At 39.7% G+C, this 60948-nt stretch overlaps 3 protein-coding genes across 3 annotated transcripts; all 3 read left to right on the plus strand.

Moving 5' to 3' along the window:
* Positions 1-19163: 19163 nt before the first annotated feature.
* Positions 19164-20002, plus strand: LOC131249885 (pectinesterase inhibitor 11-like). Its single transcript, XM_058250629.1, has one exon. It carries the CDS (start codon positions 19242-19244, stop codon positions 19893-19895), a length of 654 nt encoding a protein of 217 aa, XP_058106612.1. The 5' UTR covers positions 19164-19241; the 3' UTR covers positions 19896-20002.
* Positions 20003-40749: 20747 nt separating this feature from the next.
* On the plus strand, positions 40750-41764 carry LOC131249886 (uncharacterized). The gene is made up of 4 exons (XM_058250630.1): positions 40750-40952; positions 41035-41127; positions 41210-41317; positions 41404-41764. The coding sequence occupies exons 1-4, from the start codon at positions 40806-40808 to the stop codon at positions 41578-41580; spliced, it is 525 nt and encodes a 174-aa protein (XP_058106613.1). The 5' UTR covers positions 40750-40805; the 3' UTR covers positions 41581-41764.
* An 11196-nt stretch (positions 41765-52960) lies between these two features.
* Positions 52961-53736, plus strand: LOC131248351 (21 kDa protein-like). The gene has a single exon (XM_058248609.1). The coding sequence runs from the start codon at positions 53027-53029 to the stop codon at positions 53672-53674; it is 648 nt and encodes a 215-aa protein (XP_058104592.1). The 5' UTR covers positions 52961-53026; the 3' UTR covers positions 53675-53736.
* The last annotated feature ends 7212 nt before the right edge of the window (positions 53737-60948 follow it).

Genomic DNA, 60948 nt, shown 5'->3' on the forward strand with positions numbered 1-60948 from the left:
GGTTTTCTTAACCGAGTCGGACTCGGTTTGGGTTAGGCCAGCAGTGCAACGGATCAGATCGAGTCAGAGGACCTGGACTGGGTCCGGATCAGATCGAGTTCAAGTCAAGCATTGAAAATTTCGGACTAAGTCGAATTGGGCCCAATCCGGTTTGACTCGACTCGATGCCCACCTCTATCCAAAACTCAAGTTGGCTATACTAAGAAATAGTGGGAATTAGGCACCTATTGTTGAAAACTTCTTAAAGCCATAAACGACTTTGAACAATCTGATATTTGTGTTTTCCCTTCATCCATGTCTATGTTACCTTATGAAGAGGTTAGATGACAAATAAACCTCACATTGGACCCTAGGAAGGTTTTAATGGTAGTAATTGAATTCCCTTTTCCATGGTGTGGTCCACTTGAGCTTTGGTTGTGTCTCATTTTTCAGGCTCATATTCTAGAATAATCTGAAAAAGTTAATGGATGGTGTGGATCTAACACATAAATCATGGTGGGTTCAAAAAAGTTCTACACACACAAAAGTTGGATTGCCAGTTAGGATAATTTAGGGAGAGAATTTCTTTGACAACGTGCGCATAGCTTTTTTCGTGTGCGCATTCCGTATTTCCCATTTAAGCTAGCCTTTTCTTGCCAAAAATTTCTAAAAACAATAATGGAGCACTTTTAAAAGTTTGCATTGACAAACGTTACTTAACGTGAACATTGCAATTCATGAATGCCTGCTTGTGCACTGAATGTTGGAATCGGCTTGCATCATTTTCTTCTTTGAATTGAATGTCGCTATTTTCTAATTCAACTCTCTTATATGTCCAATGTTCAGTTCTCAATGAGCACGTATCATTCATCGCTTATGTCAGAGCTTTTAAAGTTGTTTTCTTCTTCTTCTTCTCCGTGACAGTAGAAAATATTTAAAACTTTTTATTGAAGTGGTTAACAGCAGTTGTTAATTATGTTGATTTTGATTTTGGTCATATATGTTAGCGTGTGGCTCACTCGAATAAAATAGTTGGATTAGGCAGAGCAGAGCTTTACACGAGTTGAACCGAGTCGATATTGGCACAGCTTGACTCGGCTCGGCCACTAGCTGACCCAATTTGAACTCGGCTCATCTCGGTCCTCAAGCCTAAAGGGCCAGCTCGGATAGGTTTGGTTAGCAGCTCGGGCCAGCTCAAGCCGAGTTCAAGCCTGTGTGGGATTTTGTCAAACACATGAAGTGCACATTCAATTTCTCATAGTATGCAAAACAACAGCAACGATTTACAGGTATTTCATCAAATGGTCAGTATGCAACATCAAAATCAAGATACAAGGGTAGTTTTATCATGTAATGTTTTTATTTTTTATTTTTTTATTTATAAAGTGATTTGTTTCATATCCATACCTTCCTCACCACCAGTCGATCCCGCTGAGAATGTATGCACCTGAAACAACACTTCGTTGAGTCATTTCATCAAACACTTGGAAAGCAACATCAATATCAAAATAACCGAGTTATCGAATTGGTTCGATCCAAGTTCAATTCGAGTTGAGGTTTGATCCGAGTCGATTCGAGCTCAGGCAAGTTCGAACTCGGCTTGAAATTTTTTCGAGCTTTAAAAATTAGCTCGACTTGGGTTGAACTCAATTTCGAACTGAGTCAAATTGAGCTTTTTCGAGTCGAGCAAGTTAACCAAGCTTACTCGGTTCGTGTACAACTCTGGGATTAGGACTAGATTTGTGAAAATAGACTCGATTATTCAACTGCCAATTACACGAAATCAAGTGAATTGCAGAGGGTTCATCATTTTGATTAATTAATTTTTGTCTTTGGAAAAAGAGCTTTCAATTAAGCACGTAATAGCTTACACTATTAAATGATAAAGTAATATAATTAGAAAAAATAAAACTAGACCAAAGTTGATTAATTTAATAGATGAGTTCTACTTATATGGCTAGAAAAGTAAATGATAAAGAAAAAAGAAAAAGAAAAGGAAACTAATGATAATATGTTCATAGCGAGATTGTTGTTGAGAATGAGTTGTTCATGGCAAGAAGGTTGTCATATATGAAAGTTGGATTGCATACTCAACTGGCTTCATGACTAACCTGTTGTTGAGAGTAACAATTCGTTCATCAATTTGAGCTTTGTGATACGAAACAATTGCGGTCTACGAGAAGGTAGTGGACTTTTGTTCATCAATGGGTGGCTCTATGTTGAGATAGTCGTTGTGGCAATTTTTTTCTTTGCCATGTAGGAACAAATTCTGCGCTTAGATGGCAGATGGAAAGTAGATCTTTGATAGTCTCTTGTCATACAATTGAGCTTTATAGTGAGACGGTCATTGGAAAATGATAGTCCATTCATTACCCCGTACAACTAAGCTTCATGGTGAATCAGTTATTTGGAAAACGATCAACCATTTGTCACTCACTTACGCACTTCATAATGGAATAGTCAGTATGCTGACAATTTGTTCTTTGCTTCGAGTCCTCACTCCATGCTTGGATCCTAATTGCATAAGCAAGGCTTTCATGGAATGACCACCTATTTGTCGCTTGACTAGGTTCCGTGGCAAGACTTCTATAATTAAATGACGACCAGTTCGAAACTTGGTTGAATTTTGTAACAAGATAGTCGAGAAGAATCCTTAGACACGAGGCAAAATGGCCCAGCTGGCCATCTGTTCGAGACTTAGAGATCTTCTTAAGCCTGACGACATTGTCACGGACATAGGGCACATAACTATCTTATTCTAATCTATTCAATCTGAGCTAGTTTTGCAGCGTTGCGCTACCTTGATAGTGGATGAGTTAGATGAAATAATAATAATAATAATAATAATTGTTAGCGCACTTATTTATACATCTATTTGTCAATCACATGGGTCCGTGTGTCAGTGAGTCGATTGAGCCCTTGGAAATTAAAGACCAAAGACACATGAAGACATGAAGTATTAACGAGTGAAGAGCATATAAATTGTGAGGTGCCTTGGTGACCCTAACTTTAGATCCAAAATAACCTAACCTTTAGATGGTCGATTCCAAATAGTTAAATCTTTATTTGATCATCTCTTAGCTTGAAGAGCTTCATTTGAACATGATTAGATAGGCTATAGAGATCTTGAGCTAATGTAAACCAAACTTCCCCACAATAGACTCATAAGTGCTGTCAATCGACAACTTGATCAATCGATGGTCTTGATCGATCAATCGGTGGATGTGGTTGATCGATTGATGAGAGTTAGAAATGTCCAACAAGCAAATCATCTTTTTTATAACTTCTCGATCATATTGATAGATCCTCGATCGGTCTCGATCGAATCATTGTTCGATCAACAAACCCTGCTCGATTAATCGAAGACAACCAAAGTTATCTAGCAAGCTTTTTTTTTAAAAAATGTTGGAATTGGTCAATCAATCGAATGTGTTATTTTCTGCTCGTTTTATGGCAGTTGGAACTTGAATCTTATATAAAGAGCATTTGATATTTGGGCTTAGAGATAGAGTTTTGGTAATTTAGAGCTTAAGGGATACCCAACTCATATCCCTCATTCTAGATTTCAAACCAATGAGAATCATGACATCCTTCTTGTAAATAACCACTCTAATGAGCATTCCGAGCTTGATTATAAAGGTATTCATATTTTCTCCATTGTTTAAGAAATTAAATCCAAACTTATAGACAAATCATTGTTTAAATCCTTTAGAATACTCATCCAGGTAAATTTCTTATTGAAAAATAACTATCCCTTTAGTTGTAAGAGATTCTATCTTCCTCCCATCACTTTGGTTACCTCATTGGAGCATTGTATGTAAGGCGCTTGTTTGTGAAGCTGAACCAGTGACATTGACGGATGTGGGAGCAATTGTGAAACTAATTGAAATATGTGAGAGTACCAATCAAGCATCTCAAGTAAGATGTTATAACGGTACTCAATCCGACAAGTAAGGTTGTCATTTGTCAGAGTTTATCACTACTCTTATTTCCTTACGTAGGATTGAGTGTAGATTTTGTGACCCAAACTCAAATATGTTTTTGTGTAGGGCCTAGGCTATTTGTATATAACTAAATTCATTGGACATAGGTGCATACATGTTAGTCTCCATGAGAGCCTTAGCGGGAGTGTACGTAGGGCCTTTGATTAGGACCACATTCACCGGATATGGATGTATACATGTTAATTTCTAAGGGAGCCTCCAGCGGGAGTGTACGTATGACATTGGATTAGGATCACTAGTGGTGGTTGGTTAGCTGATAAAAAATCAGGTAAAGTCTCTTGCCGGAGCCACTGACACAAGTGTAAATGTGTTTCTCTAAAATAAAAGTATACGTTTGTTAAGTCCTTGTGTAGGCCTCTGGCGGGAGTGTATGCTTATAAAAGTTAGAGGTGAACTTGGTTTAAAACATTCGATAGTGAAATACTGGTACATTCGAGGAGAGTGTGTTCGTTGAGAGTAGAGTAGGAAAACTGAACAAGTATATATGCTTATATTTGTAATTATCATTTGAGCACAATTCTATTCATGTTTATATGTTTGATTAATTAAATTATATGAATGCTTGAATTGGATTGTATGCCAAACACTTAACTTGTAAGCACACACAAGCTTACTATCTTATTTTATAGATTAGTTACTTATTGTTGCATTATTTGTAGTTTATGTGATTGTACCCACTTGGCTTCGAAGCATAAGTGTTAATTACTTTATTTATTTGAATTTGTAAATCTTTTAATTAGGCAAGAATTTTAATTGATCCTATACACCCCTTATGGGACTTAGTCGTAATTCTAAGCTCCGCGAAGTTTCCACAAGCGCTATAGTAGATAATCCATATAATTTCAATAACAACAACAATAACAACAACAATAATAATAATGTCTTCATGGCAGATGATGGATAGACAACGTTGTACTAAAAAGAGTAGTGTTGTGTTGTATTGGACATGCATAGGTTCTGAGCTCTTCATTCTTTACTGTATTTATATGTGTAAGATGATTTGGTAGATACACGTATTGAGATAGGCCTCCGAGATCTTTTATTAATTGATTGATCAATTAGTTGACCTGACCGATTACACTTCTAGCTCAAGACAAGTTCTTGAGATCTTTTTCCATTTGGCCAATCTTCTCATAAGTGTAGCTGATTGTATTTCTATTTTCGATTGATATTTCCATGATCTTCGCATAATTAGTTTGCTTCTAGATGTGCGTGACCAGTCATGTTGCACCATGTGTCTCTATTAATTATCGCCTTAGGTAATCGTATGTACTAGAGCTCTTCCCATATGTCTTCACATATGTATAGCCACTTAATTTTTACCATATATCATGAAAAACATCATAATCATCGAAAACAATGGGCATAACTTTTGTCTAGGTTATTACTGAGTGTACAATTTCTCTCATATTGTCTTTTTTGCTTGGGTCCTTACTCTTACTCCGGTGGTAGACTCTTAGGAGTTTCAACACCTGGTTGAGGGTTCGAGTACTCATAGGTGGTGAAATCCCACCATGGCGTGAGTGTGTGGTGGTGTGTGCATGTGTGTGTGTCTATATATATATATATATATATATATATTCAACCCTTAACATAGCTAATTGGCATAAATAAGTTATGAAAATACCCCGTTTTTCCTCATTAACTCAAAGGCAAAATCAAAATGACCAAAACACTCCTATTTTTCACTTATATTATTACTCCACATGCTCTGTATTCTCACCTTGGGATGCCTGAACTCATTTTCGCAACCTTCACACCTTAAAGCCAATTAAGCTAAATTGGAAGTTTAACATATTTGCCCCTAATGTGCAAAACGGTCATTTTATAACTTAATAAAACAATTTATCTAGTGTAAGAGCATCCATTAGTGATCATGGTGGGCTGTGGGGGCAATTAAAATGACAAATTGCCCCGTCGTTAAATAAATTATGGATTGCAAAGACTCAATCTTCTAATTCCCACCACTATTTGCCAGTATAGTCTGATAACTTTCAGGGTAGTTGAGTCATGTTTCCCAATACTAAATTCCAAGTGCAAAGTCAAGGACGAGTGGCTTCCTTTTCAAAAGAAATATAAAAAACCATAAGGGAATTCCATCAATTGCCTATATATATTAAAAAACCAATAACATAACATTAACGGTTTAAAAAAATGGCCTAAAAAAACTTGTGTTGGATGTGGTGCATCTGCTGAACAATCTAGATGACAGACATGAAATGTGAGCCCCAGTTCTTGATTCACCTCTTTTTAAAGGTAACAATAACCAAGTTTTATTTATATAATTTCTCTTCTCAAAATGCACCTCTTGGATATTTCAATTCCTCTTTGAACTATTAGGTAAAATTTGAATTCATGAGCAACTTTTCGTAAAAATCCCATGTCATGGAGAGGCCAGTTGGATTTTCGGAAAGTATGAGAAAGGAAAATAGTGTTTCTTGGAAAACTTTATTTTCACGAAACATGTGTAAAGAAATGTTTTTTATTATTTTTTTTTAAATTTCATCTATAATCAATTATTTTTTAAAACTTTAGGATGTATTTTCATATTTGTTATTTGGTATAATCAAGATTTTCTTAAGAAGAAATTCCTAGTAGTTGCCCATACCTGCCAAATTAGCACCGTCACACGTGGAATATGTAACATGTGTGGGGTGTTTGAATTGTGGCAAACATGGCATAAGTGAGTTGTTTGAAGTTATGTGATGGTACATGTGGCAAATTGGCACAATTTGACACATGGGAACTTGAAGCTATATGGCACCACGCATGCATGGCATATGTGGCATGTGTGAAGCAATTAAAGATGAATGATAGCACATGTGGCACATGTGAGATGCTTGCACCTATAAGACAAAAAAGTAGATGGATGATGCTAGATATGGCAAAATTAGCACATGTGGAATGCTTCGCATGTGTGGGACTTAAACGAAGATGGATCATGATGATACATGTAGGGCTCTTTGCACATGTGCAACAGTTTGCATACCTGGAGAGCGAGCAGATATAGATGATGGCACATGTGGGGCTTAAGAGAAGAAGGGAAGTTCCAGTGCTGGAAATCTAGGTGGGGCCTACCATGATGTTTTTGAGAAATCTATTCCGGTCATACGTATTGTGAGCTCATTTTAGAAGTTGAAACCAAAAGTGAGTAGATCCAAAGACTCAAGTGTGCTGCACTAAAGGATAAAGGTGGGTAGGGAAATTCCTGCCGTTGAAACCTCCCTGGGGTTGACAGTGATGTTTACATGCCATCCATACAGTTAATAACGTCATTCCAACTGGGATGAACCAAAAAAAACAACTATTATACTGATTCAAAACTTATGTGGCCCCACAAATATTTCAACTGTGGACACTCAATCCTCACGTTTTTTGCCCAATTTAGTCTGATCTGGCTCATTTTTGTCTCCTTTTTCTAAAATAAGCTCAAAAAAATGGATGGATGGAGTGGTTATCTCACAAACATCATGGTGGTCCCCCCCTAAGTTTCCAGCGCAGGAACTTACATTGAAAGGCTTTCGCAGGAAATCCGCGTCCTTGGAAACGAGGATTTCCACAAAGAAAGCTACACAAACATTGAAAATTAAGTTTGATCCGCCCTAAATAAATGATATTTGTTTTATTTTATTTACTTATTTTAAAATAATGATCCAAACATGTCCTTCGTTGTTACTGTAGAGTAGATGGTGAGGCGCCGGAAAAGGATAAGTCTAACAAGACCGGTAACGGCCACATCCCCTTTCAGATAACACTACAAATACTCAAGCTCTTTAGGCCCACCATATTCTATTTGTAAAATCTACTCTCTTCATTATGTGATGCTTATTTGAACCATGCAAAAAAGATAATAGCCTTGTAAAATGCATTAATGGCTCACATGAGTGGTAACATCTTAAAACACTCTACTATCTGAGATCATACGTGTGACCCGCCTATGTTTGATCAGGATAATTCTTGTATCTTTTTTTCAGGTGATTAACATGTTTGAGGAAAGATAAACACTGTGATGGCTTCACACACAAACTTGTGGTTGGCAACAACCTCATCCATAGCTCAAATGGTAGGCTGAGTGAAAGATACCTCGTTTCAACACTGAGGTCTTGGCATCGATCCCTAGTGGGGGTGGCTAACAGTGAAGTCTGAACTGGCAGTGTTGTGTACTAACAAGCTAATGAAACAAACCAAAAAAAAAAAAAAAAAAAAACTTGTGGTTGTCATACCATCCTCATTGTTTTGGCCATGTGGTCCACCTGATTTATTCATCTGGTTGAGTTATGTTTACAGGGCGCCTACAATCAAGAATGGACCAGGACACAAGTTGATTTTATATTCTTATGGGGTGTTTTCATAGGAACTTCTTGGAAGCTAAGTGGGGCCGACCATGATGGTTGTGAGAAATTTATCCAATTCATCCATTTTGCTGGATCATGTTAGAAGGCCAAAAAGTGAGGCAAATATAAAAATCAAGTGAGCCTCGTGATGGGAAGCAATGAGGATTGAACGTTTGCCATTGACATATATATTCACTGGGCCATAAAAGTTGTGGATCATGCTGAAATTTTTGTAGTTTCAGTTCATCCTAGTAAGAATGACGTTATAAACAAGATAGATGGCATATAAACATCATGGTGGAACAAGAGAGGTTTCAATGATAGGCATTTCCCTACTCACTTTTTTGTGTTGTGTAGCACAATTGCGTTTTCAATATGCTTCATTTTTGGGCCAATGTCTTAACATGATCTGACAAAATGGATGGACTGAATGAATTTTTCAGAAACATATTGGTAGGCCCACCTAGCTTCTTATAGTAGGAAGTTTCAGGACAGGCTGCTGTAGGCAATCTAACAGTCTGCATCTTTCCATGATTGTGCAAAACAGGTGTTAGATAGGATTACTGTCCTGTTTTAGAATGATGGGTGCGGATGGAGTGCTACCCCACCACGGCCTACCTAGAGACTCATGTCAGGGGCTCTATGGGGCTCATTGTGATCTATATATTCTATCCACCCTATCTATCTAGATCATTTTAGGGCATGAGCATAAAAAGGAAACATCAAAGACTCAGGTGGACAACACCACATAGAAGCAGTGGGGATTGAACTCTTATATGTTGAAAACTTCCTGGAGCCCACCAATGTTAATTTGTCATCTAACTTGTTTATAATGTCACATTAGACTTGCATGAAGGGAAAACACAAATATAGGCTTGATCCAAACAGAAACTTCTTTCGACTCCTAAGAAGTTTTCAGTAGGCTTTAACTCCTCACCGCTTCATGTTGTGTGGTCCACTTGAGACTTATATTCACTTCTTTTTTGAGTTCATGCCCTAAAAGTTAGGTTGAAAATATAAATCACAATGAGCCAGGTAGAGCCCTTGACATGACCGTCCGTCTCTAGTTAGGTGGGAGTAGTACCTAATTCGTGCCCCACAAAGTCCCCTCTTAAAATGAGGGCACCATTTAACAGCCACTACCTAGCGGCGTATGTGGTACTAGGATTTCTTGTGAAAGCTTGGGTCCTCTTAAAATGAGGGAACCATTTCACAGCTACTACCCAGCGGATTAGGTGGGACTATGGATTTCTTGTGAAAGCCTTCTGCATAACGTTCTTGTGATAAGATGCTAGGCAGGGCCCACCATGATGTTTCTACCCTGGTCATCCATTTTTTCATATCATTTTAGGATGTGAGACCAAAAATCAAGTGGATCCAAAATTCAAGTGTGCCGCTTGAGAGGAAACAATGGGGATTCATAAGCCATTGTTTAAACATGCATATTAGGCTAAGTTTTTTGTGTTTTCACTTCATCCTAGTAGGAATGACTTTATAAACAGTTTGGATAGCATACAAACATAAAGGTAGAGCCCTAAAAGCTTTCAACGGCATGCAACTCGTTATATATAAACGCAAAAAAAAAGGCAGATTCAAATCTTACAGTAAATTAATGGTGAATGAACACCGATAGTTGAAAACTTCCTGTTGGAAAAATATGTTGGAAATACCGAAAATAAAAATAAAATAAAGTTAATTATTTTTGTTTCACCAGGCTGAATCACGTAGAGTTTACGCTATTTAGATTTTCTGGCAGACTTAAACAATGGACGTGTTTGCAATATATTCAATATTCTATGATGGATTGGAGATGTTTTCTTCGGGAGGATCTGATGGATGATGAGAGATCTGTTGGAGTTGATTGATATTTGGATCGGAATGCTCTAGTTTATATAGGCACCAGAGAGTAGACCATTGCTAGGTATCCATCAATGGTTGAGAACGTTTGAAAAATGTTTCTGACCGTTGATCATTAATTTGAGCTATTTCTAGTCGTCAGATCGAAAGATTTGACCGTTGTTGGTCGTTAGATCGAAGTGCAAAGTACGCCAACTTACGAGCCACTACAACCACATTGCCAAGCCCGCGCCCACGCCTATGACCGAGTGAGTGCTTGCATAGTACTGGAATACGCAATTCGAGTGCCTCAATCTCTAAAACTCTAAGTAAGAATACTACACACACCTCCACATATAAACCATAAGTTTTCTCTTCTCACTTCTGATATGGGATAAAAGCACATACAACACCTTTCATTTGAAATTTTTCAAAAAGCGTTTTGACGGAAAAATGAAAATTCCAAAAATTTTAAATATAATTTATTAAAAAAAAAAAAACCAACTTTCAACACTTCCAAGTTGATTGTAATGTTTATTTGCCATCCAACCTCTTAGTTAGGTCTTACAGACACCGAGAAAGAAATATTAGCTATTCTAAAACTTGTAACCCTTGGAAGTTTTTAATGGCCAGCTATCACTTACCACTGTTTTCTATGGTGCGGCCCACCTGAGATTTGGATTTGCCTCATTTTGGGTTCATGCCCAGCAAAATGGATGGATGGCATGGATAAAACACAAACATCGGCCATGGAACACTGACTAGCGGTGATGTATGAAGTCATAGAGTTAGTATGCCAATCTGTGTCCTACTTATACATGCAGGGCACTTCTCAGCAATGATGGGGACATCACGCGCACATGCACACCCTTGCTGCCCTCCCTACACACATACGCAAGGAAAAAGAGGGCCCCACCATCGATCTGAATTGATGACGACGTCCAAGGATAGTCTCCTAGCTAGAAGACGAAGTTTTGGTTTGTTGGAGTGGACTGTAGTCAAGTAAAGTCCATCATGGGATCTCATGATTGTGACCCAGTAGTTTGATTAATCTCATATTTTAGGTTTTGCTTATTAATGTTATTTAGAGTATTACGGAGATTTATATTTCTTTAATTAACTTTTTTTTTTTTACTTCATTGCCAAGTAATATAGGTTGCACACATGGCGCAAGTTTTGGGGTATACGGCTTTCTTATAAATAGGCCCCTTGTAGGTTTTTTTTTTTTTTTTTGTCATTGAAGTTTAATAAAAATTCTACGTTTTTCTACTCCTCTGAGTTCTTGAGTTATGAAAATCCAATTGGGTGCGAAGCCCTCCTTTCATCAAAGAGCTAATTACCGTGGTGTGAAGCCACATCGATATCTATTTGTCTCCATCCTCTACCATCTCTATTTCTTATCTCCCATCACTATCCACGCTTCAAATATGTTTTTTATTGCAATAGTTTTCCTCTTTACAGTAGAATTTCAGATTCTAGCCTTGCAGGAGGGCTGAAATTTCAGCGGAGCACCACGTATAGACTGCGCATCTGATCGACATGAAATTTGGGAGTTTTGAAGCCCTCCTCTGGCCAACCAAAGCCAAGGAGGCTCTTTCTGCGTTCGGTGCCCCCTCGCACGTGCGGGCAGACCTCTGTACACGTGCAACAGGCTTGCCTAGCTGTCCGCGCGGGGATTATATTCAAGTTTGGATTTCTGCCTATTTTACTCCTATCATATATATATTCTCCCTAACCCTAACCGTATATTGCATTACTTTCAATTTATTTGCCAATTTTCTTACTCTGGGGTTCTTTGAATTGGAATTGGTGAATCCCTTATATTAGGGACTGATTGCTGTGCATGTGTGGATGATTGTTACTTCCCATTGAGTATCGTTTGGTTCATAATTTTATAGATCTAGCCTTAGTCTGTATAGGCTCGGACCCGCACAGATTTATCTTGCTTGAATGTTTAAACTTTTATGTGGGATGTGAAATTTTATGTGATTGTTTCTAAATTAGTATAATCTAAAGCCTGAGATCTTGCATATCATATTTAATTTTCATGTCCTGTATCAAGCAATGGATGGCATGCATGCAAATGATCCGGACCATTCATTAGGTAGCATACATTAGAAACATGCCCTACACTAATAAAATGCATTAGCCCATTGATTAAATAAGCTTGAGAAAAATAGGCTTTTGAAAGGGGAAAAAAATTGAATGGTCTGGATTCAACTTGTGGCTCACTTGACACGTGCACTTCCATTCTAGTCTATATATATGGCAGGTACTACCTAACCAGGGATCCTTGCTCTTGCTCGATCGGGTGGTAGACTCTTGGGAGTTTCAACACCCGGTCAAGGGTTCAAGTGTCCATAGGTGGTGAAAGCCCACTACGGCGTGAGTGTGTGTGTGCGTGTGTAAAAAAAGAAAGAAAAAAGAAGGTACCACCTAACGAATGGTCCAAATTAATCTTTCTGTGCCATCCATTGGTACTTTGAATAAAAGGCCCAGCATGTTTTTTAAAAAAATTATTTATTTATTTATTTTTTTACACACACACACACACCCCACACACACACGCTCACACACACACACACCCCACACACGCACGCCGTGGGATTTCACCACTGGTGGGTACTCGAACCCTTGACCCGGTGGTGAAACTCCTGGGAGTCTACTACCCGGGTAAGAGCAAGGACCCAAGGCCCAGCTTGTTAGATGTGATGCCGCTCTCGCATTCTATCAAAGCCGTTGTCCATTCTCTCCGTGTACAGCTGCCTCAGTTAAAAGCAGAACAGGCAGGTTTTTCGCATGCGTACGTCCTTAGAGCGGGGCGGGGCCACATCACGTGAACTTGAAAGCTAATGGCAGTGATTTTACATCGTTTCCTTAAATCTGTCCTGACTGAGATTTGGATGGATCTGAATTTTGGATTTAAAGTAAACATGAATGTGTATAACTGATGTGTGGACTGGATGTCACACACATTACATGTGTGGACGCCGCATAGCTCAGGTATGGTAGCGGCTAGGTATTACCAGCGTGGAACACGATTTTGGTCCAACATCGACATTCGTTATTAGGACCGATTAAACATTCAAGCTCTAAGTAACTCATTTTATTGTATGTATAAAATTTAAATCAAGATCTCTTATTTACAACGAACAGAGAATTTTTGTTTGTTGCAGTATGATTGTGACATATCATCAAATATGACATTTAATGCAACAGTGCTAACATTGACGTTTCAATAAGGATGTACGAAAAACATGAATTTTTTATTTGTTATATATGAAAACATGATTTTACTTTATTTTATTTTATTTTTTTATTTTATTTATTTATTATTATTTTTTTGTGGTGAGCAGAGGATTTGGATTTATAAAATTCACTCGGCCACCGGGTGAGAACATCATGTTCCCAGTACCTATAAAATATCAGCCTGATAAAAAAACCTCAGTTGGACAATGTGAATGAAAATACTACAAAATTACTCCTAATACCTTTTACTTTTAGTGCATGTGGCCCACTTAAGTTTTGGATAAGGATGGTATTTTTTAACGTGATGGGGTCGATCACCGTTTTTTTCAAAGATAACTACTCCAAATCCATGGAGCTTTTTTGAACTCCTCCCATTGACTTCTCAAGTCCACAAGTAAAGAATAAGAAAAAATATAAGTGAATTCTAAAAATTTCGAAAAATTGATTGATCATCAAAATAAATAACTTTACCACCTTTTAAATAGGGATACTAAACCTTGGATGAAGTTTTGGAATTAAACCACCGCTAAAACTCCTAGAAATCAGGACTTACTATAAATAGTAAAGTTACTATTTATAGACGGTCATAATTTTCACTAGACCTCATGTTTTTTGGCAAAAATAGTGTGCCCTATTTGGCTCAACCATGCTACTCTCTTAATTATTCTAAGCACCTTTTATGTTAGATGTAACTTCCAAAGCTCAACATACGAAGAGTTACAACCAAATTAAAACTTACTAAAAATAGTAAAAATGAAAATAAAATGGAAATTCGACCATCGAACTGATGGAATCTCACAAATTCAGCATGGGCAACCCGCTATAGAAGATTGGTTGGCTAAAGTAGCGGCAAAATCATATATGGTATGTCTCATAACTCATTTATACTTTTTTGCCTTTTTTTTTTACACATGCACACACTCATGCCACACGCACACACACGCATGCCGTGGGATTTCACCACTGGGGGTACTCGAACCCTTGACCCAGTGTTGAAACTCTGAGGAGTCTACCACTCGGTAAGAGCAAGGACCCTCTACGTCATTATACTTGACTGACAAATAATCGTGTGAAAGATCTACACTATGGTGGGCCCAAATTCAAGCCCTATGGTTGGCATCCCATACCTACCTGTCCAGCTGAGCAGTGGTTTTTGGTCCCAAGGCAGCCTGACCTTACTCAAGACAGTGCAGCCCTTACCATGGGGCCCACCTTGATGCATGTATTCTATATCCACCCCGTCTACCCGTTTTATTATATCAGTTTAGAGCATGATTCAAAAACTTAACTAAATATCCAAATGTCGGTTGGACCATATCATGTGAAACAGTGGCGATTGACTACTAAACACTTATTACTGTGGGCCACAAAAGTTTTGGATCGATTTGATATTTATTTTCTTCACTTTGTACAGGTTTGTCTGACCTTATCAACAAGTTGCATGGCAAATAAGAACCCTCTAGAACACCTGTAATGCGTAAAACACTGAAGCTGATCGTGGCCATCATGTTGTGTACGTGAAAAATCCAGTCCGTCCATCAGGTGCGCGCCTATGTGCTAGACTATAGTTAAAAATCAGCTAGATCCACAACTTCTGAGCACAGGGAACAATGGGATGGGAAATATTCATATATGTGGGGCCCAATAGTGTGTATCTTTCATCAAAATCATTCATCAGGTGCAACTCACCGAGGGATACAAAAATCGGTCTGATACACAACTCAGGCAGTTCACAACACGTGAAGTTAAAAGGTTTTAGGCGTAGTTTTACTTTGTTTCCATTGTTATGGCCCATCTAAGTCTGTTATCGGTCTGATCTTTACAATATGTCCGTTGGACGTGAGGGTTATCACATGATGGACGGAGTGGATTTTACATGTAGAGGATGGTGGGCTCTAAAGAGCTTGGGTGGGTGATGTAGACGATTCGTGTGTGGGTACTTGGTAATGTCGGACGCGGATTAGGTGGTGTTGCCCACACCAATCCGGTGTGGTGATGTGTTGGGCGCTGTGGGACCCACTGTGATGTATCTATTTTATATCCATGCCGTCCATCCGTTTTACTAGCTGATTTTAGTACATGAACCAAAAAAATCAAACGGATCTAAAGCTTAAATGGACCGCACAATAGGATACAGTGGGGATAATGACATCCACCATCGAAACCTTCCAAGGTCCATCGTAATGTTTATTTGCCATTCATCCTGCTGATAAGGTCACAAATAAAAATACCTGGATGAAGCGAAAACAAAAATATAATCTTGATTCAAAACTTTTGTGGCTCTAGGAAGTTTTTAATGGTGAGCTTCATATCACCACCATTTCCTGTAGTAGTGCGGTCCAGTTGAGCTTTGGATCTGCTTATTTTTGCATTTGTGAACTAATATGAGGACAAAACGGATGGACGGCGTGGATATAAAACACATCCATCAAGGTGGCCCTGCAGTGCCCAACACATCACCACACCACCCAACACCACATTATCCCGAGTCCGGTCATTATATAGGAGATTTTTTTTTTTGTTAGCTTGTTAGTACATCCACTGTCAGATCACACTTCACTGTTAGCCAGCTGGAATCGATGCCAAGAACTCATTATCATATGACATGTGAGACCAGACACGTTTCGGATAATCCACCGTTGTGTCTGAATCGTGGTCCAATTTCTAGGTGAACCGTCCCAATTCACGTCTCCGCACGGCTCTAGCTTTTTTGTTTCGTACCGTGGATTTGGACGGTTCGAGAGACTTTCAAATTCATTGTTACGTTTGGCATCATAAAGTAAAAAGTAAATGGTGGGTTTCAGCCTTTCAGCGTTTCAAATCCCCTCGCAAAGAGGGTTGAGAATACGGAGAGAAAACTTGGATTACATTTACCGTGGTAAATATACGTAGATAGGGCCACAGGGGAGTGGTTGTCTCGAAAATCAATCCAGGAAAAAGCCTTAGTAGTAATGAATTTAATTTTTGGGCCCACTATGATGTATGTGGATTATCCACACCGTCCATCCATTTTAATAGCACATTTTAGGGAATGAGCCTAAAAATGGGGCAGTTTCAAAGATCGAGTGGACCACACCTCAGGAAAAAGTGGTCCTGAAAGATGTCAACTATGGAAAACTTTTTTGTATGGTGTGGTCCACTTGAACTTTTGATCTGTCTCATTTTGTAGATTCTGTCCTAAAATGAGCTGGCCAAAGGGATGGGCGGTGTGGATAATACACATACATCATGGAAGGCCCCATAATTTCAGTGTTATTCTCGTGAGGTGACTGAGTGCTGCACTCAGGGGGCGTCGATGTCACCTTTATGAAATGCAGACGGAAATACAAAGTTAAAAAATTATTAACTATTTACTTTGAATTCAAAGTCTAATTAGAAAACCAAACAACCCCAAAATCTTTTCAAGAGTTGTATGTGTAACGTGTGTCTCACTAGACTATTAATTATTGGGCACATTACTCACTAATGGTATCACAAAACAATCATATTATCAATTGCATATAATTGCTTTAATACGGTAATCTATGCTGTCCAAACATTATCATGTAAATCAATAGTAAAAAATCATTGGCTAGTCACTTGGATGTAATCTTGTGCTTGTGGCCCATAAGGGACTAGGAATTTCATCATTTTTAGAAAAAGTATATAATTTAACTAGCTTAATACAATCATTGTGTCCAACATACATACCTATATTGTATACTGACAGCTAGGTTATTATACACCCAGGTCCATAGCTCAAGTGGGAGACCGGGTGAAAGATACCTTGTTTCAACACCTGAGGTCTAGGTATCAATTGGGGGTGGATACCAGTGAAGTGTGAACTGACAGTGGGTGTACTAACAAGCTGACATATGTATACTGACAGCATATGTAAAAGTTAATTTAATAATTAAATTTAAACTCCTATAAATATATTATGCATATCTAAATTCCATCATAGTACCAACACAATGGAGGATTTCAAATCCCAGCATTCCTAATCTAGAGGTTCGAAATCCACCCAGCCTCGAAGATGGATTCCATAGTGACCCCTCTAGTACTTAGATCACTGTACCAGTCTGTGTTGTGAGTCTCATCATGATGTATTTGTTTTATCCATCCTGTTCATTCATCTTTCTAACTACATAAGCCCAAAAATTAGGCAAATCCACATCTCATGTCATAGGGAGACCACACCATGGAAAACAGTGGTGAATGAACACCCACCATTAAAAACTTCATAGCTAGGGCCCATCGTAATTTTTATTTGCCATCCAAACTGTTGGAAATATTAGCTGAAAGGAAAATCAAGGTTGATCGAAAACTTTTGTGACCCCGAGAAGATTTTAATGGTGGGTGTTCAATCACCATGGTTTCTTGTGCCGTGGTCCACCTATGATTTGGATCTACCTCATTTTTGGGCTCATGATATAAATTTTTTTTGGAAAAATGGATGGATAGTAAGGATAAAACACACATGATTTTGGGGCCCACAGGGCCATCCAAAATGGAGACCTCGGTATTGGAGGGCTCACCACCAAATCCGAGTCCCATGTTGAGTGTTCAGACATGATTCTATCATTATCATCACAATTATGGAAGTGGATTGGCAGGTTTACCCACACCAGTTGTATTATAAGACGAGCTTCGATGCACCTCCAAGCTCTGAGTTGTACAAATGGTTCAAAGGAGATTAAATTTACATGGCTTCAGGATGATGTATTTATCATATCTACAATGTCCATCCATCTGATGAGATCATTTTAGATCTTGATTCTAAAAATAGTAATTTCCAAGGCTCAAGTAAACCACACCACAAAAAGCAATAGAACAATAATTCTCACTGTTAAAGAAAAAATTGTACAGCCCACTATATTGTTTACTTTCCATAATTGTAATGCCCACGGCGTCGTTTACTTTCCATCTAATCTATTCATAAGGTCTCACCAACCTCGGACCTTTTTCAAGAGAAAAAACAAATATCATATTATTCCAAAATTTTTGTAACCCATAGGAGTTTCAAAATCCTCGGCTACCTTTTACAGTGTGGTCCATTTGATTTTTAGATCTTATCTTGGTTCAAAATCCTTCATAAGTGGATGGCTGGTTTGGCGTGTGATAATACTCACGGAACTTTGGCGTCAACACACCAGCCAATCCGCTTCCCACAATTATGAAGCTTGGTAGCCCCACACGCACACACACGCCCGCAGGCCCACGGGGTCAACGTGCATCCCAGTTTAGCTCGTTTGGTAAAAAACCCGAGCGTTTAAATATAGACTAGGCCTCATATGTACGGAAACAACCGATGGCCTAAAGTTCACACGTGCGCACATGGGCGTCTAATCTTTGCACATGGGCGTCTAATTTGAATCGTCCATATGTGATGCGGAATGCTCGGCCGCACACTAGTTTGCATGGAACTTGTGTGAACTTTCTTTTGAGGCCCATCATGTATGATGTGGCTCCAAATTTGGAACGGTACATGTGAAGCAGCACCTCATGAAACACCCCCAGGCAAGATGAAAACAGTTTCCTCCATTGATTTGCATTTCTCTTTGCTATTGCCCATCAGAATTTTAGATAAGGGTGAAAGTTTTTCCCATGGAGTTTCACGGGATTCCACAACACATGGACCGTTCGGATTAAACTCTCATGACACGTGTGCAAAGGTGCGCACGTGCATAGGTGCGCAGGTGAGCATGACACACATGTGCAAGTGTTGTAATCATGGAAATCATGGTAGCAAAATACACAGCCATTATTCCTATAAAAGGATGTGCCTGCACTCCCCATGGTTCAAAACCATTAGTACCCATTTCGTGTTATTCTTGTTGTTGTAAGAGATTCAATAGAGATGGAAGGTTGCCGCAGCAGCAGCTCATCTGCTTCATATACTCTTATTGCAGCTATGCTATCGTTACTCGTCTTCACCGTCGATGTGAAATCAAGCTCGGCCCAACAAATCATTGTTGGACAAACCAACGCCGAGTTCATCAACTCAGATGGAGAAACCAACATCGATTTCATCATCTCAAGTTGCAACGTAACAAGGTATCCCCGTCTCTGCATCGACTCTCTATCCATCCACGCAGACACCATCCAAAAAAGCCCACGACGATTGGTTTATGCCGCCTTGTCTGTGAGCCTAGCTAGCGCCCAATCGACTATTCCCATGATGCACCAGTTTTTGAATTCGACAGAGCAGGCTGCCGTGAGGGACTGCATCGAGACCATCGGCGATTCAATCGATATGCTGAAGAAGTCGATAGAGGAGATAAGCTACCTTAATGAACCCGATTTCGAATTCCACAAGGAGAACATCCAAACGTGGGTGAGTGCTGCAATGACAAATGGGGACACATGCTTAGACGGCTTCACGGACATAAGTGTCATGGATGGGGATGTGAAGAGTGCAATCACAAGCCTTGTTGAGAATTTGAATAAGCTAACAAGCAATGCTTTGGCTCTGATCAACAAACTTACTCCCACTCAATCCACTTCTCGTTAATTCTCTTCTAGTTTCTATATTATTATTATGATATTATCTTGTTATGGTTGTTATCTCCATGCCTGATGGCTTTAATGATTATAAATAAAGATGAAGTTGTTTGCTAACCTTGTTGGATCTTAAACGTTCATCCTGCTGGTCCCACCATAGGTTTATTACTTTTCATCATTGTCTGCAGTTTAGCCCACGTTACGATTAGATAGGCCTGATTTCTGGGGTCCCATAACCACGGAGGAACCAGTTCATGCATGCATACAATATGGTGGGTCAACACAAGCTGTTGAATAACTTTCTTAAGCCAATGAATAACTTTTAAGGCTTGTTTGGGAGATTGGAAAGTACTTAGATGGTAAAAAATTTTCAATTACTTACCAAAGGCCCTGGTTGAGAGTTGGCTTTCTCTTGATTTTTTTTTATCCTTTCTAAATGCTTGCTTAGAAGAACTTTCAAAGAAAATATCATACTTCTCAAGCTCTCGAACGTTGGGGTTGTGCCCTAAAAAATTAATGCTATTGGACTTCTATTAATGACACGATTTGGTTTTTTTTTTTTTTTTTTTGAGTTAATTTTTATGGAACATGATTACGTGGGTTTAAAAGGTATAACTTCTAGTGCTCTTAGACACTCGAGATTGGACACATTGGCTTGAAAGTCAAGAGAAAGTTGTGTTCATGGATTGCGTTGGCTTGGCCTTGACTGTCATGTAGGTTCCTAAGCATGCTTGTCCTATGATTGGACGATTATCTCTTGTTATGTAAGGAGGTTGGCTTGAGGTCAAGATGGATGGTCTCTGTCCATCCAGGCATACTTGGTGTCAGTTTATCTTCTTCCCTATCCCACATGAATGTATGAGCATGTCATGGATGATTTTTAGAATAGAGCATTTGGTCACTTGCAAGTATTAAGGCTAGACCCATCACATCTAGACTTGAACAGGGTTGTAGTTGCTAAGGATGGATGAAGAAACTTTAATCGGTCATGCTTTAGTTCTCCTTATGGGGTTACTACATTGCCATTGAAAGTGGATGTAGCTATGTCTTCATTAGGGTCCCGGAAGTATGCATGACGCATGTTCCAACATAAGATCTACTTTGTCTACTTAAGACATGAATAGGCAGTTGATCTTAAGGTTTGGACCATCCATCAAATTTATAAAAGGTCAGCCTACATCTCCAAAGTTTTTAACAGTAATTTTTTAATCACTAATTTGTATTTTTTGTAAACCGAGAGGAGCTGAAAGCTTTTGTGTATATGAGACAACCCAAAAGGTTGAATATATAGAGATTACAGTATCTATACAAGGAAAGAAATAAAATTAGAATCATCTACGTATGGAAAACCAACTATATAAGGTATGCTAAATATACAAGGTATATTTCAGTCTGTCTAACATCCCCCCTCAAACTAATGCGGGTCATCGACAAGTAATAGTTTGCCAACGAGAAATGAGTGACGTGCAGAAGTTAAGGACTTGGTGAAAATGTCTGCAATCTGATCATGGGATGCAACATGTGGTAGAGAAATGAGCCCAGACTGAAATTTCTCACGAATAAAGTGACAGTCCACTTCAATATGTTTCGTTCGTTCATGAAAAACTGGGTTAGAGGCAATCTGAATGGCATTGAGATTATCAACATGGAGTGGAGTAGGATTCTGCACAGGAATGCTCAACTCGGAAAGAAGTCCACGTAATCAAACAAGCTCACTACACGCAGTAGACATCGCTCGATGCTCGACTTCTGTGCTTAATTTGGAAACAGTGGCCTGCTTCTTACACTTCCAAGAGATGAGAGAAGTGCCGAGAAAAACACAGTAGCCAGTGGTAGATCTTCGTGTGAGAGCGCAACCAGCTCAATCAGCATCCGAATAAGCACGAAGGTCCAGAGTCGCCGTAGAGGAGAAGAACAGTGATCGATCTAGAGCTCCATGTAGGTACCGTATGATGCGTAACACCGCAGTCATATGAAGAGTCCGAGGAGCAGATACAAACTGATTGACGACTTGGACAGCATATGCAATATCAGGGCGAGTCATAGTTAAGTAAACCAGACTCCCAACCAAACAACGGTATAAGTCGGGCTGTGCAAGTATATCACCATCGTCGCGGCTATAATGAATGTTAAGTTCTAAGGGAGTCTGAACTGTTTTCTGATCTGTTAATGATGCCAAAGCGAGAAGATCCTTAGCATATTTACGTTGGCTGACCAGGATCCCACGTTTAGAACGTGAAATTTCAAACCCAAGAAAGTATGTGAGATGGCCAAGGTCTTTCATCTTGAAGGAGGATTGCAGAACTTCCTTTAAAGCCGAGATGCCAGCAGTATCGCCACCAGTCAGTAGGAGGTCGTCAACATAGACCAGAACAATGACAATTCCGTGAGCAGTGATGCGCAAAAATAAGGATGAGTCATGACCACTTTGAGTAAAGTCAGCACCCGTAACAATATCGTGAAAGCGTTGGAACCATGCCCAAGGTGCCTGTTTGAGGCCGTACAGGGCTTTCTTTAGGCGACATACCTTATTGTCAGGGATTAAGGAGCCAGAAGGCGGTTTCAAATACACGGTTTCTAGAAGATCTCTATGAAGAAAGGCATTTTTCACATCCATCTGAGCGAGTGGCCATGAGCGAACAGAAGATATAGCCAGAAGGGTACGAACAGTTTTCATCTTGGCCACGGGAGCGAAAGTCTCATCATAATCAATTCTGTATTCCTGTTTGTATCCCTAAGCGACAAGTTGAGCCTTGTATCGATCCAATAGTCCATCAGACTTGAGCTTGATAGAATAAATTCATTTGCTACTAATTAGCTGTTGGTCAGCGGGTCGAGTGACAATGTCATACGTATGATTACCATTCAATGCCACAAGTTCTTCTGTCATAGCCTTCTTCCAACAATCATGAGTGGCAGCCTGAGAGTACGAAGTAGGAATATAAACTATATCCAGAGTAGCATTCATGGCAGACATAGAGCATATCAACCGATCAGGCGCTCGATGTTTACGAGCGGAACGTCGGATTGAGGTAAGTTCGGGATCAACAACGGGTACAGTAGGTTCGGGTTGAATAATAGTTGGTGGATCTGTACGTGGTCGACGTGAGTAAACCTGCAACGGACGAGGGAGAGTACTTGAGGCAAACGGAATTTCTGGAAATGTAGTTAGACCAGGAGAGTTTGGAGTGTGCAGAGGAGGAAGAGATGAATGAAAAGCAATGTGCTCAAGAAAAATAACATGTCGTGAAACCCAAACACGACGAGAAACCGGATCATAACATCGAAAACCCTTGTGAGTTTTCCCAAATCCCAAGTACATACATTTGACTGATTTTAGAGATAGTTTGTTACGTTCACATGAAGCCAAGTGAACATAACAGATACAACCAAAAACACGAAATGTGGAATATGCAGGAGGTAAGCCAGTGAGAACAGAGTAAGGAGATTTACTGTTCAGAACTTTGGTTGACATCCGGTTAATCAAGTAGACGGAATGTAACATTGCTTCAGCCTAGAAAGAACGAGGAATACTCATAGCTGTCATCAGGGTGTTGGCAGTTTCAACAATATGACGATTTTTTCTTTCAGCCACCCCGTTCTGTTGTGGAGTATCAGAATAGGTGGTTTGATGAATAATTCTATACCCTTGAAGAAATGTACGAAAATCAGTTGAGAGATATTCCCCCCCCCCCGAGTCAGAGCGGAGAGTTTGAACTGAAATTCGAAATTGAGTCTCCACCATAGAGTGAAATAACTTAAATTTTTTAAAAACCTGTGACTTCGATTGCAGAAAGTAAATCCAAGTGTAACGTGTGAAATCATCAATGAATATAACATAGTATCGTAACCCAGAGATAGACATAATTGGTGAAGGACTCCAGACATTCATATGCACAAGTTCAAACATAGAAGATGATTTTGTAGTACTTAGGAAAAATGGAACACACTTACTTTTTGAAAGACAACAGGAAGAACAAGAATAATCTAAATCATTTTTATTAAGAGAAATATTCCCTAACATGCCAGACGAAATTAACTGAAGTAACCGATCGGAATGTGGATGACCCAGGCGAAAGTGCCATAGTTTCCACAATTTATTTGCTGAAGAAATATCTGATGAAGAAGGAGAAAAGAAATAACGAGCCGGAGTGACAGATGGATCAAAATCCATCACGTACAGACGACCATGCCGCCTACCCCTCCCAAGTACCTTCCCCGTCGCCAGATCCTGCACAAAACAACAGTTGGGAAAAAATATGACTAAGCAGTTATTTGATGTGAGTTGACCAACTGAAATTAAATTGGAAGAGAGGTTAGGGACGTGAAACACATCACGAAGGGTGAACTGGCGATGAGCAGAAGGAGAGAAAGTCAATGATCCAACAGACTGAATAGGTAGTCTAGTGCCATCTGCAGTAGAAATAGCCTGATTGCCGGTGTAGGGACGAATGTCACGAAGATGGGATACAGCACCAGTCATATGATTGGAAGCACCCGAATCGAAGAACCATGTAGAAGATGGGGATATACCTGACATACCGGCCGCAGAAAGGGCCTGAATGATTTGCTGGAGCATCGCAGGAGTCAACGGAGATGAAAGACCTTCAGCAGAAATAGTAGATGTAGAATCAGTAACAGTCAGCTCGGAAGAAATAGTGGCAGCAGTAGCAGAAAGAGCACGACCATGGCCACGACCACGACCACCACGTCCACGGACGGAAGAAGATGCATATACATGTGTACGACAGTCTTGAATACCATGACCAGTTCGTCGACAATAAGCGCACCATTCTTTGCATTGAGCGACAACATGACCCACCTTGTTGCAGCCGCGACAGGTTAAAGGAGAGGAGCCACGTGTTGGTGTAGTGGTGGACACAGCAAGCACCATATCAGATGATCTTGGAGTTGAGGAAGGAAGTGATAGAACTTTCAGTCATTGTTCCTCAGCCAATAGATCATTAATAACCGAATTCAATGAAGGAGTAGGGCTACGGTTCAAGAGAGCAGCTCGACAATGCTCGAATTTCGGACGCAGTTTCATAAGAAATTGGCGAACTAGCGCACTCTCGCGCATAGTTTGGAAAATCCTAAAGTCATTAGGAAATATTGAATCCATCAAGGCCATCTCAGTCCAAATTGTGACAATTTTAGAATAAAATGATTGAATACTGTCGTCCCCCTGAGTAAGATTAACGAGATCCTGTTCCAGACGATATGACCGGGCCGCATTACTTTGTTGATAAATTGTCCGAAGATGGTCCCACATTGCCTTAGCCGTGCGATGAGGTGTGAGGCCAACAGCAATGGATCGATCGACCGAATCGAGAATCCAGGTAATAATCCGTCTGTTGTTCATTTCCCAATCAGCCAATTTATCGGCATCCGTGGAAGTGGGAATAGTAACAGATCCATCAATTAGTCCCCACAAACCACGACCCTTTAGGAAGTTCTGAAAATGGATGGCCCATAGTGAATAGTTGGTACCATCAAAACTACACCTTGGGGCCTCTGTACGTGATGAGTTTTTGTCCATTGATCGAAATTAATATAAAGCACGCAAAGAGTTGCAGCAGAAGAATGTTTTAGGTGTATCGTACAGCAGGAGATATCCAATGGGTAGCAGTATCTGGATCTTGGTGGAATAGGAACAGCAACAGGTAGCAGTATCTGGATGGCAATAGCAACAACAATAGGACCTCTGGATCTTGGTGGAATAGGATCTTGGCGGAATAGAAACAGCAACAGCAATAGGACCTCTGGATGGCAATAGCAACAACAATAGGACCTCTGGATCTTGGTGGAATAGGATCTTGGCGGAATAGAAACAGCAACAGCAATAGGACCTCTGGATGGCAACGGGTAGCAGTATCTGGATCTGGAAAATGTAGATCTGGCGACGCAGCAGCAACAGCAAAAGATCTGGATGGGAGCAACAGTAACAGATTGTCAATAGATCTGGATGGGAGCAACAGATCTGGATGAGGTTCCTGGAACTCGAAGAGAACGAGTGACCGGGCGACGCTGGACGAGCAGAGGGGTGACGCTGGACGAGCAGAGGTGGTCGGACGGGTGGTCGGACGGGCAGGGGGTGGTCGGATCTTCAACAGGGGACGGTCGGACACGCAGGGGTGGTCGGATCTTCAACAGGGGACGGTCGGACGACGCAGGGGTGGTCGGATCTTTACCAGAGGGCGGTCGGACGACGCAAAGGTGGTCGAATCTTCAACAGGGGACGCGAGACGAGCAGCAGATGGCACTGGACGAGCAGAGGGATGATTGGACGTAGCAGGGGTGGCCGGATCTGACAGGTGGTGCCGGATTTGGATCAGTGAGGCTCTGATACCATGTAAACCAAGAGGAGCTGAAAACTTTTGTGTATATGAGACAACCCAAAAGGTTGAATATATAGAGATTACAGTATCTATACAAGGAAAGAAATAAAATCAGAATCACCTACCTATGGAAAACTAACTATATAAGGTATGCTAAATATACAAGGTATATTTCAGTCTGTCTAACATTTTTAACCATTGATTTGTTTTAATCATGTCTAACACCGGGTCCTTACTCTTATCCCAATGGTAGACTCACAAGAGTTTCAACACCAAGTCAAGGGTTCGTGTACTTATAGGTGGTGAAATCCCACTATGGCATGTGTGTGTGAAAAAAACCATTTACACATCCACATGGACAACCCAAGATTCTGATAGAAGCTTTCACATAGAAGCTTTCACCTTTATTTATTTATTGAGGATAGATCCGGGAAAAATCTACTATGGTAGATCAACAACAACATATATATACTCAATAAATCTATTTTAAGTATAATTAGAACAAATCAGCACTTGAAAGTATAATTGATCCAAAACTTTTGTGGCCCTTTAATAGCCAATCACCACTGTTTCTTATGGTGCGGTCCACCTGTGAATTAGATCCGCTTTGTTTTAGGGCTCATGCACTAAAATGATTTAGCAAAACGAATGAACAACATGTATATAAAATAAATACATCAAGATGGGCTCCACAGTAAGGGCCGCACCTAATCCGCTCCCCTACATCTAGGGGGCCTCATTCGTGGATTTCGTCCGTTTCAAAAAAAAAAAAAAAAAAAAAAACCTCCACGCAATCATGGCCATCAGTTTTTTTGAACTTTTTCACAGTGATCGTCCACCATTAACATTCTTTTTTGCCCTCTCTGATTGTATGCTTGGATCATCCAACTCATATGGTTATATATGAAACATTTGCCGACCAAATGGCCCGCTAGATGGGACTGTTGCAATTTACATCTTTATGCCACAGGTGGGTGATGGGTCTCCCGTACCTTAGGTTTGTGACTCGAGTTTTTAGGTCCTTATGATTCATTAATCTAGGCCGTTGATCTAATGGACCACACCGTTTATTTTCCACGCTAGTAGAAAATTTCAGATTAGAAAATTTTATCCCAGAACATAACATATACTGTAACTAGTGGTACCCACGGTCGATGCCTGTGAGATGAAGAAGCATTGATTATCCGGTGAACGATTTGCACGCACGTGCATACACAAACAATGAGTGGATTGATCTTGTTTCTATGCCAAAAAAGAGGCCAATCCAAATTTGCGTTTCTTTTCTTAACCGTCTATTTGAAGGCCACGAAGAAAAGGTTCCTGAAGAATGATCCGTCAATGTTGGGGCCCATCTGACCAATATGATCCGTCAATGATGAAGCCCATCTCACTAATGGGACTCAGGATTGCTTTCCCTGCAAGGGGCCTGGTCCACTTGTTTCGGATCCCAACACAGATTCAGACCGGTAATATTGATCTGAGTGGGCGTGGATATCGGACCTTGATTGAAAGCAGAGGCCAGATTCAAGCGTAAGAAAAGGCCCGGTTGCAATGTTGATGAACATACTAGAATTGGAATCAAAGACTCGGTTTTTAAATGGGATGGCTTGGGCCTGACTTTTACGATCAATTACTAAGATGAGGACCTGACACATGATTCATATACATGAGTGACTCATAATAATAATAATATCTTATTATTATTATTATTATTATTATTATTATTATGTGTAGGCCCAGCCCATCTTACAGAGGCCTGGACTAATGACAATACAGCCTGAAATATCACACACCCTTTCCTCCCACACTTCACCTTGGTGTATTTAGTGAGTTCCAAGCCATGAATTGTGAGGGCTCAACTGTCCAGGCTCTGGAGTCCGAAAATAAGGTTAGTCCACCCATTGTGTTGCCATGTGTTTGCAAAAGAAACTGACCACATAGTTTGCAGTAATATGTATGTGTAGCACACCATATGGTGGATGTTTGGCTCAAATTCAGTCATTCGTATGATGTATATGTGGCGGTCATGCCAAAGCCAAATGCGGCTCAAATCAAACCGCATGCCAATAACTTCCAGCACCGAATGGACCAAGTTCTTTATAGACTTAGCGTCTATCCAACTGGTTACAAAAGGTGATTTGTAAAGGGAAGGGTTTATTTTTCTAACGAGTTTTTTTTATTTATTTATTATTATTATTATTATTATTTTGTCTTTATAGTGAAAGGACTTTCAATTATGTGAGCCAACTAGACAGTAGATCTGCTGACTTACTACCTAAAGTTGATAATATGCACTTTAGTTTGCATTCAAACATGGTTTGAACTTTCATCGCTGGCCATTAGTCTAGCAATGGGTTTATGAAGTTCAATGTCGATTCATGATGACATGAACGGTCGGATGACTTGATATATATATGAATAAATATTATACTAAACAGTTAGATTTAAGTTAGAATAAATGTGAATATTCGAGTAAGCTAGATTTGTATTTATAACAGATTAGGTCTTCATGATAACACCCGAGTACTGAAAAGTACGGGGTTATAGTATCACCCTTCAGAGATTTTTGAAACAAGCATATGAGAGCTTTGTCATTCCCTGCCACGGTGTTAAGCTCCCTGCGGAAAGCTTTGAGATGAGCCATCGGGTAGATGTTGTCATTGTATCTTTCGAATTTTAACACATAAAAGTTATGGGGTACTTACGCATCTGTAAAGGGACATAAATTCCTAAATTTTGTGGAGGGAAGATCTACACCCTATTGTTTTTTAAGTTGGTATTGCATGGCTTGGAGTTGCTCTCGCAACTCAATCATTTCTGTTCATCTCGTTTGAAGGACCGACGTCCTCTGCTACAAGGTTTACTCCACTTATTCAGCATAATGATTGATGTCCTTGACCCTATAGCTCTTGTGAGGACGATCATATTGAAATGTGAATGGTCACCTCATTGGAGCAATGCATGTAACGTGTTTGTTCTTGGAGTTGAACCAACGACATTGACAAATGTGAGAGCTATTGAGAAGTTGATTGAAGCATGTGAGAGGATCGATAAACATCTTAAGAAAGACGCTACAACGGGGCTCAATTCGGTAAGTAAGGTTGTCATTTGTTAGAGTCCATCACCACTCTTTCCTTGTGAATGATTGAGTATAGAGTTTGTGACCCAAACACAAATAGATTCGTGTGTAGGACATAGGTTCTTTTGTAGGGCCAAATTCTATAAGACCCTATATTTTTAGTACTCAGGTGTTACCATTTAAATCATATATCTAGGGCCTCCGACCTTTATCTTTGTATCGAAACAAATCTAAACCACCTGAACTAGATTAGTAAGTTGGGGGCATCTTGAAATGATCCAAATAGTCTATTTAGTGGGCCATTAGACCTTAAAACTTCTTAAAGTTAGAACCAAATCATTACATCCACCATCCATCAATCCATAATGTCTGGTAAGCCAAAATCCCCATTAGAACACATTAGATTGTCCACTCAGTTCAAGTTACTGTCAGTTTTGATGTGATCGGTCCTCGAGACCTTAGATCATCAGTAAATCTTTCTATAAAAGGATCCGACCGTCCGATTTTCAAGTGTCATCAGAAAGTATCAGTTAGGCGTATAAAACAAACTTTAGGACCCACTTGAACGTTAGATCCACCTCATCTTTGGTAGTATGGCCCAACAATCCTAGTCAAGAAAAATAGATGGAGTGGATTTCACCATACATCTCAAGTGGACCCATGAAAGTGTTGCATGTGTTGGACCCTTACATGCACCGCGGTGTACAGGACTGCCAAACAGGGTCAATAGGTGCTGACCCAATAAAGACAAAAAAGGGGGATTTTATCTCCTTTCCCGCCGCAGACCCGATTCAAACGGACCGCTTTTGTTGCGACGATCCATGACCCACCACTTTGGATCATGTAGATGATCTGAACCATCCATCTAATGCAACATCTGATTCCTACCAAACCCCAACCTTGTCACTCGATTTCCACGCATGTGCATACACACACACACACACGGGCACAAGTAGAGTTGTGTGCAAGTGTCATTCCAGAAATGGAAACTTTGTTTCCTTGCTGACAATTCAGGAGCGCTATTCTCTTGCCTTCGAGACCATTGGATGCAAAGCATCTCAACCCTTCATAGGTTTAGGGTTTTCTAACAAAAGAAGCGCAGCTTGGAGCACTTTCTATTAAATACGGTTACCCTATAAAGGATCTCAGCCACTCGTTTGCCTCTGGAAACTGTGTGAGGCATCCTAGTGGTTGATGCTAGGGCAACCAACAAGGCCATCTCATGCCGATTTGAATTCTCGCAAAAAACTTGTGATTGCGTGAGTAATAACCGCAGCCAAAAATCTCGAAACCCACCGAGTTTTGGATAAATCTCTCCATTTGGTGGGTCCTAGAAGATTCAGAGGATCAATCCAACCCATTCATAACCCTTGGATCGAAGGATCAACCATCAAGTGGATAGTTGCCATGATCAACCTCACCGTCTTCTCCACCGACTGTAAAAACCCATCATGGGGCAATGAGCCTCATTTTATGATCTGATGCAGTCATCTAGTGGACCAGTGACTTAGAAATCAATCACGTATGGCTAATCAGAGCCATGCAACCTCTTTTAATCTAAACAATCAGATTGCCACCGTAATGCATTTAGACTCAAAATCGACTCGGTTAACTAATCTAGTGATTAGTTAGCATTCGAAACATCTAGAACGATATTAGTAGGGCCTATTAAAGGTTGCTTTTTGGGGAAACATTTTCCCAAAAAGGAAAGCGAGAAAAGGAGAGAGGAGAGAGATTATGCTGCTTCGACTACTGCATCGAGTTGAGTTGACTCGGTGTGAGTCACTGCAAGTTCAGCCTAAGTCTAGAGCTCCATCTAGTCCCCTTAACAGAGGAGAAAGAAGGATAAGAGGAGAATTATAAAGAAAGAAGAAAAAAAGAAGAGGAGAGCCAGCGGAAGATGCCGAGTTGCTGGTATGGGTGACTCGCTATCGAGTCACTATTCCAGCTGGGTCGACTCACTCTATCGACTCGCTGTATCTCTGACACCTGTCGGGTTTGTTAAGTTGAATAAAGAAGAAGAAGAAAGGCAAAGGAAGAAATGAGAAGCAGAAAGGAGAAGATCAGAGAGAGAGAGAGAGAGAGAGAGAGAGAGAGAGAGAGAGAGAGAGAGAGAGCACATTGGTGCCGCACTAGTTAGGACAACTCGGTCTGAGTTTGGGTTGAGTCTAGACCTATTCAGGTTGAGAAAAGTAGTAGAAAGGGAGAAGAAGAAGAAGAGGAAAGAGAGAGCTATAGGGAGGGAGTTGACGAGTTTGCCAATCTGCATTGTCCTTTGATGCACCAAGTTGAGTTCTAGTTGTGAGTTCAGTGACTCTGAGTCATTTGAGCTGCCATCTCTTAAGTCTAGGGCCTAAATTCATGTTATTGGGTAGATCTTCCATGGAAAGAAGAAGAGAATCAATTGGGTGTGCTGCTACCGAGTTAGCGGGTGGGTCACATTTCCGATCGCAGCTGAGTTGTGACTCGAGTTGACTCTGCAATGGCCGAATCTATCCTATGATGAGTTCTTCTGTCTAGCAGATCGAAGCCGGTTGTGTTTAACATTTGGAAAATATGATTTTCCACTCGCAGTTTGAGCCAGGTTGGATGTCGTCAGTTCGCAATCGAGTTGTCGAGTCGAGTTGACTCAGTTGATAGATTTACTCTCTTTTGATTCACATTTGGGCTGGATTACACCTTCTAAACCACGTGTAAGCAAAATTCCCAATCCAAGCTTTTTTACATCTTGACAGTTTTATTCATCTTCGTTCATTCCCCTTATTGATTGCTTAATATGGTTTATTGCTTTTATTGATTTTGATTCCTTATAAATGATTGATAGTTAGATTTAAATTCAAATATTTGAACGTGCGATGAAATTTAAATACCTCTATTCTGATTTAAAATGAACACTTTAGATATACAAGTGTTATCATATTATACGTAGTCTAATTTGTCAAATACAATTAATTGATGGAATATTTGGAGGTCATCGAACTGGTGGTCACTTTGTCTACTAGATTAAATGGAGCATTTGATGTGGATTTACCATCTCATGGATTATTTGGGCTTATGTGACTTTTAGAGAATAATTCATTCTTATCGCATCAGCGAATGGAATATTTGGCTCTTGCGGCTTTAATGGAATAATAGCCATATATAGCTTTGATGGACTATTTATGTATAACCTTACGATGGTATATTCCACTTGTTGAACTATGATTGGTCACTAGTTCAAGAGATCACTTTTAAAACATCATATTTATTAGATTCCCCTGAGTTGAAAATGGTGATATGGGATATTATGCTGAGTCATTGGCCTATGCTGGGTGACGAACCCTTATAGTGGCCTTTAAATTTTCATAAATTGATTGGTTGCAATTGGAATAATAATGACTGAGCTAATCATACATTTTATGGCATGTGGACTATACCGATTGGTTGATATAAGACGCGGGGTTTTTCTTGGGTCACTATGGACCGTACCGTAGAGTACTTTACTAAGTGATCCTAAATTATCATCGCGTGCATTCAACTACCATGGGTTGTCCTTTTCACATGGACTTTTTCGGGTGTCTAGTTTCCCCTTGGATGTATCATAAAATACTCTCCCATGAAGCTAGGTCACCTTGGGTGTCCTCGTTGCATGGTCATTTATGAGCATGTACATGCATTCATGCATTTAAATAAAAGTACCTTTGTAAAAATTATTTAATGTATGCGTATCTGATAAACTGTCTTATTATTATCATGGTCATTGTAAAATATGAATTATATACTATTCTTGATAACCATGCTTAACTATCATAATTAGAGGTGGGCATTGAGCCGAGTCGAGTCGAGGTGGGCCAAGCTCGGCTTGGCTTGTCCATGGTGTATTCAAGTTCGAGCTCGAGCTTGAGCTTAGCCTCGAGCTCAACATTGGAGCTTGGCTTGTTTGCCAAAGCTGTCGAGCCGAGTTCGAGTCGAGTCAGTGGTTCGAGTCGAGTCGAGCTCAAGCTTGTTCAAGTTGTAAAGGGTTTATGGGTAATCACTAATCAGATATGGGAACTGTTTGGATGCCTGCAATTTCTTGTAAAGACTTTGATGGGGATTTTCTCCTCATTGCTGGGTTCGATGAAATCGAACCAGTTTTGATATCATCGATAATTGCTGGATTTTTCACCGTTGGTCGCTGGACAGTTTTTTAGTCCTCTTGATATCATCGATGGACTTTAGATGATATCGAGGCTGTCATCGAGAGTGGCTCGATGACATCGATAATTGTTGAAATTTTCACCCTTGGTCACTAGACAGTTTTTGGTCCTGTTTCCATATCATCGAAGGACCATCGATGATGTCGAAGTTTGTCATCGAAAGACCGTCGATATCATCGAAGAGTTTCGCAGATGCGATTGCGGAAACACAAATTTTACGGATTTTATTTTCTGTTTTGATTCTACCTCTTTTTATTCTTATATAAAGGGGTGTATGCGGGATTATGGTATAATTTCAGGGTATTTTAAGGTTTCCTAAAGGTTTTCTAAGAGGGCTTAGGGCTATCAAAGGTGTGAGAGAGTGAGAAAGAGAGAGAGGAAGCTTGTGGAAAGGAGGCTATCCTCGTAGAGGTGATCTACCATATCTCAGCGCTTCCACGTCCTCGTAATCAGTGAGATCTCTTCATCTTCTTTGTTTCTCTTATTGTTTATCCACTCCTACGTGAGGGAGGAAGGTTTAATCCAAGTGGTGTGTACTTGTAATCGGTTGCAACATTTTGCTTTATAGTGGATTGTTGATTTGGACGAGGTCCCGTGGTTTCTACCTCTTTGAGGGTTTTCCATGAAAAAATTCCTGGTATGAAATAGTTTATGTTTTGATTTAGTTCATTGCATTATTATTCCATAATTCTAGTTTGTTTCGAGAGGCTAGATCCTAAGGTTTTGTGCAAGGCCCCCAACAGACTTTACATCCTGTAAAGTCATTGCAGGTTTTAGCTATAATTTAAAACCTAGCAAAATGACATGTTTTTAGATTACAGGTGATAGCCTGATGGGTTTACAGGTCATAGCTAAAAAAATTCAAATCTCTCCACAACAGGAGTATTGTAGGAGTCTTCTCCATCATCTCCCTCCCCCAAACAACTTATGCATGTTTGGGTTTCAGTGGGATTGTTGTTACAGATGTTAGAGATTGATTTTACAGAAGATGGGCTTTGTGAGAAGAAGAAAGAAAGAATGAGGGGTTGAATCTACAGGGTTAGTAGTGATTTAGTGGAGTTTTCTTCTGCAGGGGATGAGATGAAACAACAGAAGAGTAATTTCTTAAATAAAGGCATGGATGTGGAGACAGGTAAGTGCTAACCGAGATTGGGCGCGCGGCCATGTGGTCTTCTTCGCTCGGCGAGATCGAGCGGCTGGCAGCATGCACCGGTGGTGGTCGTTCGGTGGGTTTTTGCTGGTCGGGTGTGCGGCGGGTAGAGAAAGAGAAGAAAGGAAAAGGGCTAGGGTTGGGTGGGGTTTTGACTTATATATATATATATTATAATATATTTAATATATATATATATATATAATATTTAATAAATTATAAAATTAATATGCTTATTAAATAAGCCTAGTCGAGCTTGAGTTCAAGTCAAGTCAAGTCAAGTTGAAATGCCACCTGGTCGAACTTGGCTCGAACTCAACACGAGCTACAAAAAAAATAGCTTGACTTGGCCCGAGTCGGGCATTCAAGCCGAGTCAATCCGAGCTGACTCAAGCCGAGTTGAGCAAGTTGGTCGAGCTAGCTCGACTCGTGAACAGCCCTAATCGTAATGTCTTGATAAATCTTGGGGGTTATACATCACTAAGATAGCCATTCACACTATCAAACCATATTTAGTGTGCAAGAGACATAGATGAAGCGCATGTTGGTATTCATGTGGAGTATGATAAGTTAAATGACTTTGCGACTCTAAATTGTAGATTTTATTTATGCTGAATTTGTATTTTTATGTAATTGTAAAGACTCGGGACATTGGTTTGTATAAGTTTTCCGGTAGCCACTCAAATATTTTGTTATGTGTATTGGGACTTTCCTCTTATACTTGATTTGTTTCTATTTCACTAGATTGTCACAATGATAAAGAAAAAGAAAAAAAATGTATGTGAAATTTGAGCTATCTTTAAAGGTTAATACTCGGGTTTTTGAAAAACGAGCAGTGTACTTGGGTTTCGAGAACTGGGGTGTTATAAATTCACTGGACACGGTTCGTACGCATGTTAGTCTCCATGGGAGCCTCCAATGAGAGTGTATGTAGGTCCTTGGATTAGGACCACATTCACCGAACATGGGTGTGTACATGTTAGTCTCCAAGGGAGCCTCGACGAGAGTGTACATAGGGCCTTGGATTAGAATTGCTAGTGGTTGTTAGTTGACCAATAAAAACTTGGTTAAAGTCCCTTTCGGGAGCCACCAACACGGGTGGAAACGTATTCCTCTAATATAGGAGTGTACGTGCATTAAGTCCTTGTGTAGACCTCTAACGAGAGTGTATACTTATAAAAGTTAGAGATGAACTCGATTTAAAACCTCCGATAGTGACAAACCGGTATACTCGATGAGAGTATGTCCGCCGAGAATGGAGTAAAGAAACCGAACAACTACATATTCTTGTGTTTGTGATTGTCATTTGACCATAATTATATTTGTGCTTAGCAGCTTATACGTTTAATTAGTTAAATTTATGAATTCTTGGATTAGATTATATGATAAACACTTAACTTACAAGCACACATAAGCTCATTATTTCACTTTATAGATTAGTTGCTTATCGTTACATCATTTGCAGTACATATGATTGGACTCATTTGGCTTGGAACTCTAAGTGTTAATTACCTTACTGATTTAAATTTGTAAATCCTTTAATTAGGTAATAATTTTTAAGTGGTATTATTCACTTTTCTTTAGGGCTTATCCATAATTCTAAGCTCCACAAAGCTTCCGCATGAGTCACGGTAGACAATGCACATAATTTTAACAACAATAATAATAACGTGTTCATAGCGGATGAAGGATAGACAATGTTGTGCTGAAAAGAGTAGTGTTGTGTTGTATTGAAGTGACTTAGGTTTCGAGCTCTTCATTCCTTACTGTATTTATATGTGTAAGGTGGTTTGCTAGATACACATATTAAGATAGGCATCTGAGATCTTTTCTTAAATGATTGACTAATAAGCAGACCTGACCGATTATACTTCTAACTTAAGACAAGTTCATAAGATCTTTTTGCAATTGGTCAATCTTGTTATAAGTGCAAATGATTATATTTCTATTTTCGATTGATGTTTCCATGATCTTCACATAATCAATTTGCTTCAAGATGCGCGCGACCAATTTTGTTGCACCATGTGTCTCTATTGATAATCACCTTAGCTAATTGTAATGTACTAGAGCTCTTCGCTTATGGCTTCACATATGGATAGCTATTTGATTTTTGCCATATGTTGTGAGAAGCATCATTATTAGTTAAAATAGTGGGCGTGACTTCTTTTTTAAGCTATTACAGAGCATATGGCCTCTCTCATATTGTCACGCGGCATGCAACCGCGCGCTTTTACTTTAGCGTGATAACAAATGTTTCATGGCGACAACTTTCCTTGTACTTCGCAATCTCTTCCTTCCGATCGCATTGACTATGAGGATCTCATCTTGATCTTCTATACAATGGTGCTGCTGCATATCAGCTTACTAGCCGTATGATGTGGTGTGATTAGATCGGGTGTAAACAAATCACATAACATTGCTATTTCCCTTCTTGCGAGCTGTGTTACTCTCATTATAAATATTTTTCTTATGTTTTTTTAAAACCCTTAACATAGCTAATTGACATAAATAAGTCATGAAAATACCATATTCTTCCTCATTAACTCAAATGTAAAATCAAAATGACTAAAACAATCTTAATTTTCGCGTATATTATTACTCCACATGCTCTGTATTCTTATCTTGGGATGCCTGAACTCATTTTCGCAAACTTCACACCTTAAAGCCAATTAAGCTAAATTGAGATTTTGACATATTTGCCCATAATGCTTAGGGGTGTACATCGAGCCTAACTAAGTCGAGCTGGCCTCAGCTTGAACTCGGCTCGGCTCACTCCTCGAGCTTGACTGGCCAACTCGGCTCAGTTCGATCAGCAGCTTGGGCCAATTCGAGCTGAGTTCGAGCCAAGATCGAGCCAAGTTTGCCATTGCAGCATTTTCACAAACACCTGGACTACACTTTCAAAATCTCACTGTATTTGAGACAACGACAATGGTTTTATAGGTATTTTATCAAACACCTTCTAAGCAACTTAAAAATCAAGAAAAAAAGGGTGTTGGTTTCATATACATACCTTCCTTGCCACTAACCACACTTCTTTGATTCATTTCATCAATCACTTGGTGAGCAACATCAATATCAAAGTAACCGAGTCACCGAATTGGTTCGATCCGAGTTCAATTTGACCTAGGTTTGATCCGAGTTGAGTCGAGCTAGGGCCAGCTCGAACTCATTTTTGAGCTCAAAATCAGCTCGACTCAGCTCAAAATCAGCTTCTAACCGAGTCGAATCGAGCTTTTTTGAGTCGAGTCGTGCGAGCTAACCAAGCTAGCTCAATTCGTGTACACCTCTACAAATGCTCATCCTGGATCCTGGTGTGATATGCGCAAAACAGTCATTTTATAACTTAATAAAACAACTTATCTAGCGCAAGAGCAACCATCAGTAATCATGTTGGGCTGTGGGAGAAATTAAAATGACAAATTTGCCCCGTTGTTATATAATTATGGATTGCAAAGACTCCTCAAGCTTCCAATTCCTACCACTATTTGCTAGTATTAGTCTAATAACTTTCAGGGTAGTTGAGTCATGTTTCCTAATACTAAATTCCAAGTGCAAAGTCCAGGACGAGTGGCTTCCGTTTTAAAAGAAATATAAAAACCCATAAGGTAATTCCATCTATTACCTTCAGAAAAAAGAAAAAAAAAAAGAAGAAAAAAGCAAAAAAAAACCAATAACATAACATTAAAAAATGGCCTAAAAGCTTATGTTGGATGTGGTGCATTTGCTGAACGAGCTGGATGACAAACATGAAATGTGGGCCCCAGTTCCTGATGCACCACTTTTTAAAGATAACAATAATCAAGGGCACTTACATAATTTCTCCTCTCAAAATACACCTTTCCAGTGTTTCAATTCCTCTTGGAACTATTAGGTAAAATTTGAATTCATGAGAAACTTTGCCATAAAAATTCCATGTCTTGGAAAGGCCTATTTAGATCCTCTAAAAGCATGGAAGAGGAAAATAGTATTTTTTGGAAAACTTTATTTTCATGAAATATGTGAAAAGAAATGTTATTTTTCTTCTTTGATCTATAACCAGATTTCTCAAAAAATTTAGGATGTATTGTCATTTTTGTTGTTTGGCATAATCAAAATTTTCTTTAAAAAAAATTCTCAGTACTTCCACGATACCTGCCAAATTAGCATTGTGGCACAGGTGGAAGATGTGACATGTGTGGGGTGCTTTTTATTTTTTTTTGTTAGCTTGTTAGTACACCCTACCGTTAGTTCACACTTCACCGTTAGCCACTCCCACTAGGGACAAATACCAAGACCTCAGTGTTGAACGAGGTATTTTTCACTCAGTCTACCACTTAAGCTATGGATCAGGGTATACATGTGTGGGGTGCTTGAATTGTGGCAAACATGGCATGTGTGAGTTGCTTGAATTTATGCGATGGTACATGTGCCAAAAGAGACAAATTGACACAATTTGACACGTGGGACCTCGAAGCTATATGACACCACTCACAACACATGTAGCACATATGGAGCAACCAAAGATAAATGATAGCACATGTGGCGCGTGTGAGATGCTTTGCACATATGAGATATTGGAGATGAATGATGGTACATATGGCAAATTAGCATATATTGGATACTTTGCATGTGTGGGACACAAAACAAGTTGGATGGTGAGACACGTGGGACTCTCTGCACATGTGCAACGGTTTGCATATATGGGGAGAGAGCGAATATGGATGATGACACATGTGGGATGCTTCCCACATGTGGGGCGTAAGAAAAGATGGATGGTGGTAGATTTGCCACATGGCTTGAAGATGGATGGCGGCGCATGTATGGTTTGATCAACAAAATTTGGAAACGGGGATTTCCACATATTTCCACAGAGAAGGCTACGCAAACATTGAAAATTAAGTTGGTTCCACCCTAATTAAAATGATATTTGTTTTTTCTTTTCTTTTCTTTTTCATGAATCCAAACATGTCTTTTGTCGTTACCGTGGATGATGAAGCGGAAAAGGATAGGTCCAACAAGCCCGGTAACGTCCACATCCCCTTTCATGAATGCACTAAAAATAATCAAGCTCTTTGGGGTCCACTATATTATATTTGTAAAATCTACTCTCTTCATTATGTGATGCTTATTTGAACCATTCAAAAAACATAATAGTTGTAAAATACATTTATGGCTCACATGAATGGTAACATAGTAAAATTCTCTCCTATCTAAGATATATAATATGGTGTGACCCACCTATGTTTGATCAGGATCTTCTCTTCAGGTGATTAATATGTTTGAGGAAAGATAAACCCTCTGGTGGCCCCACACACAAACTTGTGGTTGGCATACCATCCTTATTGTTTCGGGCCATGTGGTCCACTTGAGTTATTGATATGGTTGAGTTATGTTTATATGGCACCTAAAATCAAGGATGGACCAGGACAGAAGTCGATTTTAGATTATTATTGGGTGTTTTCGCAGGAACTTCTTGGAAGCTAAGTGGGCCTCACCATGATAGTTTTGAGAAATTTACCCCCCATCCATTCATTTTGCTAGACAAATAATAAAATCAAGTGAGCCTCATGATGGGAAACAATGAGGATTGACTGTTCACCCCTTGACACATTCAAGGGGCTACAAAAGTTTTGGATCATGCTAAAATTTTTGTGTTTTCAGTTCATCCCAGTAAGAATGACATTATAAACAAGATGGATGGCATATAAACATCATGGTAGAACTAGGGAGGTTTCAATGGCGGACATTTCCTTACACACTCTCGTGTTGTGTAGCATACTTGTGTTTTCAATTCGCTTCGCTTTTGGGCCCATGTCATAACATGATCGGGCAAAATGGATGGACTTGATGATTTTTTCAAAAATATCATGTTAGGCCCCACCTAGCTTTTTTATGGTAGGAAGTTTCACAAATTGCTGTCACAGGCAATCTGCCAGTCCACGCCTTTCCATTACTGTGTAAAACAGGTGTTAGAGAGGATTCTTGTCCACTGCTGTAGATGGGGTGGGGTACAGCTCATCCGTCAGCGTCTTCAGGTAAATTTTAGTTTTTTAAAATTTATTTGATAAAAGTTCATTTTACGGTTAAGTTATTTTCTTAATAAGTCTATTGCCTTAATCTATTATTTACGAAACTGCAGGATAAATTTGACTTGGATTTGAGTGTTCCGCACATTTCCTATGCTATCGACGACATGATCAAGGAGCGGTTCAAGGAGTACCGCTCCGTGTTACACAAGCGGTGCATGAGCCACGAGGAGGCCCCACTGTCTGCACCGCCGCACGTGACCGATGACGACTGGCGGATACTCTGCGATAGATTTTCGTCTAATTCTTTTCAGGTAATATTTACATATTTACGATATCTTAATGTAACAATTAAATTCGCGATTAATAACAATGAATTATAAATAATGTGTTCAGAAGAGGAGCAAAATAAATTCTGACAACAGGGAAAAGTTAGAAGTGAACCACGTAGCTGGTTCAAAGTCATTTGCAGAATTTCATCACAACATGGTAAGAAATTACTGGTAATTATTAAGTTGATATATTCTTTCCATACATTTATATTAACTCTATTGTCTTTTCGATTGCGCAGCGAGATTCCGTCACTGGCCAGAAGCTCGGACCGGTAGACCTCTATAGAGGGACTCATTGTCGACAGGCGATGAGATCTTGGGTACATCCTAGAGCCGACGAGATTTGGGTAAAAATCCTTACATTGTAAAATTTAATTGCATTAAATTATAATAATGTCATTTTTTAGAGAAAATTCATATGTTTTCATTACAGGCGGCGATGGACACCTTACGCAATCAGCCCACTCCCGATGGTACTCAGCGGAGTGAGCCAGAGATCCTGAGTGAGGTGCTTGGCACCCGTTCTGGATATGTGCGTGGGCTTGGCCATGGTGCCAAGCTCATGGCACCCGCTAGAGCTGCCTCCACCCGATCCATCGTCGTTGGCTAGAGTGCCACCCGCCGAGCTGATATCGCAGAGAAATAGGTTCAGCAGCTACGGGTCGTCGTCCATGATATCAGAGAGCAGCTGGAGAAGAAGAGTGAGCAGCTGGAGAGGCAGATGAAGGAGCATGAGAGGAGGATGGAGGATCTGACTAGGTAAAGGGAGGAGCAGGAGAAGAGGATGGAGGATCTGACGAGGCAGAGGGAGGAGCAGGAGAGGAGGAGGATGGAGTAGCAGGCGAGGGAGAGAGAGGAGTAGGAGAGGAGGATGACGAGCATGAGCGACGGATGACAGAGATGTTTCAGGCTCTTGCTGCACGCTTACCTACTGATACTCCACCACCTCCGCCTTCATCTTTGTGATTTTTTGTATTCTATTTATGATGTTAAACTTATATGTATTTATGTGTGAATGAATGTCATGTTGATGGATTTAGTTTATATTTGGATGGATTTACGTACTTTAGGTTTAAATGGATGTGAATGTGAATATGATGAAATATTTATATAATAGGTGTATATCAGGAATATTGTAACAGTGAATACTAGGAATTTTTTGGTCGGAGGATGGAAAAAAAAAAATAAGGCACTTTTACCTACGAAAATTTTCGTAGGTAAAAGTATGATGTAGGTTTTTTAGCAAAAGTTCAGTAAATATTTTTAGCTACGAAACTATTCGTAGGTAAAAGTTGTGAAAATATTTTTGCCTACCTACCAAAATATTTGTAGGTAAAAGTTTCGTAAAAGCTTTTTGCAACGAAAAGACTTGTAGGAAAAGTTCTGTAGGTAAAAGTTTCGTAAAAGCTTTTTGCAACGAAAAGACTCGTAGGAAAAGTTCTGTAAATATTTTTGCCTACAAAAATATTGATAGGCAAAAGTTTTGTAAATATGTTTAGCTACAAAATTATTCGTAGGTAAAACTTTTGAAACAATTTTTACCTACGAAATAATTTGTAGGTAAAAGTTTTGTAAATTTTATTACCTGCTAAAAATATTCGTAGGTAAAAGTTTTGTAAATCTTTTAGCTATGAAATTAATTGTAGGTAAATGCTTTGTAAATCCTTTTAGCTACGAAAATAATCGTAGGGAAAACGATTTGTTAGTATTTTTGCCTGCGAAAAAAAAAACGTTGGTAAAAGCTTTTACCTATGAAATTAAATCGGCAGCAAAAGTCTTAGCTTTGCCAACGAAATTTTTTACCGTGGGTAAAAGTCTTCTCCCTCGGTGTTTTAGCAACAAACTTACCGACGAAAATTTTCGTCGGCAAAAGTGTCTTTTCTTGTACTACTACCTACAGACGCGTGGTCATGTAAGGGACTTTGTGAGGCCAATTGTGATTTATATATTTTATCCATGCTATTTATCTAGTTTGGCAGATCATTTTAGGGCATGTGCCCCAAAGGGAGACATCAAAGACCGAAGTGGATCACAACACATAGTAGCAATGGGTATTGAACCCTAGAGCCCACCATAATGTTATTTTGCCATCGAACTTGTTCATATGGTTACATAAACCTGCACGAAGGGAAGCCATAAATATCAACTTGATCTAAAAAGAAATTTCTTTTGGCTCCTAAAAAGTTTTTCAACAATAAACTTTAAATCCTCACTACTTCTTGTGGTGTGGTCATCTTGAGACTTAGATCTACCTCTTCTAAGGGCTCTTGCCCTGGAAGGCAAATAAAAAATAGAGATCACAATGAGCCCCATAGAGCCCCAAGCATGATAGACTGTCACTAGCTAGGTCATGATGGGGTAGAACCTAATCCGCACCCCACAAAGGTCCTCATAAAATGAGGGCACCATTTCACATTTACTACCTAGCGGATTAGGTGGGGCTATGGATTCTTGCCAAAGCCTTTTGCAATAAGTTCATATGATGGGATGGTTGGTGGGGGCCCACTGTGATGGTTTTGAAAAATTCTATCCAGCCATCCAATTTTTCATGTCATTTTATGGCATGAGACAAAAAATAAAAATTAAAAAAATTAGGTGGATCCCAACTCAAGTGGGCCACATGAGAGAAAACAATGAGGATTAAATAACTATCATTTAAACATTCATATGGCTATAAAAGTTCTGTACTAGACTAAGTTTTATGCTTTTTCACTTCATCTCAATGAGAATGACCTTATAAAGGATCTGGATGGCATATAAACATAAGGTAGAGCTGGAGAGGTTTCAACGATACCCAATTATTCTCCTGTTTTTCATCTCTTGTGGCTACATTGAGTTTTATATCCACCTGATTTTTTAATTCATACCTTAAAATAATATGAAAAAAATAAAAGTAAAAAATGAATGGAATGGATATTTAAGAAACATCACGGTGAGCCCCACCTGGCACCTCGTTACATAAATCTTCTTTAAAAGCTTTTAGCAGGAAATCTGCATCCAGATCAGGTATTACCAGGTAAGGTGTTACCCTGAGGTATTATTGGGGTGCAGACACCCAGGTAGAATACATAATCAACGAGTGATAGCTGATGGGCCCTCACTCAGCTCCTGTCTGCGAATGAGACGAGCATCCGGATAATACCTTCACAGGTAACACCTACCCCGCTCCACCGCTACTACGTGGGGCCTAGATGGATTGCTGATGCTACCTGTGCCGACGTCAGTGCTGGTGGGTTTAACTTTGTAGGTTGAAAGTCGATGGGTCCACTCTGACAACTTCTGCTTGTCATTCCGATAAAGCAGTATTGCGTCCGGATAACACCATTACCTAGGTAACACCTATTCTGCTCCCAGCTATTATGGGTGACGTGGATGGTATACTAATGCTACCTGTGCCACGTCACTTCTGGTTGGAGCTTTGTAAACTCCACCATGGGTATGTTTTGTCCACGTGTTCATCTAATTTTTCTAACTTATTATACAAAATGAGATTAAAAATGAAGTGGATTTAAATCTGAAGTGCACCATATCGCGCTAAATCAGTGGTGAATGAACGCCCACTGTTACTGGCCGGACGGTATGGATAAACACATGCATCATTGTGGGGCCACGTGGATTTCAAAATTCATGAGAATCCTACATGAGACTAAATGCAATATTATCCCGCTTAATCCCATCCTTTTTCATCCTTTTCAAATGCTACATAGAATTGCATGAGACTAAATGCAATTATATCCTACCTACACCCCCATGTAATGTTTATTTGCCATCCAACCTCTTAGATCTCACATACATCGAAGAATATAACAGAAATATTAGCTGTTTCAAAACTTGTGGCGCTATAAATTTTTAATGGTGGGTGATCAATTACCACTATTCTCTGTGGTGTGTTCCACCTAAGATTTGGATTTGCTTTCTACTTGGGTTCATGTCTAACAAAATGGATGGATGATATGAATAAAAAATAGGACCAGTAGTGATTTCCGAAGTGGTAGGGTCAGTATACAACATGTGTCCTACTATATATGTGGGGGCACTTCCTGCAATGGATGGCATGCATTCAAGTGATCCGGACCATTCATTAGGTAGCATACATTGGAAACATGCCCCACGCTAGTAAAATGCATGAGCCTATATTGATCAAGCAAATTATACTTGCTTGAGAAATAAGCTTTTTTGAAAGGAAATAATAAAAAATAAAAATTTGAATGGTCTGGATTCAACTTGTGGCTCACTTGATACGTGCACTTCTATATTTGCTAATAAATGACATGTACTACCAAAAGAATGGTCCAAATCAATCTCTCCGTGGCATTAATCGAGCCAAGGGCCAGCATGTTGGTTGTGATGTCGCTCTCGCATCCTATCAAAGCCTTGCCATTGATTGATGGAACTGAGATGCTTACTAGAATATGCACACCTCCTCCACACCTCTAGGAGTAGCACGCGAGCGAACCTAACGTGGACGTCCTACCCTCGCCCGTCTCTAGCCATGACTGGGCAGTTCTGTGGGCAGGCCTACCGTGATGTTCTTTGGGGGTGTTCATTCCTTTTCTCCTGTCATTTTAAGGCATAACCATAAAAATAGGCCAACACCCAAATCAACCACACTACATATGAGGCTTGTATTTAAATAAAATTGACATATAATGATTTGTGCATTTAATGTAACCAAGCTTATTATTTGATTTGGTCCACTTGAGTGTTGAATTTGCCTCATTTTTGTGTGCATGCTTTAAATATACAGGAAAAAGAACGGAGGGCTTAGATAAACAGATACATCAAGGTGGGCCCGTCCACAGAACTGCCCGTTTGGGGCTAGGGAAGGGAGGGGCTATTACGACGCAATTCACGTCCCCGTAACATGTAACACGTGGCAGATAACGCCTTCCTCAATTTCTTTTAAAGCGGTCTATTCTCTCCACGTGCAACTGTCTCACTTAAAAGCAGAACAGACAGGCTTTTGCATGCGTTTATCCTCAGAGCAGGGTCACGTCACGTGAACTGGAAAGCTTTTAGTAATGGTTTTTCTTTAATCTGGCTTGTCTGAGATTTGGATCTATCTGAAATTTGATTTAAAATGAATATGAACGTGTATAACTGACAAATGGATTGGATGTCACACGCACTGCATGTGTGGACGCCGCATGGCTCAGTCATGATAGCTGCTGGGTATTACTAGCGTGGAACAGGATTCAGAACACCCACATGGTTGTTAGGACCAATCACCATCGACATGGTTGTTAGGACCAATCAAACATCCAGTGAAGCTTGTCATTCTTTGAGTATAAAATTTGAATTTCGAAATTCTATTCTTATCACAAATAGAAACTTTTGTTTGTTATAATTTGATTGGGTGATATCATTACACACTATTTAATGCAGCGGAGTTGACAATGTGAATATTGACATCCACCAACCATGAAAACAAGAGCTACATATATATATATATATATATATATATATATATATATATATATATATATATATATATATATATATATATATCAAGTAAGGGCCCGTCTGGCCTGGTGGATTGGAAGGGATTGAATGATATTGGGGGTGGATGGCATGGTTTTCTAGGTAATGATGGTGTTGTCAGTGGATTGTCTTGAGATCCATGGGATAGCTGCATCCCTGCTATATCCAGTCTATTTGGCACGCCCGGCCAATCCGGGATTAAACCTTACCATCTCTTCCAATCCCTCGAACCAAGCACGTCCCAGGCAAATTTGAAAGCATTAGGGTGGATTGGATGGGATTTAAAGGTAATGATAGCGTTGCCAGTGGATTGTCTTAAGATCCCTGGGATTGGGATCAGATCACCGGCTCTGTTTGGCACGCAAGGCCAATCCTGGGATTTAACTTCCAATCCCTTCCAATACTATTTAATCCCTTCCAATCCGACCAGCCAAACGGGCCCTAAAGGATTCGGATTCATAAAATTCATTGGTGAGAACCATTATGTTTATTATACGTATAAAATATCAGTCTAATAAAAAGCTTAGTTGGGCAATGTGAACGAAAATAATGCAAAATTACTCCTTATACCTTTTGATTTTGGTGTGATCCACTTAAGTTTTGGATCAAGATGATTTTTCTATGTTACCTTTATCCAGTGAGTTACCACTGACTGACAAGTTGTGTGAAAGATATACACTATGGTAGGCCCAAATTCAAGCCCTATGGTTGGCATCCCATATAGGGGTGTACATCGAGTCAAACGAGCCGAGCTGGCCTTTGCTTGGCTCGGCTCGGCTCGGCCACTAGCTAACCTCAGCTCAAACTCGGCTCCGCTTGGTCCTTGAGCTTGACTGGCCAACTCAGCTCGGTTCAGTCAGCAGCTCAGACCAATTCGAGCTGAGTTCAAGCCAAGATTGAGCTGAATTCACCTGTGTAGCATTTCCACAAACACCTAGACTGCACCTTCAAGATCCTACTCTATGGGAAATAATGAAAATGGTTTTCGAGGTATTTTATCAAACACCTTCTAAGCAACCTAAAAACCAAGAAAAAAAGGTATTTATTTCATATACATACCTTCCCTGCCACTGCCGGCCACACTTTGTTAAGTCATCTCATCAAACACTTGGTAAGCAACATCAATATCAAAGTAATTAACCGAGTCACTGAACTAGTTCGATCCGAGTTCGATTTGAGCTAGATTCAATCTAAGTTGAGTTGAGATGGGGCCAGCTCGAACTCGACTTGAACTCATTTTCGAGCTTAAAAAATAAAGCTCGACTTAGATCGAACTCAGCTTTGAACCGAGTCAAATCAAGCTTTTTCAAGTCGAGTCGAGCGAGCTAACCGAGCTAGCTCGGTTCATATACACCCTTACTTAGCCCTATGGTTGACATCCCATACCTATTTGTCCGGCTAAGTAGTGGTTTTTTATCTCAGGGTGACCCTAGCCTCACCCAAGACAGATAAGCCCTCACCATGGAGCCGACCTCTATCTATTCTATATTGATGTAGAACATGGTACAAATACATTCCTAACATGGTTGGACTAAAAGAAGGTGGACCATAAATTGATTATAACTTTTGATCCGGGTATAATTATGGGGCATATAACATATCAATCTTTACTGAAACCGACCATCCGAGGTAAACTGGCCAACATAGTGGGTCGTGCTTGTCCGTTTTATTAGAAAACGCATTCTTTTAGTTCAAAAATAAATTTTTTTTTAAAAAAATTATTATATTCAGTAATTCTGAATTTTTAAAATTTTCCTTACTTTTAGAGTTTTATATTTTCTTCTTTTTAAGAAACAACTTATAATTATGTTAAGACTTTTCTAGCAAAAATAAGAGTTTTATTAGAATTAAGATTTTTATTAAAGTTAAAATTTTACTATTTTTGATAATTATGAATTTTGAATTTTTTTATATTAATAGTGTAACAGGGACATACATATCAAATAATTATCAAACAAATTTCTAATTTTCTAGAATTTATGTATATTGTTATCCCTTCGAGGAAGACAGTGATCAACCTCTTTTTTTTTTTTTTTTACACGCACACACACCCAACACACTCACGCTGGTGGAATTTCAGCATCTATGGGTACTCGAACCCTTGACTGGGAGTTGAAACTCTTGACAGTCTACCAGCCGAGCAAGAGTGAGGACCCTGTAGTGTCATGCCCATCTCTGTGTCATATATCTACACTGTCGATCCGTTTTGTCAAATTATTTTAGAGCACGATCCAAAAACTGAATTAGATCCAAATCTCAAGCGTACCGTATCATGGGAAACAATGGTGATTGACCACTAAACACTTTTTGTGCACCACAAAAGTTTTGGATTCAATTGATATTTATTTTCTTCCCTTCATACAAGTTTGTGTGACCTTATCAACAAGTTGCATGACAAGTAAACATTATGGAAACATTTTTATGCCTTAGAAAGTTTTTAAGGTGAAACGCTCATCACCACTGTTTCCTCTAGTAAGGCCCACCTAAGATAATTTTTTTTATCAGATTTATTTTTGGGCCGACGCCATAAAATGATATGAAAAAAGATGGATGGATGGCATGGATATAGAGTACATTCATCAAGCTGGGCCCCAAAGTAAAAGCTGCACCTAATTTTCAGGATAGCACATGATGAACAGAGTGGATTTCACACGTACAACAGGTAGGCTTCGAAGAGTTGAGTGTTTTAGTGCCATCGATCATTGTTATCCCAAAGAGCAGCCGACAATTATGGATCACCTAACATGAACCGGAACCCTCTACTAATGCATAAAACACTGAAGCTGATCGGGGCCATATCATGTTGTCTATGTGAAAAATCCAGTCCGTCCATTAGGTGCGTGAGTATGTGCTAGATCAGAGGACTATAAAAGTCAGCTAGATCCACCACTTCTGAGCACGGGGAACAATGGGATGGGAAATATACTTATATCTGGGGCCCAATAGTGTGTATCTTTCATCAAAACTATTCATCAGGTGCAACTCACCAAGGGAAGATACAAAAATCGGCCTGATCAACAACTCAGGCAGAGCTTAAAAGGTTTTAGGTGCAGTTTTACTTTGTTCCTATTGTTATGGCACATCTGAGTCTGTTATCGGTCTGATCTGTACACTATATATATATATATATATATATGTCCGTTGGACTGAGGGTAATCACACGATGGACGGAGTGGATTTTACATGAGCATGGTGGGATCAAAGAGCTTGGGTGGGTGTTGTAGACGATTCCAGTAGGTAAGACATGCGGTGCTTGAGTTGATTGGTATCGTCGGGCGCGGATTAGGTGGTTTTGCCCACACCAACCTGATGTGGTGATGTATTGGGCGCTGTGGGACCCACTTTGATGTATGTATTTTATATCCACGCCGTCCATCCGTTTTTCCAGATGATTTTAGTGCTTGAACTGAAAATTTGAAACGGATCCAAAGTTAAGTGAACCACACAACAGGAAGCAGTGAGGATAATGACATCCACCATTAAAACCTTCAAAGGCCCACCGTAATGTTTATTTGCCATTCATCCTGCTGATAAGGTCACAAATAGCTGGATGAAGGGAAAACCAAAATATCAGCTTGATCCAAAATTTTTGCGGGTCCACAAAGTTTTTAATGGTGGTCTTCCGATTACCACCGTTTCCTGTGATGTGGTCCAGTTGAGCTTTGGATTTGTCTATTTTTGTGTTCATGAACTAATATAAGCTGGCAAAATAGATGGACGGTGTGGATATAAAACACATCGATCAAAGTGGGCCCCGCAATGCCCAACACATCAGCACACCACCGTTGGGGTGGTGTGGGCAACACCACATCATCCGAGTTCGGTATTGTCAGTCATTATCTGTGACACGTGAGACCAGACACGTTTCGAATAATCCACCATAATGACTTCCAAATTGTATTTTTAGGTGAACGGTCCCAATCTACGTCTCCGCACGGCTCTTGCTTTTCGCAACTATCCTCTCATGGGTCGTTTGGTACCCCTGGATTTGGCAGGTATGATAGGGTTTCAAATTTCATGATATGTTCTGATCCTCGCTCTTGTTCGGGCGGTAGACTCTCAGGAGTTTCAACAACCGGTCAAGAGTTCTGAGTATCCATTAATTGGTGAAATTCCACTAGTGTGAGTGTGTGAGGTGTGTGTGCATGTGGTAAAAAATAAAATAAATTTTCATGATATGTTCAGCAATATAAATTAAATGGGAGGTTGGTATCAAATCCCTTGAAAACATAGGGTGAAAAATCCAAGGTAAAAGTTTGAATTACATTTAAAATCCTTATAAGAATTGCATGAATGTCACTATACTATTAATCCATAGGCACATCTAATGATATCACAAAATAATTATACTATCAATTGCATTACTATAATTACTTTAATAAAATGATTGATGCCATCCAAACATTATCCCTGTAAATCAACGGTTAAAAATCGCTTATTAATCTCTCGAATGTGATGTTGTGCTTGCGGCTCATTTGAGACTTAAATTTTCATCATTAAAAAAAAAAAGTATATATTTTAATGAGCTTAGTACAACCATTGTATCAAACATTACATATATACTAACTAAGGATATTAAAGTTAATTTAGTAATTAAATTCAAATGTAAATGTATTATGCATAGTTACTTTTGCATTACAAGGGATTCTAAGTCCAAAGCATTAAACACAATGGGAGGATTTCATCCCAAGACTCCAATTCAGTAGTGACCACTCTGACAATTGAGACCATAGTACTGGTAGGTGTTGTGTGTCTCACCTTGATGTATTTGTTTAATTCATGCCATTCATTCATTTTTCCATCTCATATTAAGCATAAGCCCAAAAATTAGGCAGATCCACATCCCATATCTCAGGTGGACTGCAGCATAGAAAACAACGGTGAATTAACACCCACCATTAAAAACTTCTAAGGCCCATTGCAATTTTTATTTGCCATCCAATCTGTTGGACGGATTGGCAGAAAGGAAAATCAAACTTATCCAAAACTTTTGTGGCCGAAGAAAATTTTAATAGTTGGTGTTCAATCACCATGGTTTCTTGTGCTGTGGTCCACCTACGTTTTGGATCTACTCATTTTTAGGCTAATTATATAAATTTTTTTTTTAAAAATGGATGAACAGCATAAATAAAACACATGCATGGGCCCACAGCACCGCCCACAGGGGAGACCTCATTACTGGAGTGCTCACCACTGAATCTGAGTCCCGTGTTGACTGTTCACAGATGGTTCTGTTATCAGGACACGGATTGTGTCCTAACCCGCCCGCTTTGGCCACGAACGGGCAGTTTTGTGGGCAGGCCCAATGTATCTGTTTATCCTCGCCGGCCATTCCCCCAATCAGATCATTTTAAGGCATAATTACAAAAATGAGGCAGATCCAACACTCAAGTGGGCCACACCAAATAATAAGCTTTGCTTGTATTAAATGCACAAAGCATTAGACGCAAGTTGCATTATGTGCAAGAGTCATCTGTGCTGTGGTCCACCTGATCATTGGATCTGCTTCATTCCTATGCTTATGCCTTAAAAATGATTTAAAAGAAGGGATGAACGGCATGGATAAACAGATACATCACGGTGGGCCTGCCAACAGAACTGCCCGTTCGTGGCCAGAGACCGTCAGGGTTAGGACGCAATCCGCGTCCCTATTATCATCACAATTACGAGGCTTGGTAGCCCGGACGCGGATTGCGTACAAAACAAAGAATGATGCAGGTTCAGGGCTTAAGTGGACCACATCAAAGGAAGCTCCAGTGATAATGACTCTCACCGTTGAAACCTTTCTAAGGGCTACCGTCATGTTTTTTTACCATCCAACCTATTAATAATGTCATGCAGACGTGGATGAAGTGAAAACACAAATATTAGCTTGATCCGAAACTTCTCCAGTTCCCAAGAAGTTTTTAATGGTGGAAGTTAAATCCCCATTTTGTGGTCCATTTAATCCCTGAACCTGCCTCATTTTTTATCTCGTATATTAAAATGATTTGAGAAAAGCGATGAACGGCGTGGATGAGACACTTACATCACTTTGGGCCCCACAGAGCCCCGCCCGGACGGATTACCCTGGTAGCCCGACACGCATGCACCTCTACACACTCAGACACACACTCAGACACGTTCGCAGACCCATGTGGATAACATGCATGGGTCCCACACTTTAGATCGTTTGGTCCAAAACCCGGGGCGTTTAACTATCAGCTACGCCTCATGTGTATGGAAACAACCCGTGGCCTAAAAAACAAAAACTTAGGTCGTCATACATATCCATCATTTTCCTATATGGTGGACCTAGCTGATAATTGAACCGCCTGAATTTGGGCCAAATGATCCAGATGCCGGGTCCCACCTAATAAATTGCTTGGATGCCCCACGCAAATGCCAGATTGGAACCTTGGTCTGCCTCTATGGTTGCGTGTGGTGCAAGCAAACCTCTACAAGTGCTGTAATCATCGCAATCATAGTAGCAAAATACACCACCATTCTTCCTATAAAAGGCTGCCTGCATTCCCCACCCTTCATCACCATTACTACCCATTTCCATTGTTGTTGTTGTAAGAGATTCAATAGAGATGGAAAATTACCGTAGCAGCAGCAGCTCATATGCTCCTTATACTCTTATTGCAGCTATGCTCTCGCTACTCGTCTGCTCAGCCGCACAAACCATTGATGGACAAACCAACGCTGAGTTCATCAATTCAGATGGACAAACCAACGCCGACTTCATCAAATCATCTTGCAAAGTAACAAGGTATCCTCGTGTCTGCTTCGACTCTTTATCCGTCTACGCAAACACCATCCAAACAAGCCCACAGCGATTAGCTCAAGCCGCGTTGTCTGTGAGCCTAGCTAGCGCCCAATCGACTAAGACCATGATGTCCCGTTTGTTGAAAGGGCGTGGCATGAATCCCAGAGAGATGGGCGCCCTTCGGGACTGCATCGAGAACATCGGCGATTCGATCGATGAGGTGAAGAAGTCGATTGAGGAGATGAGCCACCTTAGCGATCCCGATTTCGAATTCCATAAGGAGAATATCCAAACGTGGGTGAGCGCGGCATTGACAGATGAGGACACATGTACGGATGGCTTTGCGGGAAATGGCATGAATGGGAATGTGAAGAGCGCAATCACAAGCCGTGTTGTGAATCTGTCTCATCTAACAAGCAATGCTTTGGCGCTTATCAATAGCCTTACTTCCACTCAACCTACTTCTCGTTAATTTTCTTCTAGTTTCTATATTTTTATTATGAAAATATTGTATTGATATGGTTGTTATCTCCATGCCTGATGGTTATAATGATTATAAATGAAGTTTTAAGTTGTTTGCTAACCTTGTTGGATCCTGAACGCTCATCCAGATGGCGCCACCATAGGTTTCTTACTTTTCATCATTGTCTACAGTTTGGCCTATGTTAGGATTAGATAGGCCTGCTTTCTGGGGCGCCATCCGGTAATCATGGAGGAACCAGTTCTTGCATGGAAACAATATGGTGGCCCAACACAAGCCGTTGAATAACTTTCACAGGCCAATGGATAACTAATTTTAAGGCTTGTGTGGGAGCTTGGAAAGTATTTGGATGGTAAAAAAAATTTCAAATACTTTCCAAAGGTTGAGATTTCCCTTTCTTGTGGAAAATATTTTCTAAGAAAGTCCTTCCATGGGATAAGTCTTGAAAAAATTTCCCAGGCCTTCTTTTGATTTTCTACCCTGGCTAGATGCTTCTTTAGAAGAACTTTCGAAGAAAATATCACTCTCATTTTACTTCTCAAGCTCTCAAATGTTGGGGTTGTACTGCCCTAAAAAGCTAATGCTGTTAGACTTCTATTAATGACACGATTTATTTTTTGAGTTAATTTTAAAGGAATATGATTATGTGGGTTTATAAGGTATAACTTCTAATACTCTTGGATACTCCAAATTGGATACATTGGCTTGAATGCCAAGAGAAAGTTGTGTTCCATGGATCGCATTGGCTTAGCCATGACTATGCAGTTTCCTAAGCATATATATCGTATGATTGGATGATTATCTCTTGTTAAAAGGGGCTAGCTTGAGGTCAAGATGGATGGTCTCAGTCCATAAAGGCGGACTTGGTGCCAATTTATCTTCTTTCCTATCCCACGTAATGTGTGAGCGTGTCATGGATGAATCTTAGGATAGAGCATTTGTTGACTTGCATTGGAAATGATCACTTGTGAGTATTAAGGCCAGGGGACCTATCACACCCAAACTTGAATAGGCTTATGGTTGCAATAGCTTTGTCAAATTCCCTTGATCTAAGGATGTGTGATGAAGAGACTTTGAATGTTGGTCATACTTTAGTTCTACTTATGAGGTTGCTACATTGCCATTGAAAGTGGATGTAGCTTTTTTTTTCCTTTCTGTTAGCTTGTTAGTACACCCCACTGTGAGTTCACACTTCACTGTTAGCCACCCCCACTAGGGATCGATACCAAGACCTTAGTGTTGAAATGGATATAACTGTGTCTTCATTAGGGTCACCAAAGTACACACCACATGCTTTCATTAGCCGTGAAGCTTTGCAATGGAAAGTAAAGATTCACATATGTGAAATGAGAGTATATACTTCTCATTGTGAACCGTGGCATCTGATTAGGACTTGCATTCCCTCTATTATATTTATGTTGAGAAATGTGTCCATGCTCTCATAGCACTTCCTAGTTACATTGCTTCACTTGATGATCAGTATAATTAATTGATTTAAACTATCTATTAAGTTGATAACATATTTCATGCACTGTCATAAAAAATTCCATGGATCAAACGATCTATTCTATCCTTGATTTGCCCCTGTTTTCTATAGCCATCATTTTTCCCACATCATGAATGGCATGGTTATTGACTCCTAACAAAAATGATTCACTGGAATCACAAGTAACGAGTGATGGACCTTGAAAAATAGATGGATCCCTACAAGCCTAATGAGCCTATCTTAACAGTTGACTTTGATGATCTTACCATAGATCAAGATAGTCACGGGTCTGGTATGGACCTATTACTGATGTCATAATTAGTATATAGGTATATCTTAAATCATACTTGTATATGGGTTAAAGGAAAAGGATTCATATATCTGTCTTTGAAAATATAAGTTTTTACACAATATCCACCAATAAAGTGAGTATTTGTGCTTCATAGATCTTGGTATCTTATCATTCCATGGCCATCTACTAGGTTGTAAGATAAAGTCGTGGTTATTATCATTCTTATGTAGTCATCTTTTATGAGGTAACCAATAACAAATTAAATTGAGATGAAAGGCGGCCACATTAGATTCAATGATGAGCAAAGTGCCTATGCCCAAACCTAAAAGTGTTAAAGTGTGCCGTGGGAATATACTCATGGTATTGGACTTGTTTGACAATTACATTGGAGAATCAATTTAATTATCTAGAGCAGAAAACTCATTGTACTTGAACTATGATCAGCTTGTTAATAACTTTGACTAAAATGCAGTGGCTCATATATACTTGTTTGATATGGTTGAAGTTCATGTCCATATGATATAACAAGAGATCCACTGGTCTTTTAACGTTCCAACATGACCCTAGGGCCTAATATTTCAGCTCTAGCCTAGCACAATGTGGGGCAGACAAAACAGCCCAATGAGCGAGGGCTGCGCAGTATAATCCTGACGCAGAGTGTTAGCTTAGAACAGTTAGCCATAAACAGTGGAGCCCATCATCTGGACGTTCCAAGACGGGCTCTACCATCTACGGATCGATGCTGTAGAGCTAAAGATGAGAGACCCAAAATATATATGTTGGACACCTATGATATGTTGTTTATCAATTAGGCTGTACATCTAGGGAACGGATTAGGTGCAGGCCTAATCGTGGGGGCCACACCTTGATGTATTTATTCTATATCCATGCGGTCCATTTTTTTTAAAATTTTTTTTCTTTGTATGACTTTGGGCCGAAGAAGATTAAAGTCTCAGGTGGAGCATATTATAGAAAACATACAAATTTCATGAGTCCCACCATAATGTTTTGGTAATGTTTATTTGCCATCCAACACGTTGATAAGGTCACGTGAACCTGGATGAAGGGGAAAAAATAAATATCAGCTTGATTCAAAAATTTTGTGGTCCTTTAATAGTCAATCACTACTGTTAAGATCTGCTTTATTTTTGGGCTCACAGACTAAAATGATATGGAAAGACGAATGGACGGCATGGATATGGAATAAATACGTCAAGATGGGCTACACAGTAAGGGCCGCACCTAATCGGCTCCCGTACATCTAGGGGGCCTCATTCGTGGATTTCATCCGTTTTACAAACAATATACCTCCACGCAATCATAGCCCTCAATTTTTTGAACTTTTTCACACTGATCGTCCACCGTTAACATTTTTTATTTTTTTTTGCCCTCTCTGATTGTATGCTTGGATCATCCAACTCATATAGTTATGAACCATTTGCCGACCCCGCTAGATGGACTGTTGCGATTTACATCTTTCTGCCACAGGTGGGTGATGGGTCTGACGTACCTTAGGTTTGTGAGTCTGTGACTCGAGTTTTAAGGTTGCACTGATGACCCTTATTATTCATTGATCAAGGCCGTTGATCTAATGGACCACACCGTTTATTTCCACGTTGGTAGAATTTTTCAGATTAGAAGATTTTATCCCAGAGCAATGAAACATATACTGTAACTAGTGGTACCCACGGTCAATGCCCGTGAGGTGAAGAGGCATTGTTTATCTGGTGAATGATTTGGACCCCACCCAATGAGTGGATTGACCTTGTTATGCCAAAAAAGAGGCCAAATCCAAAAATTGTTCTTCTTTTCTTAACCATCTACATGAAGGCCACGAAGAAGGGTCCCTGGAGCATGATATGTCGAAGGTTGGGAATTTGATAAAGTTATATATGTGCTTTAAAAGTCACAAGGTAACCTTACTTAATCATGCATATACAATTTTTAGTGAAGGCGCAAACTTGGGTGCTTAGAAGAAGTGTGCAGGAAACACTGCAGAATCAGTTTTGGCTCCATTTTGTGTGTCTCATGATCACAAGGGACCACCTTTCAGTATTCCGTGAGGTGACCTTGGTAGTAATATATATGTAGTTCAAAAAGTATAAGTTGGGACCAACTGTTTGTGCACACATAATATTTGGTATAGGGCTAAACATACGTATTTTAATTTTCTGCACAGAATATTTTGCACAACTGTGCCTTGCCACATTTTGAGATCCACTCCTTGATCATGTGGGGTCTTGTTTGGCCCAAGTAAAATATAATTTCTCTATTCATTGGTATAGCTTAAAGGTTCCAAGTGATGGCCTACTCATATCTTGTACGTAGGGTCTACTACAGAGGTCCAAAGTTGGTACAAATCACAAAAATAACCAGACAGTTTTCAGCAATGGAGTTTGTCACAACTTAGGACCCAATTTTTAAACAGTTAGGAATCATTTCAAACAAAACGGTAGAACATCCCATCTCACTGATATAAGAATTAAACATCTTCTGTAGTGGTACCCTTAACTACAGAGCGTGGGGCCCACAACAATGTGTCAAAGAAGCCTACATAGAATACAGTTAAGTACAAATTTTAGCAAATCAAGTGCAAAGGAAATGAAATAGATCCAATGGCAAGTGGGCCCACACGCTAGCAAATCATAAATAAGAGACAAAATAATGTACATGGGTGTCCATATTGGATGAACTAATAAAATGTATAAATCACAAGTGGTTTCATACCCAAGTGGGTTAATAAGAGGAAGAATGTTATGTACAATATACATCCAACATGCAAATCAAGTAACACATGAAATGCATTGATAAAATCTCCATGATCAGATTCTATGTTGGAAAATCTCATCCAATGGATGGTTTGGAAATAAATCATTTATACTTTATATAGATTTCTAACCATATAGAGCCCTAGATTCATCTGGACCATACAAAACAATTCAAGGTTTATCCATACGGAAGTATCTATCGGTCTAAATTTTTTCAAATTTTATCATGAAAGAATCTGACCATAGGGACCATACATATGATTAATAACTATCTTAAGTAAGTTAAAAATAAATATTAAATATATCTAATAGTTGGAATCACAGATATGGCCCATACAAGAATGGTCATAACAAGCCCCCAAATACAATTTCATATAAGGCCAAGATCTCAGTCGTTCGAACTCTGATCGAGGCTTATTATATACCATTAGAAAGCTACTTTGATTTTCAACGAATCCAACAGAACATATATTTTTATTGTATTCAATAAAAGAAGTAAAAATAGTTCCGTTTTTGGCAAATCGGAATCCTACATGTACTACTGGATAACAGCCAAGTAAAGTTGATGCCACTGATGATTAGACCGTTGGACGGCTACGAAATTTAGTCCAGAGTTAGCTCATATTGTGTTTCATTTTATTCCTACTCAACTCCGATCGTATCATAGTTGATTTTATATGATTTTTAGAAGTTGCTATTCAGATATAAAAACGGGATTGCAAGTGAAAGGTGTTGACACAATGTTCATCACAGTGGACCATACTGACGTGGGCCACCATGCTGACCACCATAACCATTAATACATGCACCCATAAGGCTCTATACTAGTGGGCCTCACATGTATCAAGAAAATATAAAAGGTGGAAAGAGGAGGATAAGGAGGATGGAAGGTGGGGTGTAGACTCACCTCAAATGGATGGATAGCTTGATGATGATGTGTGGTCCACTCCCTCTAGGTTAATGATGGGCCACACCTTGGCCCCATCATCTCTCACTTTCTCTTAAAATTTCAGAATTTTTCTAAGTATAGCAAAAGGATGAGTGTAAAAGAGCCCCCACTCTTATATAGGGAATTGTGGGTTGAGGTGGCAAGATGATGTGGCAAGTTTATAGGGTCTTATTGGTGCTAAAAGTGATGTGAAAGGTAGTGTATGGTATGGGTAGTGGATGGATGAGATAGATGTGCTAATCATACATTTGCCAAAGTGGAAGAAATCTAGGCATGCATTGGCTAATTGATACATAAAGGTTGTGGGTTATAGGTGATACATGTTGGATGATGAAGTGGAGTATTACAATTGATTGTTTGAAGTGATTTGGCACAAAATAAGGCATGCATTGGATGCATGTGTAGGATGAGGTAGACATGGGCCATGATTAGTTTCTAAGATATGGGGAGAGGGCTAATGAAGGATTTTGGGGTAGAACCTATTTTTGTCTCATGTGCATTGTCTTATTTGTGCTAGCTCATTTTTTTGTCATGTATTAATTATTTATTTTGTAATAATTTATATGTTCTAGAAATTGGACTTTAGGCCCACATGGGCCCAAGTCTAATGGGCCTAACATAATAAATGTTACTCATGTTAAAGGATACGTAATTTTGGTCGTGGGTTCGACGGGTTGTATCTTACTAACGGAGCGTCGGATTGACGCACGATTTTTACCGTGGCGACCGCAACAATGACACGGTCCACATGACAGAGGTTTTGAAGGCATCTAAAACAAATTACTCAGTCGGGCGGTTTTGGTGGATCTAAGGTCACTCCTTTTAGTCCCAAATACGTGCGAATACACACACGAATATACACTCAAGTCGATAAATCAAAGGTGCTGTCCAAGGACATCCAATTCCTAGCTGGCAAAAATATGGGGCGTTACAGCATGTGTGGCATAAGCGAAGATGGATGGTGATACAAGTGGGACTCTTTGCACATGTGCAATGGTTTGCATACGTGAGGAGCAAGTGAAGATGGATGGTAGCATATGTGAGATGCTTTGCACATGTGAGGTGCGAGAGAAGATGGATGGTGGTAGATTTGCCACGGCATGTGGCATTGTGGCATATTAGAGCACAACCTAGGATGGATGATGTCAGGTGTGGCACATCGCCTATTGAAGATGGATGGTGGTGCCTTTATGGTTTGCTCAACAAAAGAAGGAAGTTGTAACTGTGATTTTCCCGCATGTTTCCACAACGACTACACACACTGAAAGGTTAATAAATGTCATTTCCTTTTCTTTCCTTTTTGAATCCAAACAAACTCTTATAGGCTGTTATTTGTTGCTATATCCATTTCCTTTTCTTTCCTTTTTGAATCCAAACAAACTCTTATAGGCTGTTATTTGTTGCTATATATTGTGGATGATGGGGCCGAGAAGGACGAGTCTAACAAGGCTGGAAACGTGCGCATTCCTTTTCGATCTGCACGACAAATACCCAAGCTCTGTGGGACCTACTATATTCTATTAGTAAAATATACTCCCTTCATCAGGTGATGCTTATAATTTTAAGCATACAAAAAAGATAACAGCCCATGTAAAACACTAATGGCTCACATGACTGGGAACAAAGCAAAACTCTCTCCCATCTAAGATCACGTGGTGTGACCCACCTATGTTTGATAAGGGTGATTCTTGTATCTTCTCTTCAGGTTGATTAACAGGTTTGAGGAAAGATAAACCCCATGGTGGCTCCACACACAAACTTGTGGTTGGC

Source organism: Magnolia sinica, chromosome 6, assembly GCF_029962835.1.
Source record: "Magnolia sinica isolate HGM2019 chromosome 6, MsV1, whole genome shotgun sequence".
NCBI classification, from domain to species: Eukaryota; Viridiplantae; Streptophyta; class Magnoliopsida; order Magnoliales; family Magnoliaceae; genus Magnolia; species Magnolia sinica.

Coding starts and splice junctions, on each gene's coding strand:
- LOC131249885 (XM_058250629.1), top strand. CDS start 19,242: ATGGAAGGTTGCCGCAGCAGCAGCTCATCTGCTTCATATACTCTTATT.
- LOC131249886 (XM_058250630.1), top strand. CDS start 40,806: ATGATCAAGGAGCGGTTCAAGGAGTACCGCTCCGTGTTACACAAGCGG. Junction 41,128..41,209: donor CAGAATTTCATCACAACATG/GTAAGAAATTAC, acceptor TCGATTGCGCAG/CGAGATTCCGTCACTGGCCA. Junction 41,318..41,403: donor CTAGAGCCGACGAGATTTGG/GTAAAAATCCTT, acceptor TTTTCATTACAG/GCGGCGATGGACACCTTACG.
- LOC131248351 (XM_058248609.1), top strand. CDS start 53,027: ATGGAAAATTACCGTAGCAGCAGCAGCTCATATGCTCCTTATACTCTT.